The sequence below is a fragment of the Triticum aestivum genome, chromosome 6B (genome assembly GCF_018294505.1).
Source record: "Triticum aestivum cultivar Chinese Spring chromosome 6B, IWGSC CS RefSeq v2.1, whole genome shotgun sequence".
Lineage (NCBI taxonomy): Eukaryota > Viridiplantae > Streptophyta > Magnoliopsida > Poales > Poaceae > Triticum > Triticum aestivum.
Window position 1 is genome coordinate 199,604,792 of NC_057810.1, and position 72,089 is coordinate 199,676,880.

Genomic DNA, 72,089 nt, shown 5'->3' on the forward strand with positions numbered 1-72,089 from the left:
GTTGTCACAGGAACCGGTTCTTGTGATGAACTACTTTCCAACAAGGGAGTAGATACAGTTATCTCATCAAGTTCTACTTTCCTCCCACTCACTTCTTTCGAGAGAAACTCCTTCTCTAGAAAGGATCCGATTTTAGCAACGAAAATCTTGCCCTCAGATCTGTGATAGAAGGTGTACCCAATAGTCTCTTTTGGGTATCCTATGAAGACACATTTCTCCGATTTGGGTTCGAGCTTATCTGGTTGAAGTTTCTTCACATAAGCATCGCAGCCCCAAACTTTAAGAAACGACAACTTTGGTTTCTTGCCAAACCACAGTTCATAAGGTGTTGTCTCAACGGATTTTGATGGTGCCCTATTTAACGTGAATGCGGCCGTCTCTAAAGCATAACCCCAAAACGATAGCGGTAAATCAGTAAGAGACATCATAGATCGCACCATATCTAGTAAAGTACGATTACGACGTTCGGACACACCATTTCGTTGTGGTGTTCCGGGTGGCGTGAGTTGCGAAACTATTCCGCATTGTTTCAAGTGTAGACCAAACTCGTAACTCAAATATTCTCCTCCACGATCAGATCGTAGAAACTTTATTTTCTTGTTACGATGATTTTCCACTTCACTCTGAAATTCTTTGAACTTTTCAAATGTTTCAGACTTGTGTTTCATTAAGTAGATATACCCATATCTGCTCAAATCATCTGTGAAGGTGAGAAAATAACGATACCCGCCGCGAGCCTCAACATTCATTGGACCACAAACATCAGTATGTATGATCTCCAACAAATCAGTTGCTCGCTCCATAGTTCCGGAGAACGGCGTTTTAGTCATCTTGCCCATGAGGCACGGTTCGCAAGTACCAAGTGATTCATAATCAAGTGATTCCAAAAGCCCATCAGTATGGAGTTTCTTCATGCGCTTTACACCGATATGACCTAAACGGCAGTGCCACAAATAAGTTGCACTATCGTTATCAACTCTGCATCTTTTGGTTTCAACACTATGAATATGTGTATCACTACTATCGAGATTCAATAAAAATAGACCACTCTTCAAGGGTGCATGACCATAAAAGATATTACTCATATAAATAGAACAACCATTATTCTCTGATTTAAATGAATAACCGTCTCGCATCAAACAAGATCCAGATATAATGTTCATGCTCAACGCTGGCACCAAATAACAATTATTTAGGTCTAAAACTAATCCCGATGGTAGATGTAGAGGTAGCGTGCCGACCGCGATCACATCGACTTTGGAACCATTTCCCACGCGCATCGTCACCTCGTCCTTAGCCAATCTTCGCTTAATTCGTAGTCCCTGTTTCGAGTTGCAAATATTAGCAACAGAACCAGTATCAAATACCCAGGTGCTACTGCGAGCATTAGTAAGGTACACATCAATAACATGTATATCACATATACCTTTGTTCACTTTGCCATCCTTCTTATCCGCCAAATACTTGGGGCAGTTCCGCTTCCAGTGTCCAGTCTGCTTGCAGTAGAAGCACTCAGTTTCAGGCTTAGGTCCAGACTTGGGTTTCTTCTCTTGAGCAGCAACTTGCTTGCTGTTCTTTTTGAAGTTCCCCTTCTTCTTCCCTTTGCCCTTTTTCTTGAAACTGGTGGTCTTGTTAACCATCAACACTTGATGCTCCTTTTTGATTTCTACCTCCGCAGCTTTTAGCATTGCGAAGAGCTCGGGAATAGTTTTGTTCATCCCTTGCATATTATAGTTCATCACGAAGCTCTTGTAGCTTGGTGGCAGTGATTGGAGAATTCTGTCAATGACACTATCATCAGGAAGATTAACTCCCAGTTGAATCAAGTGATTATTATACCCAGACATTTTGAGTATGTGTTCACTGACAGAACTATTCTCCTCCATCTTGCAGCTATAGAACTTATTGGAGACTTCATATCTCTCAATCCGGGCATTTGCTTGAAATATTAACTTCAACTCCTGAAACATCTCATATGCTCCATGACGTTCAAAACGTCGTTGAAGACCCGGTTCTAAGCCGTAAAGCATGGCACACTGAACTATCGAGTAGTCATCAGCTTTGCTCTGCCAGACGTTCTTAACGTCGTCAGTTGCATCAGCAGCAGGCCTGGCACCCAGCGGTGCTTCCAGGACGTAACTTTTCTGTGCAGCAATGAGGATAATCCTCAGGTTACGGACCCAGTCCGTGTAATTGCTACCATCATCTTTCAACTTTGCTTTCTCAAGGAACGCATTAAAATTTAACGGAACAACAGCACGAGCCATCTATCTACAAACAAACATAGACAAGCAAAATACTATCAGGTACTAAGTTCATGATAAATTTAAGTTCAATTAATCATATTACTTAAGAACTCCCACTTAGACAGACATCTCTCTAGTCATCTAAGTGATCACGTGATCCAAATCAACTAAACCATGTCCGATCATCACGTGAGATGGAGTAGTTTCAATGGTGAACATCACTATGTTGATCATATCTACTATATGATTCACGTTCGACCTTTCGGTCTCCGTGTTCCGAGGCCATATCTGTATATGCTAGGCTCGTCAAGTATGACCTGAGTATTCCGCGTGTGCAACTGTTTTGCACCCGTTGTATTTGAACGTAGAGCCTATCACACCCGATCATCACGTGGTGTCTCAGCACGAAGAACTTTCGCAACGGTGCATACTCAGGGAGAACACTTCTTGATTATTAAGTGAGAGATCATCTTAAAATGCTACCGTCAATCAAAGCAAGATAAGATGCATAAAGGATAAACATCACATGCAATCAATATAAGTGATATGATATGGCCATCATCATCTTGTGCTTGTGATCTCCATCTTCGAAGCACCGTCGTGATCACCATCGTCACCGGCGCGACACCTTGATCTCCATCGTAGCATCGTTGTCGTTACGCCATCTATTGCTTCTACGACTATCGCTACCGCTTAGTGATAAAGTAAAGCAATTACAGGGCGTTTGCATTTCATACAATAAAGCGACAACCATATGGCTCCTGCCAGTTGCCGATAACTTCGGTTACAAAACATGATCATCTCATACAATAAAATATAGCATCACGTCTTGACCATATCACATCACAACATGCCCTGCAAAAACAAGTTAGACGTCCTCTACTTTGTTGTTGCAATTTTACGTGGCTGCTACGGGCTTAGCAAGAACCGTTCTTACCTACGCATCAAAACCACAACGATAGTTTGTCAAGTTGGTGTTGTTTTAACCTTCGCAAGGACCGGGCGTAGCCACACTCGGTTCAACTAAAGTGAGAGAGACAGACACCCGCCGGCCACCTTTAAGCAACGAGTGCTCGTAGCGGTGAAACCAGTCTCGCGTAAGCGTACGCGTAATGTCGGTCCGGACTGCTTCATCTCACAATGCCGCTGAACCAAAGTATGACATGATGGTAAGCAGTATGACTTATATCGCCCACAACTCACTTGTGTTCTACTCGTGCATATAACATCAACGCATAAAACCTAGGCTCGGATGCCACTGTTGGGGAACGTAGTAATTCAAAAAATTTCCTACGTACACGCAAGATCATGGTGATGGCATAGCAACGAGAGGGGAGAGTGTCCGTCCACGTACCCTCATAGACCGTAAGCGGAAGCGTTATGACAACGCGGTTGATGTAGTCGTATGTCTTCACGATCCGACCGATCCAAGCACCGAACGTACGGCACCTCCGAGTTCAGCACACGTTCAGCTCGATGACGATCCCCGGGCTCCGATCCAGCAAAGCTTCGGGGATGAGTTCTGTCAGCACGACGGCGTGGTGATGATGATGATGCTCTACCGGCGCAGGGCTTCGCCTAAACTCCGCGACGATATGACCGAGGTGGAATATGGTGGAGGGGGCACCGCACACGGCTAAGGAACGATCCGTAGATCAACTTGTGTGTTATGGGGTGCCCCCTGCCCCCGTATATAAAGGTGGGAGGGGGAGGTGCGGCCGGCCCCCTTGGGGTGCGCCTGGAGGAGTCCTACTCCCACCGGGAGTAGGACTCCCCCCTCTTGCCTTGGTGGAGAAGGAAAGGGGGAGGGGAAAGAGGAAAGGGGGGCACCGCCCCCCCCTTCCTTGTCCTATTCGGACTAGGGGGGAGGGGGCGCGCGGCCTGCCCTGGCCGGCCCTCCTCTTCTCCCTCATGGCCCACTAAGGCCCATTAACCCCCGGGAGGGTTCCGGTAACCCCCCGGTGTTCCGGTAAAATCCCGATTTCACCCGGAACCTTTCCGATGTCCAAACATAGGCTTCCAATATATCAATCTTTATGTCTCGACCATTTCGAGACTCCTCGTCATGTCCGTGATCACATCCGGGACTCCGAACAAACTTCGGTACATCAAAACTTATAAACTCATAATAAAACTGTCATCGTAACGTTAAGCGTGCGGACCCTACGGGTTCGAGAACTATGTAGACATGACCTAGAACCATTCTCGGTCAATAACCAATAGCGGGACCTGGATGCCCATATTGGTTCCTACATATTCTACGAAGATCTTTATCGGTCAAACCGCATAACAACATACGTTGTTCCCTTTGTCATCGGTATGTTACTTGCCCGAGATTTGATCGTCGGTATCCAATACCTAGTTCAATCTCGTTACCGGCAAGTCTCTTTACTCGTTCCGTAATGCATCATCCCGTAACCAACTCATTTGGTCACATTGCTTGCAAGGCTTATAATGATGTGCATTACCGAGAGGGCCCAGAGATACCTCTCCGACAATCGGAGTGACAAAACCTAATCTCGAAATACGCCAACTCAACATGTACCTTCGGAGACACCTGTAGTACTCCTTTATAATCACCCAGTTACGTTGTGACGTTTGGTAGTACCCAAAGTGTTCCTCCGGTAAACGGGAGTTGCATATTTCTCATAGTTACAGGAACATGTATAAGTCATGAAGAAAGCAATAGCAGTATACTAAACGATCAAGTGCTAGGCTAACGGAATGGGTCATGTCAATCACATCATTCTTCTAATGATGTGATCCTATTAATCAAATGACAACACATGTCTATGGTTAGGAAACATAACCATCTTTGATTAATGAGCTAGTCAAGTAGAGGCATACTAGTGACTATATGTTTGTCTATGTATTCACACATGTATCATGTTTCCGTTTAATACAATTCTAGCATGAATAATAAACATTTATCATGATATGAGGAAATAAATAATAACTTTATTATTGTCTCTAGGGCATATTTCCTTCAGGTTGACGATGACGACGGCGACGATTTTCCCTCTCTAGAGCCCCGAACGGATTCCAGATCTGCCCTCCTGAGGAAGAACAGGACTTGGCGGCGGCTCCGCATCGTAAAATGCGATGAATCCTTCTCTCTAATTTTGTTCTCCCCGAACGTGAATATATGGAGTTGGAGTTGAGGTCGGTGGAGGTCGGGGGGGGGGGCACAAGGACAGAGGACACGCCCCATGGGGGTGGCCGCGCCCTCCACCCTTATGGTCAGGGTGTGGGCCCCTTCGGTTGATTCTTTCGCCAATATTTTTTTATTCCAAAACTGATCTCCTTAAAGTTTTAGGTCATTTCAAGAACTTTTGTTTCTGCACAAAAATAACACCATGGCAATTCTGCTGAAAACAATGTCAGTCCGGGTTAGTTTCATTCAAATCATGCAAATTAGAGTCCAAAACAAGGGCAAAAGAGTTTGGAAAAGTAGATACGATAGAGACGTATCAACCACCATGCGGGAATAAGTATGGGCACTCGTCGTTGTACGATTCTTCGAAAGCTCTTCAGACGTCAGCAATTGAGTGACACGCGCCCGGGTGGTCTGCATAAGCACCTGCTTTGTATAAAGAGGTAGCCAGGACTGATCCCGACCATCCACGGAATGCGCAAGAGTGTAAAGGGCGATGGGACCAAGAGCCCTGAGCGCTTGGGAGGCAGACCAGCGTGTTGGCCTCCTTGTTGAGCCTAGGTAGGACTACAACGTGTCGATCAGTCGAGGCCGGACATGACCCAGGAAAGTGTGTTTGGCCAGAGTTAATCGAGCGTGTTGGGTAAAGTTTGTGCACCCCTGCAGGGAAGTTAATCTATTCGAATAGCCGCGTCCACGGTAACGGACGCTCGGAGTTGTATCCCGATCTATTACAACTAGTACTGGATACTGGAGACACTAAATGGATATGATGGCTCCGGGATCGCTTTCTCGCAGGGAGTCGAGGAAGGATCTCTAGGCGTTACTACAATATACTTATTACTTATGTTATGTTGATCTACACTCTTCTAATGCTGCAAGACGCTACAAGATGCTAGTATTTGATAGGCTAGGTCTTCCCTTCTATTCTGACATTTCTGCACTTCAGTTCCTTTTGATACTGATGCATACTTGGTATAGATCTGATGTAAGTCTTGCGAGTACTTTGCTGAGTACTCACGGTTGCTTTGCTACCTCTTTTCCCCTCTACCCGATTGCTGCGGTCAGATGACAGAGCCCAAGAGCCAGCTGATTTTGCTAACGACTACTACTACCCCGACGGAGCCTACTACTACGTGGAGACTGCCGACGACCAGGAGTAGATAGGAGGCTCCCAGCAGGAGGCTTGCGCCTTTTCGATCCAATTATCAATGTTTTGCTAGCCTTCTTAAGGCAAACTTGTTTATTTATGTCTGTACTCAGATTTTTTATTATTGCTTCCGCTGACTCTTGTGTATTCGAGCTTATGTATTCGAGCCCTCTAGGTTGTAATATAAAGCTTGTATTATTTTAATTTATGTCCAGAGTTGTGTTGTGATATCTGTCCGTGAGTCCCTAATCTTGATCGTGTGCATTTGCGTGTATGATTAGTGCACGATTGAGTCGCGGGCGTCACAGATATGGAGGAGTGAAACCTCTATCGGTGAAGAACCCGACATAAACTCCAACACACAATAGAAGATGCATACGAAATCCATTTTCAATGAACTTCAACTTGTCATGAAGAAGGCCACAAGCTCAAAACTCACACAGAGAAAAGCCAAACAAAAACAAGAAAAATGATGCCAAGGATGCAATGGTTTGAGCTCTCTACGAACGATACGATCAAGTTACTCACTTGAGAGCCTCCCTTGATAGTACGACAATCGATCCTGTAACCCGGTCTCCCAACTAACACCATGGGACCGGTAAAATAGAAAACCTATCAAGGACAAACCTTTGCCTTGCGTATAGTCCACTTGAGCTAGATGATGACGATCTTGTCCTCCTCAAGTTGGACCATCTTTTTTGATTGCATAGACTCGATGAAGATTAGTAGATTGCTTCTCCGTACTCCACTATAAGAGCCACCATTCGACACATCTTCACAAGTCCATAGTCATCATAATGGACGACAAGCTTCGAGCATGATCTATTCGTGATGCTTCATTGAAGTTGCACACCGCAACCTTGATGACAATCGCCACTTGATATGTCATCTTCATGGGTTATATGATATCTTCCTTTTGATGCACGCTCATGGAAACATACCTAACCCCACAAAGAACTCTCACGTAGACCATGGATTAATACACAAAGCATAATGGACAATGCTTACCATATCGTGGGATCACTTGATTCCTCTCGGTACATCTTCTACGCTTTGTGTGTTGATCAAATTAATTCACTCTTTGACTTAGTCTTGATCAACCTTATACATTATCTTCTCCTTATAACCTTGAAACCAACAAATGGTCTTCAAGCAAAGTCTATGGACAAACCCTTCAAATGTAACTCAAGTCAACCATTAGTTCATAAAAATTGTCATCAATTACCAAAACTAAACATGGGGCACCATGCTCTTTCAATTTTTTGTCTTTATTACTGAGAGTACCACACATATCATTTTTTTGCGGAACTTCAAATGGGAGTAGATTGGGCACCCAAATTTGATATCCCAAAATCCTAGAATTTTTTGAAGTTTACCCTTTTTTTTGTATTTAATGTTCATATAGGGGGTGGAGCACCCAGGAGCCAAAAAATCGACGTCGGGAATAACAACTCTACTAGACCATTCCTTTTATCAAAATCATCATACAAACAGTAATAAACTTTGCGGAGTTGCTCTAAGCTTTATAGACTTTGTATTATATCTAAACTATGCTGAAAATTTCTGATAACACGATACACACATATTATATTAAAAACTACGCTAACATTTTTTGACAAAAGACAAACATATTATCAACTAGCATAAAAAACATCTTACATTTTGAGGCGCACATGTAGTAATATATTTCTTGGATGGGTCTGTCTATGACACATCTAGATGTGATATATGTCACATCTAACCTTGTGTCCACGATGTTTGTGGTCTATTTTTTTGTCCTAGATATTTTCCCCCTGTTGCTGTGTTATTTATAGGAGTTTAGATGTGACATCCTTAAAAAACATCTAGTAAATATAAATTAGACAAATTGTTTTTTGATTCTCAAACAAGGGTTTCCTTCGGATTTGGACATGAGGTTGGCCTCGGCCAATCTACCCGTGTCCGTCCCTGACTGTATAGCCTGTAGGTGGTTGATCTGGAAACCGGCTCTTGATCGGACGGACGGTGTAGGTCCACACCTTGCTCCCGAGTCCCTGACCAATATATGCCTCCCAGTGGCCCCAGTCTCCCCCTACCGTGGCCGACTCCCGACTCAGGCGGTCGCCGAATCCTCTTCGCCGGCGCCGTCGAAGAAGCGCCCGAGATTCCTTTCCAGCCGCGCCGCGGCGCGCCGCCCACCACTGCCCTAGCGTGGAGTGGAGCGGACAGGAGACCCGTCCAGGCGAGTCCTTCTCTCGGTGGTACGGAAGCCCTAAATTATTTGCGCCTGGATACTTCTAGGAGTTCCTTGTTCGTTGCTGCGAGCAATCAAATGCGTACCCTTACTACTTTCTGAGACGCTTGAATCTGTCCAGTTAGCCGTGGATTTGACCCGATTTGATCTAACATCAGCTTGTTTCCCCCCCTCAAAAAGTTGGGGTTCGACTGAGCTAGGGTTTGTGCCTGGCGTTGTTAGGGTCGCATTGCGCTTTAGGGCGCGTGCGTAAGTATGTGTAGGTGGGGTGGGTCTGCCTGTGCCTGGGCTTAGCGCCTCAGCGGGAGTCTGGGAACTGTCGCTCTTAGCACAAGAGTGACCACTATGACTTCAGTCCTCACGTTCATGTGTTTCCCTGCGTGTTTTCTTATGTGGTGGTGTAGATTTTATTTTGATGGCGTATATGGCAGTAGAAATATTTGAAATGGTCGAATTCTGACACCCTCTGGTGATGATTGCAGGCAAATATTGTCCAGATGAGTTCGAAGAAGGTTCCGTTCAATCGGCATAAGGAGAACGAGGAGGCAAGGAAGAAGGTCAGGGGTTTGAGTCCCTTTTAAACCTTTCCTGAGATGCTTTAGTTTGCTTTCTGCACACACTTTTGGTTCATATCTGATTTTAACTCTTTGGTATTGTGAAGAGGGAGGAAGATGAAGCGGCGCGTGTGTACGCGGAGTTTGTCAAGTCATTCGAGGGTGAAAGCGCATCTGGGTCAAAGTTTGTCCGAGGGGGTGTTATCGACCCCAATGCCAAGCTGAGAGCTGATTCTGAAGGTTAGTGATAGGGGTTTCATTCTCCTGTACTTTGCCATGGTTACCTTCCAGTTTATAGTTTCAGTATCAATCATGATGGATATATGCACTGTTTATTTTTATTGCTCCAATTAATCAAGAGGCTGCCTTTTTATTCATTCGCCGATGACAGGTGGAAATTCCAAAGATAGGGGGTCTGTTCCAAAGAAGGGCAGTAGGTAACTGAAATAAATACTTGATTTCTAGAAGATGGTATCCTGTGGCACCACGGCTACATCTTTAGACATCATGTGCTGATATACCCAGACATGGGACTTCAGAGACCAAGCATGAGCAGTTTTAAAACGCCTGATGATATATTCTAGCTCATAATTTACTATATGTTACAATTATGACTCCTGAATTATTAGTTTATTTACCTTTTGTTGCCAAGTGCTGAATGCATTTATAATATGCATGGTTTGAGGAAGACAATAGTCTTGTCTGGCCTTATGAACATCCATGCCATCTCATTTCATGACACATAATGCACCTGCATTTATGCTGTAGTGCAGACTATAGTCGCGCTTCCTCAAAATAGCTATTCATCGTTGCGCTGACCTGATGCTCAAGATCGTGATAATGTATTAGGGGTACAGAATTTGTGTTCTCCTTTGTTTATAGTACACGAGTAATGTGGTCATAACTTTTTGAGTCACATACCATGGAGAAAGTATCCATGTTATTTCTATCAAAGTGCAATTAATTGCGAGATAATATGAATAATAATTCATCGGCAGCAAATGCCATATTTGATGGTATTTATGTAATAACTAGTTAACTAACAAATGCCTCGAGCTTTTGTGAAGTTTTGAGTGTCAAAGATGCTGATTGTACTCTCTTAGAATCTTGAACCAACTTCCAAAATTCAAGCCATAGAATTTTGTTAGTTGCAGCGAACGTTTACTCATTCTGATATGAGTTTGCTTCAAAACCCGATGCTTTCAACTAATTATATTATTATTTTATTCAAACGTGGAAAAATGTAGGTACTCTTAAACTGCAATGCAGATTGGAGCATTAATTTGACTTTTACTTGTCTCGCATCACATGCTAGCATAAGTTAAGAATGTTCCGTGGTTTCTACTAAATCATTGAGGCACGGCCTGATAGTAGGATAAATTAGACTCCCTATATATAAGCTAGAATGAATTCAAACTTGTGAGGAAATTAATAAAGTATGCGTGTATATTTGATTGACATGATTTTGAATAGAGAAAGCACACAGATTAGTGGAAGGTGAAAGTTTCAGTAGTTCAATAAGAATGTCCGAAATAGCCCTGTAGAGAGTAAATTAGTTTTTTTAATTCAATTACTCAAATATCCTTTTGCTGTTGCTGTTATCCATAACCCCATGTCATCTAGTGTACAAATGATATGCGGCATAGTAACTTACGAGCGTAATACATACCTTATACATAGCATATTTTTATCCAGGTATGTTCCATCTTTTGTGCCACCCTCATTTGGGAGAGAACCAGAGAAAAAGGTTTGCCACTGACGTTATTCTCATGATTGCGTCTGTAGTCAGTATGGTTCTTTGGTTGAGCATTACCTTGACCTGCAGAAGGAAGATGAGCGGCCAAAGGAAAAGGAAAAAGGAAAGCCACGGGCAATAGACACTGTCATGGAGGAATTGAAGCTGGAGAAAGAGCTTCGAGAAAGGCGTAATCAAGAACGTGCCAGTCGACATGGTGACACCTCCATGGTAGGTTCTGTTTTAGTAGTATATGTTAAGAGTGGAGCTTTTGGTTCGTCCTACTGGACATAATATGAAATAAATGATTGGGTAGTTTTGATTATATGCTGAAATATTCCCTGTTAGGCGACTAGAATGTGAAACTAAATCCTGTTTGCTAACTTGGAGAAACATTTTTCTAACGCGTTTCCAGCTGATTGGATAAATTTGTGATTGATTCCCATTCCTCTCTCAGAATCTTTGTAGTTTGTCCTTCTATATGGTATACTGATGCTTGAAGCCATTTCCTGCAGCCCTCTAGCCGTTTTGATGAACTACCAGATGAATTTGATCCCACTGGGAGACTGCCAGGATCATTTGATGACGGAGATCCGCAAACCACAAATTTATATGTTGGCAATCTCTCTCCTAAGGTTGATTTCCCCACCACTTGTTCTGTCTAGACATAATTTTAAGTGTACATGCATCATGGTTATCTTAACCGTGCAATGTAAACCGTATGCTGTTAGGTGGATGAGAATTTTCTTCTGCGGACATTTGGTCGTTTTGGACCTATTGCAAGCGTCAAGATCATGTGGCCTCGAACAGAAGAAGAACGCAAAAGGCAAAGGCATTGTGGCTTTGTTGCATTCATGAATAGAGCAGAAGGACAGGCAGCCAAGGATGAAATGCAAGGTTACTGTGCACTTCCTTATAGTGGATATCATGTTATAGGAACCTGAAATGTATTCATACTTTTGAAGTATTACTAGTATTCTTGCTTCCAGTTTACTGAGTTATTTATCTCAGGTGTTGTTGTGTATGACTATGAGCTGAAGATTGGGTGGGGGAAATCTGTTGCTCTTCCATCACAAGCACTACCTGCTCCTCCTCCAGGACACATGGCGATCAGAAACAAGGAGGTTGATTCTTTCATCCCAAAGTCCATATGTAATACTTGTAATTTTTCTGGAAGTTGCAAGTAGATTTGCATGTTTTTGGTGTTTTCCTGTTGTTGTTGATGACATTTTCATATTTCTATGTTATGCAGGGTGGTACTGTCATCATATCTGGTCCTGGAGGTCCACCTGTTGCATCTGTTACACAACAAACCTCAGAGCTGGTTGGTGACTTTTTAGTTTTTATTATTACAAATGTCCTTGTGCTGTGTTGTGGCCTTAATATCCATGCCATCCTTACAATAAAGCATTATCATTGAAAATTTTCCCATGTTTTTCATTGAGACCTTTTGAAGGATGAAGAATGGTTCATTTTCATAATAAATCATAATATCATTTCAGATTTTTTTTCAGAAAACAGGAGTGCTTGAATTCTATGGAATGAGAGAAAAATCTATGTTCCCTTGTTGCGCACGAATTAACTTATGGAATATCTTTTTGTCTGTTCTCAGTGTCGCATTAATTTTGTCCTTCCACATATGTTCATCACTTGGCTAATGATTAAATATATCCTAATGACTACCTGGAAAATAATCCCAGTCTGAGAAAAATGTGAATTTGAATGGTCGAATAGTAATGCCCTGGTCAAATTCACAGTTTGTGTTACAAATTTATACATATTGGATAATTGGAACCATTCGTGAGAAAACCAGTTCTTCCCAATAACTGATCGGGTCATGTATTGTTTTCAGTCAAATTTTTAATTTTTAATATGATTTTTTAAACCTTCTTTTACCAGCACTGAATTGTATATGAGTTTGCCAGCTATGTTCTGTAGTATTTCATTAGCCTAGATAGAATCCAATAAGTTTTGGATCGGTAAGGAACTAAGGATGTTGGCATGTTAGTTTTCTAGTCAAATATCCTGATGTAATTTCACTTTGCTGACTCATTTGGTTTAACAGGTGCTTACTCCAAATGTTCCTGATATAATGGTTGCTCCGCCAGATGATTCACATCTTCGGCATGTGATTGATACAATGGCCCTGCATGTACTTGATGGCGGATGTGCTTTTGAACAAGCTATAATGGAACGAGGACGAGGAAAAACATTATTTAACTTCTTGTTTGATCTTAAATCTAAAGAACACACATACTATGTTTGGCGGTTATACTCATTCGCTCAGGTATCAATTGTTTTTTGTACTTATACATTTTCAATGTTATCTTTATGATCTAACAATAGAAGACTGTATGTTCTGTCCATTTAATCTCCGTTATTTTGTTCACGTGGTGATAGTAAAGCTGTCTGTATGTGCTATCTTTGGGCAATACAGATGCATATTTTTTGTTTAGCGTTACGACATTTTACCAGTGTATATGTTTTGCAAAGAGAGTACCTAGTAATTGGTCCAAATGAACAATTATTTAGTTCAACGAAATTTATGTTCTTTCCTTCTTAGTATGTCCTGATCAGCTTGTTCTGTAAAATTCGGCAGTCTACTAATGTTTGGCTTGAATATAAGGCCGTTATAGGAACCAGACACGTGTTTCTTACATATGCAAACCACATGTATGAGCTAGCTATATGGGGATCACTCTACCAATATGACACTAATATAAATTCTTGTGATATTGGAACGCAGGGCGATACTTTACAACGATGGCGAACAGAACCATTTATCATGATTACAGGAAGTGGAAGGTAATAGTGGTGAACAGTGCCATTATGTGTTTGTAACCGTGTTTATCGATGATCTGACAATTTTGTATTAAATATGTCACTTTAGATGGGTTCCACCTGCTTTGCCATCCAGCCGAAGTCCTGATCGTGAAAAAGAATCTACTTATGCAGCTGGTAGAACCAGGGTAAGGTTTGGTTGGACCTTGTCAGATGTTCTTTTCTACTTTGCCTTCTTTTAGATGGTGTCCATTACATGATTAATTTGTGTTCCATTCTCCAGCGTGTTGAAGTGGAGCGCACATTGACTGAGACACAACGTGATGAATTTGAGGACATGTTGCGTGCATTGACATTAGAGAGAAGTCAGATAAGGGCGGCTATGGGATTTGCATTGGATAATGCTGATGCTGCTGGAGAGGTAGTACCCCTTGCACCATTGACCTAATCAGCTAAATCCTCTCTTCTTTTTGCCTTGAATTATCTATAGCTTATGATTAGAGTTTGTTATATTGTTTTGATTGATTTGATCTCATGCGTCCTGTTAATAGCTCTTTCTTGTTATTACTTGTGAGTTGTGACCACTCTGAGATTAGGTAACAGCATGATCATTATGAGTAAACCTGATTGTGGTTGTACTTTGCAAGCTTGATGAACTATCTGTTTTAAACATATGCTTTTGATGAGGCCTAAATTTATGTCCAAGGAGAGTAAATAAACAATATAATACATATAGTGTTACATTTTGACTATCAGGACCATCTGGTCTTATATATAATAACTGTACATGTTTTATTCTCTGCTTGATGTCATTTATTTGTCGTGAACTACACTTCAGAGGTCTACTGAATATTGTTGTGCACTTCAAGTATATTTTGTTTTTCATATTTCATGAGAACACATTTGTTCTTGTCTTGTGTAGATTGTCGAGGTTCTTGCAGAATCTTTGACACTCAAGGAGACACCTATCCCAACTAAGGTTGCACGGCTTATGCTAGTGTCCGACATCCTTCATAACAGTAGTGCTCCTGTGAAGAATGCCTCTGCATTTCGAACCAAGTTTGAGGCTGCTATACCTGATGTCATGGAGAGCTTCAATGACTTGTATTGCAGTATCACAGGAAGGATTACTGCTGAAGCTCTGAAGGTAATGCTGCTAGACTTCTCATGTAGCAGAGATTAACTGTTTTCCTTTGATGTTCTGACTAATAGTTCATTATTTTGCAGGAGAGGGTTTTGAAAGTTCTACAAGTATGGGCAGACTGGTTCCTGTTTTCTGATGCATATCTGAATGGGCTAAAAGCTACCTTTCTTAGACCAGGCAACTCTGGGGTCACCTCGTTCCACTCTCTATGTGGTGATGCACCAGAAATTGAAAAGAAAACTAGCTCCGAGGATAATAATGGGTTTAGGCTTGATGAAGATGGTGCCCTGGCCACAGGAAAGGCAGCAGCAACGAAGGAGCTGTTGAGTCTTCCACTTGCTGAACTTGAACGTCGTTGTAGGCATAATGGCCTCTCACTTTGCGGTGGTAAAGAGATGATGGTTGCCAGATTGCTCAGCTTGGAAGAGGCTGAGAAGGAGCAAGTATATCAGAAAGACGTTGCCATGAAATATGTACAAGGCGAACCGCATAGAGCTGGAAGAGAGGATGTTGGTTTGAATGCTCGTAGGCTTGGAGATGGTACTGGTGACAGTGAATCAGATATGCTGGGGCTCTCTCGTCACAGTATGCAAACAGGCCAAAGACGCTCTAGAGAGTGCGTATCTGCTGAACCCGAACAAGTTTCAAGCAAGAAGCAGAAAGCTGATCCTGTTTTGCCAGCTTCTAAATGGAACCGAGAGGACAACGACAATGATGAAGATAGAATAAACGGTCAAGGATTGGGATTAAGCTATTCATCTGGAAGTGATATTGCTGGTGATTCTGGGAAAGTGGACACAACCGAAATTAGTACCGATCAGGCAATTCACCATCAAGATACTATTGTTGATGAAGAGCATAGGTACACCCACGCCCCTCCCCAAAAGCAAATGTTTAACCATGCCACCATTTGATTTACGTTGCACATTCTTCACTTACAGTAACAACTCCCTTTTGATCTACAGGCAGAAGCTAAGGCAGATTGAGATTGCTGTAATGCAGTATCGTGAATCTCTCGAGGAGAAGGGGTTGCATAGCATGGAGGAGATTGAGAGGAAGGTTGCCAGCCACCGTAGGCGCCTTCAATCAGATTATGGTTTGTCTTCAATAGATGGTGCAAACAACAGGCGGTCTTCTGGTATGTAAGAAGTCAGGAACGGAATACCCTGTTTGTTTGATAATAGAAATGCCGTCTCTCTCGCACATCCTTCCATGTACTTATTTTGTAGCTCACTTAGTAATTCATCTGATAATGATAACGACCCAAGCTATAACTCAACTTTTTGTTATCCTGGTGCGTATCTCATATGACAAACATTGTTCTGTTTTCCAGAGAGACTATCATTGGAACGGAAAGAAAGGGCGGATGATGCACGTGATTCTTCCAGGAAGCGGCCTCGCAGCCGGAGCAGGAGCCGTAGTCCTTCAAGGAAGTCATCACTGGATAGAGACCGAGAGCACAATCGCAGCAGAGGCAGATTGCATGGCAATGATGCCGGGAGAGACAGGACACGTGAAAAAGGCTCAGGCCGAGGGAAGGATGATCACCACGATAGGAGCAGCAGAGACCGGGAAAAGGACAGGAGAACGGGAAGGTGATCGGAACCTGCTGTGCACTCATCCTTTGCCTGAACCTGCTGTGCACTCATATGAGCTGGGCTGCCTAAATGCGCCATACATGGGCTCCACGAACCTGTTTGTAATGGGGTCAGCTGAGGAACTGTTTTTTGTAGTTTCAAGAACAGAAGTAGTGTTATCAAACATCTAATGTTGACTTTGAATGATTGAAATGCTGCCCATTGTCGTCATGCACTGCGGCTTAATGAACTTGGATGGCATCGGTTGCAAGTTTATGAATTTGCTGTGCTAAGGTTTTTTATGAATTGTCCTTCTCTTTATTTCTCGTTTTTATCTGCTCCAACCGATTAACCAGTATGGCAACAGAACTGGCTCCTGTCATACGGTTTCTGAGCTCATCACAGCTAATGTGGATTGGAATACTGATAGGTTGACTCAGACGTTTCTACCCATGGATATTAAGATCATTCGCTCTCCGGTCAGCCTATCGGATTTTATTTGATACTCCCTTCGTCCGAAAATACTTATCATCAAAATAATACTTGTCATCATCATCCGAAATACTTGTCATCAAAATAATACTTGTCATCAAAATAAGTAAAAGGAAATGTATTTAGATGTATATTAGTTTTAGATACATCCCTTTTTATCCATTTTGATGACAAGTATTTTTGGATGGAGGGAGTACTAAGCACAAATGCAAGGCGTGGCTAGAGGGGCGGGCGGATGCATCTAATTCCAAGGTGGAGACAAATGCATTCAAAGGTTGAGACAAATGCATGGTCTAAGATTGGCAATTCTAGCAGCTTTGGCACAGAAGTAAATAATATGTCCATCAATATTATCGACCAAGTGATCCTTAACCATAGAAACACTAGGTTCAACTTTGATTTGTTCAGCTGGTTTATGTGTTCTAATGTAATTTTTTTTGACCACAGTTGAAATTTTAGCATGTTCCTTCATCCTAACAGTGAAATGTGGTTTTTCAATATAAGCAGTAGGAACAACATGATCAACATTGTAAATGATAGTTTCTTCTTTAGTTTTACCGGTTCTTTAATTTCTTCTTTAATTGGTGGGTGATATTTGAACCATTTAAACTTAGGGAGATCAACATGAGTAGCAAAAGATTCACAAAAGGAAGCTATTATCTTAGAGTCAAGTCCATATTTAGTGCTAAACTTTTGAAAAGCATCGGTATTCATAAAAGATTTAACACAATCAAACTTAGGCTAAATACCTGACTCTTTACCTTCGCCGAGTTCTCAATCTTCAGAGTTGCGTCTAATTCTTTCTAAAAGATCCCACCAGAATTCAATAGTCTTCTTCATAAAAGAACCAGTACAAGAAGTATCGAGCATGGATTGATCATTACAAGAAAGCCGAGCATAAAAATTCTGAATAATAATTTCTCTTGAGAGGTCATGATTGGGGCATGAATATAATATTGACTTATGCCTCCTCCAAGCTAGAGCAATACTTTCTCCTTCACGAGGCCAAAAATTATATATATATATATAATTCCAATCACGATGAACTAGATGCATAGGATAATACCGATTCCAATTCCAAGATCCAATATCATCGCATAGCCTATACCAAGTCAATGCCTTTCCCTTAAAAAATAAAGGGAAAACCTTCTTCTTAGCTTCATCTCCGGGTAAACGTGCAAGCTTAAACAATCCACAAATTTTGTCCACATGTATCAAGTGCATATCAGGATGTTCGGTTCCATCTCCTGCATAAGGATTAGCTAGCAGTTGTTCTACCATACCCAAAGGAATTTCATATTCAATATTTTCAGTAGGTGCAGTAGGTTAAGGGGAAAATAATTGTGGTTTCGTTCGTGGTGAAGATACCCCGAACAAACGCCTCAAAGGATTGTTTTCAATAGTAACAAGTGGCAATAAATTTGAGCACGTAGTAATAAATTTTTCTTACCAATTTCCACTTACCAAGAGCGCTTCACTCCCCGGCAACGGCGCCAGAAAATAGCCTTGATGACCCACAAGTATATGGGATCAATTGTAGCCCTTTTCGATAAGTAAGAGTGTCGAACCCAACGAGGAGCAGAAGAAAATGACAAGTGGTTTTCGGCAAGGTAATGTATGCAAGTGCTGAAATGGTAAGTAACAGAGTAGTTTGATAGCAAGATAATTTGTAACGAGCAATTAACGGTAGTAGTAACAAAAGTGTAGCAAGGTAGACCAATCCTTTTGAGGCAAATAACAGGCCAAAACGGTCTCTTATGATAAGCAAAGTGTTCTTGAGGGCACACGGGGATTTCATCTAGTCAATTTCACTATTTTAGCTCAATTCGTGTTCGCTACTTTGATAATTTGGTATGTGGGTGGACCGGTGCTTAGGTGCTATTCTTACTTGAACGAACCTCCTACTTATGATTAACCCCCTCGCAAGCATCCACAACTACGAAAAGAGTATTAAGAATAAATTCTAACCATAGCATTAAACTTTTGGATCCAATCGGTCCCTTACGGAATAGCGCATAAACTAGGGTTTAAGCTTCTCTCACTCTTGCAACCCATCATCTAATAACTACTCAACAATGCATTTCCTTAGGCCCAAATATGGTGAAGTGTCATGTAGTTGACGTTCACATGACACCACTAAGGGAATTTGTAGGACCTTGAAGTATGTCTAGAGGGGGGTGATTAGACTACTTGACCAATTAAAAACTTAACCTTTTCCCAATTTTAGAGTTTGACAGATTTTAGCAACTTTGGACAAGTCAAGCAATCATCACACAAATCAAGCAAGCATGCAAAGAGTATATAGGCAGCGGAAATTAAAGCATGCAACTTGCAAGAAAGTAAAGGGAAGGGTTTGGAGGATTCAAACGCAGTTGGAGACACGGATGTTTTTGGCGTGGTTCCGATAGGTGGTGCTATCGTACATCCACGTTGATGGAGACTTCAACCCACGAAGGGTAACGGTTGCGCGAGTCCACGGAGGGCTCCACCCAAGAAGGGTCCACGAAGAAGCAACCTTGTCTATCCCACCATGGCCGTCGCCCACGAAGGACTTGCCTCACTAGCGGTAGATCTTCACGAAGTAGGCGATCTCCTTGCCCTTACAAACTCCTTGGTTCAACTCCACAATCTTTGTCGGAGGCTCCCAAGTGACACCTAGCCAATCTAGGAGACACCACTCTCCAAGAAGTAACAAATGGTGCGTTGATGATGAACTCCTTGCTCTTGTGCTTCAAATGATAGTCTCCCCAACACTCAACTCTCTCTCATAGGATTTGGATCTGGTGGAAAGAAGATTTGAGTGGAAAGCAACTTGGGGAAGGCTAGAGATCAAGATTCATATGGTAGGAATGGAATATCTTGGCCTCAACACATGAGTAGGTGGTTCTCTCTCAGAACTGGTAAGTTGGAAGTGTAGGTTTGTTCTGATGGCTCTCTCCACGAATGAAGAGGAGGTGGAGGGGTATATATAGCCTCCACACAAAATCTAACCGTTACACACAATTTACCAATCTCGGTGGGACCGAATCAACAAACTCGGTCAGACCGATTTAGTAAACCTAGTGACCGTTAGGATTTTCGGTGGGACCGACATGCAACTCGGTAGGACCGATATGATTAGGGTTAGGGCATAACGTAATCTCGGTGAGACCGATTACACAAACTCGGTAGGACCGATTTTGGTAATTAGCTAACCAGAGAGTTGGTCAGGTAAACTCGGTGGGACCGATTTGCTCTTTTCGGTGAGACCGAAATGTTACAAAAGGGAAACAGAGAGTTTACATTGCAATCTCGGTGGGACCGATCGCTCACTTCGGTTAGACCGAAACGTTACGAAGGGAAACAGAGAGATTACAATCCCATCTCGGTGAGACCGAGATCCCTATCGGTGAGACCGATTTGCCTAGGGTTTGTGGCAGTGGCTATGACATCTGAACTCGGTGGCGCCGGATAGAAAGAATCGGTGTGACCGATTTTGGCTTTAGGTTTAGGTCATATGTGGATGTGAGAAAGTAGTTGAGGGTTTTGGAGCATATCACTAAGCACATGAAGCAAGAGGCTCATTAAGCAACACCTCATCCCTCCTTGATAGTATTGGCTTTTCCTATAGACTCAATGTGATCTTGGATCACTGAAATATAAAATGAAGAGTCTTGAGCTTTTGAGCTTGAGCCAATCCTTTGTCCTTGATATTTTGAGGGATCCACTTTCATCATCCATGCCATGCCATTCATTGAGCTTTCCTGAAATATATGTCTTGGAATAGCATTAGCTCAATGAGCTATATGTTGTTATGAATTACCAAAACCACCTAGGGATAGTTGCACTTTCAATCTCCCCCTTTTTGGTAATTGATGACAACATATAGATCAAAGCTTCGACATATGATAATAAGATTGAAAAACATCGTCGCTTTGAGAAGTATGTGATAAGCAAGAGCTCCCCCTAAATTTGTGCATAGTTTAAGATTTGCTTTGGACTGCAAATGCACAAGGAATTAGGCTCATGGGTTACTCTTCCATGTCACATACATCTTGGTGGAGCGCTCAAAATAATAAAGATTGAATACATGCACTCATCACCAAGCAAAGTGAATGATCATATAAGGATAAGTAAGATAATAACATATAATCAAGCATAAGTGTAGCTTATGATCAAACACATGATCATCAATGTCTCACAGGTAATGCATAGTATCTCAAGCAATCAAAAGCAAACAAGTTAACCAAGAAGACAAGAGAGAACAAAAAACAGCAAATCTCTCTCTCGAAGCCTATGATCTATACATTTTTCTCCCCCTTTGGCAACAAGTTACCAAAAAGTTCATAGAAAATGCATAGTGCTAGATCGTCTCTCAGGCTTGGTCTTCAGTTGGTGGTGTAGAGATGACTCCTTGGAATGAAGACTTCAGTTGATGTAGAGGGAGCTGGAGGAGTTGGTGCTGGAGCTGGTTGCCCTGGAGCTGTAGGAGCTGTAGCTGGTGCAGATGATGTAGCTCTTGTGTCTGACACAGGCACTGTAGCTGACCTCTGAGCTCTAGGCACTCTGGCAAATGCATCTGTGGTTGTCTTGCCCTTCCTCTCCTGCATGTCATCCTGCAGCTGCTCCACAACTGACTGAATCTCAGTTACTTTGACATCAAGATCATAGAATTTTTGTTCCATGATCCTTTCCAGGCTCTCCTGGTTTTGAGTTAGGGTGGCCAACCCCTTCTCAATCCTCAGTGTTGATGCTATCAAGTAACCAAGCTGCTCCTGTTTGTTCTTCAAGAAATACTCAGATGCCTCCTCTTGAGTTGGCATCTTGGCAGCCTTCTCTTTCCTTGCTTTCTCTTTCTTCTCTTGAGCTTGCACTGATGATGGATCATTCTCATTCATGACAACTTGATTGTCCTCAAAGTCTGGATAGAGAGGAAAATGTTCCTTATCCAACTGATACTTTCCTGTGCCCATCTTTGAGTTAATCAACTCCTGAATCTGTGGGGCATATCCACAACTTCTCTTCTGATCTGCTGCAGTCCTCTTAATGGTTTCTACCATAAGGCTCATGACCTTGAATTTTTGGGGCACATCAAAAATGTGAAGCATGTTAATTGCATGCCCTCTTATCATGTTGTGGTCACCTGATTTGGGCAAAAGAGTGTGCCTTAAGATCCAGTTGATCGTAGGCAGCCCTGACAGAAGAAAATGGACTGACCCAAATGAGAAAGTCTCAAGGGCTTTGTCTGGGATCTCTTTGTACATATGTGACATAGAATTGTGTCCCATCTTCTTCTTGGCATATATATCCAAATCATCTTCACTCTCCTTTGGGGCATTGATCAGATTTGCCCATTCCTCTATGGTTGACTGATATCTTGTTCCTTCAGACATCCAAACTATCCTGCCATCTGGATAGAAGTGTGCTGTGGAGTAGAATTGCATAATGAGTTCATCATTCCAGTTGGTGAGCTTCTGCCCAACAAAATCTGCAACTCCACAAGCAATGAAACTGTCTTGCACTCCAGGATAGTGTTCTTCATTTTCCTTTATGTAGGTCCAGTCGACCCATCTCATATCACACACTATAGGCTTCTTGTCCAACAAGATTGTCTCATAGAAGTCCTGCTGCTCCTTGGTGTGGAACCTGTAATCTACAGCAGTCCTTCTCCTGGTGGCATATGGATCAGACAATCTCCATAGCCTCAACCCTGAGTCTTTCCTGATCTTCATGTTCTCAGCCACAGGATGAGCATCATTGTGGTCTGGAATCTTGGGTTTGAGCTTTCTTAGGACCTACCCTTCTTCATCTTCCTCAGCAGCAACCTCAGGCATTGGGGCCTTATTCTTCTCAGCTGCTGGTATACTCCTGGTATTTCTCTTTGGTGCAATCTTGGGCTTGGGGGCAGCTTTGGGTGCTTCTTTGGGCTTTGATGTTGCAGCCCCTGACTTTATTGCATCACCCATAAGCTTCTGTGCCTTTGGTGCTGGTGCAGCAACCTCTTCTTCCTCTTCCATCATGGAAGGTTGACCAACAACTCTGGCCATGGTCTTCTTGACCCTTTCCTTCCTTTTCTTTCCTTCTACAGCTGGCTCTTCAGGCATCTCAGGTACTTGAGTTGATCCTCTGGCTTTAGACATTGGCTGTCTCCTTGCTGGCCTTTTGATCTTCATGCTTGGCTTTACTGCAGTTGAACATAGCACCTTCTTGAGCACTACCTTCTTGGAAGTAGCCTCATCTTCTGCTGCCACATAGTCCTCATCCTCTGAGTCTGAGGTTCTCTTCCTTCTAGCTCTTGTGGCTGCTTTGGGCAAATTGCTTGGAGTGCTTCTGCTCCCTTCATCTGAAGTACTTGAGGGACTAGTGCCCTCACTCATGTGAATCTGCTCTTCTTCCCTGTTCTGACTGTCACTATGGTCTGACAGGCTGCAAATCACTGACTGATGACCCTGTGAATAGTTATAGTTGAGACAGAGTGGATGAGCATCAAAAAATGCAGAGATTTTTGCAAAAAAATGATTTTAAAAATTAGTTTTAGTTTCCACAGAAAGCATTTCAGATATACCGATTTTCAAACTCGGTGATACCGAAGCAGTTTTGGAACCTAAACTAGTGATCTCGGTCAGACCGAGTCACAGTTCGGTGGCACCGAGACTGCTAGGGTTTCACAAAGTTCTAAAATCGGTCACACCGATTTGTAATTCTCGGTCAGACCGAGACTTACTAGTGCAATGGCGTTAGCCAGATCGGTGGGACCGAGTTTTTAAACTCGGTGGGTCCGAGATGGTTTTGGCGGAAACCTAACCCTAAATTTTCGAATCACATCTATTCTAAGGATCTCATTGGCTGGATAGGAGTGTTTCAATCGTGGCAAGATGCATTACGAACACAATGTGCTGAGAATCAGATGAGGAAAGCACTGTGATTGAGTTCATACCCTAGTTCGGCGGTGAACTCGCTACGGCGGCAACGGCGGAGAAGAAATCCGTTGACGGCGGCGGAGACCAGCGACAGGAGGCGGCTGGCGACGAAGTCGACGATCCGTAGACCTAGTAGGCAGAGCGAGCTACGCGCGGGCGAAGGGGTTTGGAGGAATTTCCAAATTTTTGCCCGTGTCTATATATAGCCCGACACTGTCGGTGTGACCGAGTTGAACAACTCGGTGGCACCGAGATGCATAACTGTTAACAGTTACAGCAACTCGGTGTGACCGAAAAGTTCATATCGGTTGCACCGAGATTGAAAACCTAGATCGACTTAGTGATCTCGGTGGGACCGAAATGGAGGAATCGGTCAGACCGAGAATCACAAAGAAGTTTTGGAAGTTTAAGTCTATGACGAATCGGGGACTCCAAGTGCTCCTCACACAGAGTGGTTCGAATCTGACTTGATCAAATTTTGTGATGTAGCATGAATAGAGTTTGAGACGAGAAAAGCATAGATAGCTAGAGAAGGTTCTTAGGCATTCTTGTCCATCCACTTGGCCAAAGAAAAAGGAAACCAATCAATCAAAACAACAAGTGGATGTCCTCGAATGAGTAAAATATGCAACCAGCATGCTCACACAATAAAGTGACAAATGAAATATGTGGCAAAGCATGCACAACCAATTCTAGCATCTATCAAACAATTGGCGATGACTAGGTCATCTATATATGAGTATATTGACTTAGGAGTCAAATGAGAACATTTGATCATAGGTCATACTCATCGTTTAAGCTCAAGTGGGGTTACCACTTTTACATAATGCATTGATGTGTTCACATCATTAGAGTTGCTTTGACTCAATTCTTAGAGTTAAGCTCCCCCTAGATGTGAGATCCCCCCTTAGAGGGATGAACTAACCTTGGGTTTTGTCGATGATGACTTCATGTAGGTGTTGAAGATGTGGATGCTCAATGTTGATGTAGATCTTTTGGAGCAATCCTTTGGAGTGAGTTGCACTTTCAATACCTACACGGGTTAGTCCCACAAGGAACAAAACAAGAATATCCATAGACATAGAGTGATGCACACACAAGATGATGTCCATGAAATCATTTGGTTACCTTGTCCCTTGCCTTACCAACATGAGGGTTTGTGACTCCTTGAACTAGTGCAAGATGTGGAGGTTGATTGCACTTGTTCTTGCCATAAAGATATGAGTGAAGAATGTTGGCGGAGTCACCCTCAAGAACTCTCTAGTTCTTCTTCTTCGGGATCCACATCATCTTGATGGGAATCCTTGGAGTTGTAGTTGTACTTGATGAAGTAGAACTTGACGTAGTCTTGGGAACCCACTTGACCAAGGCCTTAGGTGCTTCTTCAAATGCATCAATCTCCTCTTGAAGCTTGTCCTTGCCTTTATGGTCTTGTGGTGGAAGATCATCTTGAGCTTGTGTTCCCTTGAAAGAAGTAGGATCATACTTCTCTTGTTGAGGAACAAACTTCGTCTTGGGGTATTGATCTTCTTCCCACTCAACTCCATTGGCATTGAACTTTCGTTCAAAACCAACACCTTGATTCTTCCGGTGCCTTCCTTGCTTGCGTACAATTTCCTCGAATTGCTTACTCCCGGCAAGGCTCTTGTATACACCTTTCTCTATAATTCCCTTCAATAAGCTATTTTCTTGCTCAAGTGTAACTTGGCTAAGAGAATCATTAGTGGAATCAAGAGAACTACTAGAAGCAACAATATTGGATTTAGCATAGTTATTGTTACTACTAGAGGAAGAATCTTTCTTGTTCTTGTTACTAGACTTGACTTGAGGCATGTAAGTAGATAAGAGTAAACGCTTGGCAATATAAGAAGAACTTTTCTTGCGAAGATCATCATTGATTGCCTTTAAGAACTCATGCTCTTGCTCAAGATTGAGCTTTTCAAAGCGTAACTTCTCATGAGCCCTTAAAAGTTCTCGATGATTTTCGAAGATAGTTTCATGAGCTAACTTAAGAGTGTTTAGTTCTTTAGTTAGAAGCTCAATCTTCTCCTTATCATTGTCATTCGTTTTATCTTGTTTAGCATGATTAATTGACGTTTCATCATAGTATTCATCACTAGAGTTGTCAATAAGTAAATCATCATCACCTAGCAAGTCATCTTCATCACTATTGAAATCAACATACTCGGGATGTGTTACCTTTGGACCTTTGGCCATGAAGCATCTTCCAATTCCTTCATTTGGTGAGTCAAATATGTCGTAGGAGTTGGTTGACACAAGTGCTAGACCGGCAACACCTTCATCTTGAGTATGTTCAGAGTCGGAGTGATAGCTTCTCTCGGAGTGATGTTCAGATTCGGAACCGGATACCCATTCACCAACATGAGCTTGATGTCTTCGTTTTGTGTAGCTCTTTGATGACTTGTCCTTCCTTTCCGAATCTTTGCTTCTCCGTGAGGGTCTTCGTTCATAACGATCATCTCTACTCCTTCTCTCTCTTGGTGGTGATTCTTCTCTTCTACTTCTTCTTTTTGGAGAATCTTCTCTTCTTTTGTAGGGTGCCGTACACTCATTGGAATAGTGTCCGGGTCTCCCACAATTGTAGCAGTTGCGCTCTCGACTGGAAGATCTTTTGTCATTGTAGGACCTTGACTTAGAGCTTCTTTCTTTGCTTCTACTCTTGTAGAATTTGTTGAAATTTTCACCATTAAGCTCAATTCTTCATTGAAGGTTTGTTTCTCACTTGATGATGTGGGGGCTTCACATGAGGCTTTGTAAGCACCACTTGACTTGTTGTGAAGTTCCTCCTTATCCTTGAGTGACATCTCATGAGCAACAATTCTACCAATGACCTCCGTTGGCTTGAGATTCTTGTAATTGGGCATCATTTGAATCAATGTGCACACGGTATCATATTTTCCATCCAATGCTCTTAGGATCTTCTTGATGATGAATCTGTCGGTCATCTCTTCACTCCCTAAGCCGGCAATCTCATTTGTGATAAGAGCAAGCCTAGAGTACATTTCAGCGACACCTTCACCATCCTTCATTTTGAACTTGTCAAGCTGACTTTGGAGCACATCCAACTTGGATTCCTTGACGGAGTCGGTACCTTCATGCATATCAATCAAAGTGTCCCAAATTTCCTTTGCATTCTCAAGACGGCTGATTTTGTTGAATTCTTCAGGGCACAATCCGTTGAAGATGATATCACAAGCTTGAGCGTTGTATTGCAGCATCTTCAATTCTTCCGCATTAGCTTCACGGTTCGGCTCTCTCCCATCAAAGAAGTCACCTTGCAAGCCAATACAAATAATAGCCCAAACGGCGGGGTTATGTCCGAGAATATGCATTTTCATCTTATGCTTCCAACTAGCAAAATTAGTTCCATCAAAGTAAGGACCTCTACGGTGATAATTTCCCTCGCTAGACGCCATACTCTCCTAGGTTGTGAAACCAAGGCTATGACCACCAAAAGCTATGGAAATCAAAGAAAATGGAGCCCAAGGCTCTGATACCACTTGTAGGACCTTGAAGTATGTCTAGAGGGGGGGGTGATTAGACTACTTGACCAATTAAAAACTTAACCTTTTCCCAATTTTAGAGTTTGACAGATTTTAGCAACTTTGGACAAGTCAAGCAATCAACACACAAATCAAGCAAGCATGCAAAGAGTATATAGGCAGTGGAAATTAAAGCATGCAACTTGCAAGAAAGTAAAGGGAAGGGTTTGGAGGATTCAAACGCAGTTGGAGACACGGATGTTTTTGGCGTGGTTCCGATAGGTGGTGCTATCGTACATCCACGTTGATGGAGACTTAAACCCACGAAGGGTAATGGTTGCGCGAGTCCACGGAGGGCTCCACCCAAGAAGGGTCCACGAAGAAGCAACCTTGTCTATCCCACCATGGCCGTCGCCCACGAAGGACTTGCCTCACTAGCCGTAGATCTTCACGAAGTAGGCGATCTCCTTGCCCTTACAAACTCCTTGGTTCAACTCCACAATCTTTGTCGGAGGCTCCCAAGTGACACCTAGCCAATCTAGGAGACACCACTCTCCAAGAAGTAACAAATGGTGCGTTTATCATGAACTCCTTGCTCTTGTGCTTCAAATGATAGTCTCCCCAACACTCAACTCTCTCTCATAGGATTTGGATCTGGTGGAAAGAAGATTTGAGTGGAAAGCAACTTGGGGAAGGCTAGAGATCAAGATTCATATGGTAGGAATGGAATATCTTGGCCTCAACACATGAGTAGGTGGTTCTCTCTCAGAACTGGTAAGTTGGAAGTGTAGGTTTGTTCTGATGGCTCTCTCCACGAATGAAGAGGAGGTGGAGGGGTATATATAGCCTCCACACAAAATCTAACCGTTACACACAATTTACCAATCTCGGTGGGACCGAATCAACAAACTCGGTCAGACCGATTTAGTAAACCTAGTGACCGTTAGGATTTTCGGTGGGACCGACATGCAACTCGGTAGGACCGATATGATTAGGGTTAGGGCATAACGTAATCTCGGTGAGACCGGTTACACAAACTCGGTAGGACCGATTTTGGTAATTAGCTAACCAGAGAGTTGGTCAGGTAAACTCGGTGGGACCGATTTGCTCTTTTCGGTGAGACCGAAATGTTACAAAAGGGAAACAGAGAGTTTACATTGCAATCTCGGTGGGACCGATCGCTCACTTCGGTTAGACCGAAACGTTACGAAGGGAAACAGAGAGATTACAATCCCATCTCGGTGAGACCGAGATCCCTATCGGTGAGACCGATTTGCCTAGGGTTTGTGGCAGTGGCTATGACATTTGAACTCGGTGGCGCCGGATAGAAAGAATCGGTGTGACCGATTTTGGCTTTAGGTTTAGGTCATATGTGGATGTGAGAAAGTAGTTGAGGGTTTTGGAGCATATCACTAAGCACATGAAGCAAGAGGCTCATTAAGCAACACCTCATCCCTCCTTGATAGTATTGGCTTTTCCTATAGACTCAATGTGATCTTGGATCATTGAAATATAAAATGAAGAGTCTTGAGCTTTTGAGCTTGAGCCAATCCTTTGTCCTTGATATTTTGAGGGATCCACTTTCATCATCCATGCCATGCCATTCATTGAGCTTTCCTGAAATATATGTCTTGGAATAACATTAGCTCAATGAGCTATATGTTGTTATGAATTACCGAAACCACCTAGGGATAGTTGCACTTTCAGAATCACAACATACATATCATCAAAATATCAAACACATATCAAGTTCACATGATTACTTGCAACATGATTTCTCCCGTGACCTCAAGAACAAAAGTAACTACTGACAAATGATAATTATGCTCAAGATCAGAGGGGTATTAAATAGCATAATGGACCCGAACATATAATCTTCCACCAAATAAACCATATAGTAATCAACTACAAGATGTAATCAACACTACTAGTCACCCACAAACACCAGTCTATAGTTCCGATACAAAGATTGAACACAAGAGATGAACTAGGGTTTGAGAGGAATTGGTGCTGTTGAAGATGTTGATGGAGATAACCCTCCCCAAGATGGGAGAGTTGTTGGTGGTGATGATGACAATGATTTCCCCCTCCGTCAGGGAAGTTCCCCCGGCGGAATCGCTCCGCCGGAGGGCAAAAGTGCTCCTGCCCAAGTTCCGCCTCGAGACAGCGGCGCTTCATCCTGAAAGTCCTCTCCTTATCTTTTCTAGGTCAAAATAACTTATGCCCCATAAGAGGGGCACCGGAGGTGGGCCGAGGTGAGCATAACCCACCAGGGCGCACCTGGGCTCCCTGGCATGCCTAGGTGGGTTGTGCCCACCTGGTGGGCCCCCTCTGGTACTTATTGACTCCAAAAATTCTCATTTATTTGTTTCATCTTATTTGGAGTTGTGCAGAATAGGTAGCCAGCCGTAGCTTTTTTAGGTCCAGATTTCCAGCTGCCAGAATTCTCCCCTTTTGTGTGTACCTTGCATGTTATGAGATAAAAGGCATTAGAATTACTCCAAAAAGAATTATTATGCAATAAAACAACATAAATAACAGTAGGTAAACATGATGCAAAATGGATGTATCAGAAGGTCACAACGCATCACCCATGGCGGCGGCGCAATGTCGTGGCTCGGCGGCGAGAAGCCGAGCATCTCCTCTGTTCTTCCTGCCCCACGCTTGATCATCCAGAGCATGCGTTTGGTCAAGATGTGAGCGACATCCCAGACCCAAACCTAGCAGACCAAGGTCTTAGTGTGGCCGTGCTCAAACGTACGGCTGTCGAGGCGGTCCACCCTGCACTTGTCGCTGATGGCCTCCTCCACGCCTTCTAGGGACCAGAGGTGCATCGGAAGACCCTCTGTGACGAGCAGGATGTGCAGCTTGAAGTTGCCGGGGGTGATGTGGTCGTCCTCGTGCAAGCCTTGATCTTGAAGGCAGCGCCCTCCACAGTCACCGTCTCCTCCTTGATGGCGTTGTCGTGCTGCACGGGGTAATCGAAGTGGACGAAGAACCCCTCCGAGTGATGGTACATCATGCGCAGGACGTGTAGAGGGATCTCGAGCAGCGCCTCCAGCACACAAGCCACTGCCATGGGGTTAGTCGGGCACATCTTGTCCACCGCCGAGAGGAGCAACACATGGTGCTTGAGGATGAACTCCTGGTGCTCCATCGCCAGTGTCGAGATGACCACCTTGTGGTTTTCCCACGGGCGTCGAGTCGTGTCGGTGTGGAAGCTGAGGCGGTCCATCCCTGCAATGGCTGGAGATGGGGATGTTGGTGGAGGTGGGAAGTGCAGCCGAGAGTGCATCGTCGCCCTGGGCGGCGCTGGCCCCGACCTCTCCTTGGCAAAGCCGCCACCCCGGTGATTTCTAGGATTTTGTGGACACTCTTTGCCGAAATGGCCTAGAAGCTTGTAGACAATGCAGCGGAGCAGATTTCTACAATCTTTCCTACGGTGCTCAGAGCTGAGGCATCGAAAGCACAAGCCTTCGAACCGACTTAAGAAGGCCTCACGACGTGGGTCTGCATTAAATGGCGGCCGGTGGGGAGGCCGACGATGCGGCGGGGGCGCAGGGCGAGCCAACTGTTCTCTACCAGCCTGTCAGTTCTTGCGTGACTGATAGATTGACCAGTCACCATCGTTGTCCGAAGAGGAATGGTCGGCGGTGGGGGAAGGCACAACTATGCTGGATCTAAGCTTGCCACGCCCAAAATGGGGTGGATCTGGAGTGGCCGCTATGTCGAGGGCTAGGGGTGCCTTGGAGAACTCACCCCGGAGAAGCAGCTGCGGTTGCTGGGGAGTTGACACGGAGAGCAGGGCCTGAGTCTCCGGTACCATGGATGGACCGCTAGGAGAAAGTGGATCTGCCAAAGAAACCGGTGAGTCCCATCCTTGGCTACTCGACGGTGGCAGGCGGGGGGTTTGAGGCTGGGAGGGAGGCATGAGGCTATGGACTGGTGTGGTGGTGCCGCTGCCCGAGCGGGTAGTGATGTCTGCTAGAGCTACGTCGATATTTCCCCAAAGAGGAAGGGATGATGCAGTATAGCGATGGTAGGTATTTCCCTCAGTGATGAGATCAAGGTTATCGAACCAGTAGGAGAACCTCCTCACACCACGTAAATAACACCTGCGCACAAATAACAAATACTCGCAACCCGACGTGTTCAAGGGGTTGTCAATCCCTTCGGGTACGGCGCCTCAAGATAGGCAAATAACATGAGGTAAAAGTGGTAGATATGATAAATAGATCGCGAAACAAATAAATTGTAGCAAGGTATTTTTGTATTTTTGGTTTAATAGATCTGAAAACAAATGCAAGAGAAAATAGATCGCAAAGGCAAATATGATGAAAAGAGACCCGGAGGCTGTAGGTTTCTCTAGTGGCTTCTCTCGAGAAAAATAGCAAACGGTGGGAAAACAATTACTGTTGGGCAATTGATAGAACTATAATAATCATGACGATATCCAGACAATGATCATTATATAGGCATCACGTCCAAGATTAGTAGACCGACTCCTGCCTGCATCTACTACTATTACTCCACACATCGACCGCTATCCAGCATGCATCTAGTGTATTAAGTTCAGGAGAAAATGGAGTAATGCAATAAGAACGATGACATGATGTAGACGAGATCTGTTTATCTATTGCGGCATATATATGTCTCATCTTGTTATCCTTAGTAGCAACAATACATATGTGTTGGTTCCCCTTTTGTCACTAGGATCAAGCACCGTAAGATCGAACCCACTACAAAGCACCTCTTTCCATTGCAAGATAAATAGATCAAGTTGGCCAAACAAAACCAAAATATTGGAGAGGAAATACGAGGCTATAAGAAATCGTGCATATAAGAGATCAAAGAAGACTCAAATAACTTTCATGGATAAAAACATAGATCTGATCATAAACTCAAAGTCCATCGGATCCCAACAAACACACCGCCAAAAGACTTACATCATATGGATCTCCAAGAGACCATTGTATTGATACTCAAGAGAGAGAGAGAGAGAGAGAGAGAGAGAGAGAGAGAGAGGAAGCCATCTAGCTACTAACTACGGACCCGTAGGTCTCCAAAGAACTACTCACGCATCATAGGAGAGGCACCAATGGAAATGGTGAACCCCTCGATGACGGTGTCTAGATTGGATCTGGTGGTTCTGGACTCTGCGGCGGCTGGATCAATATTTCGTCGACTCCCCTAGGGTTTCTGGAATATTTGGGTATTTATAGAGCAAAGAGGCGGTTCGGGGGGCACCCGAGGTGGGCACAACCCCCAGGTCACGCCTGGTCCTCCTGGCGCGCCCTGGTTGGTGGTGCTCACCTCGAGCGGCCCCTCAGGTGCTTCCTTGGCCCATTGGCTTTCCTCTGGCCCAAAAAAAATCCTCTAGGAGTTGCGTTGCGTTTGGACTCCGTTTGATATTGATTTCCTGCGATGTAAAAAACATGCAGAAAACAACAACTGGCACTGGGCACTATGTCAATAGGTTAGTACCAAAAAATGATATAAAATGACTATAAAATGATTGTAAAACATCGAAGAATGATAATATAACAGCATGTAACAATCAAAAATTATAGATACGTTGGAGACATATCAGCATCCCCAAGCTTAATTCCTGCTCGTCCTTGAGTAGGTAAATGAGAAAAACAGAATATTTGATGTGGAATGCTGCCTAACATGTTCATCACATTCTTTTCTTTTATAGCATGAGCATATGGACTTTTATATGATTCAAAGCAATAGTCTAGTTTTGACATGAAGATTTTAATACTCAAGCATACCAACAAGCAACCATGTCTTTCAAAATATCAACACTAAAGCAAGTTATCCCTAGCCCATCATGCTCAATCATTAATCCATTCATGAAACACACTCGAATATTAGCTACACCCAATGCTCAAATACGATTATAGTGCCCATTAGTTGGTGCTTCATAAGAGAAGATGGAGACTCAAACTCAAAATTAAAAATTGCATAAGTAAAAGAAAGGCCCTTCACGGAGGGAAGTAGGGATTTGTAGAGGTGCCAGAGCTCATAGCTTAAATTGAGAGATAAAATTATTTTTGAGAGGCATACTTTTCCTACCAACAAAAACGACTTGGAGCATCCCAACACTTTCCATGCTAGATACATCATAGGCGGTTCCCAAACAGAAAATAAAGTTTATTCCTTTTTCCACCATAACTTTCACTTTCCATGGCTAGCCGTATCCACGGGTGCCCTCCATACCAACACTTTCCAAGGAATTTATTATTTGATAACATAAAGCAAATTCATTTTTCATTTCAGGACTGGGCATCCCTAGTACCTTTGCCGTACTCTCGTGCAATGACAAGTGAATAAACACTCATCGTGAGAATAACACATCTAGCATGGAAAATATTGGCCACCCTTTACCGCCTCGCGAGTAGTAGAGCACACAAAAGAGAAATTTATTTTGAACATTAGAGATGGCACATGCAAATTTGCTTAGAACGGCATGGAAATAGCGCATATATGTAGGTATAGTGGACTCATAAGGCAAAACTGGTTGAAAGGGTTTTGGATGCACAAGTAGTGATCATACTTAGTGCAAAATGAAGGCTAGCAAAAAGATTGAGAAGCGACCAACCGAAAAGCGAAAAATCTCGTACCCAAGCATTAAGCATAAGTAACACTGAATAATGCACCATAAGTAGGATATAAATTTCATTGCATAACTATTGACTTTCGTGCTTGCACAGGGAATCATAAACCTTAACATCAATATTTTTACTAAAGCATAATTACTCATCAACATGACTCACATATCATATCGTCATATCTCAAAACCATTACTAAGAATCAAGTTTACTTTGTCCAATGATCTTCATGAAAGTTTTTATTATATCCTCCTTGGATATCTATCACTTTGGGACTATTTTCATATGTTGCTTTTGATAAGCTCAAACAAATATAAGTGAAGATCATGAGCATAATTTTTTCTTTCTCTCAAAATAATCTAAGTGAAGCAAGAGAGAATTTCTTAAAAATTTACTAACTCCCAAATAAATCTAAGTGAAGCATGAGAGCATTTCTTCAAAACTAACAAAGCACACCGTGCTCAAAAAGATATAAGTGAAGTACTAGAGGAAGTCCACGGCTCTAAAAATTTAAGTGAAGCATAGGAGCAAGCATAACATAATTTCTGGCTCTCTTAAAAGGGTGTGTCCAGCAAGGATTCAACACTTAAAACATAAAGCAAAACAAGCAAAGACTCATATCATACAGGACACTCCAAGCAAAACTCATATCATGTGCCGAATAAAAATATAGTTTCAAGTAAAATACCGATGGTTGTTAGAAGAAAGAGGGGATGCCACTCGGGGGCATCCCCAATCTTAGTTGCTTGCTACTTCTTTGAATATTATCTTGGGGTGCCTCGGGCATCCCCAAGCTTAGCCTTTTGCTTATCCTTATTCCTTCATCCATCATAAGATAACCCAAAACTTGAAAACTTCAATGACACAAAACTCAAACAAAATCTTCGTGAGATCCGTTAGTATAAGAAACCAAACCACTACTATAAGTACTGTAGAAAATCTGTTCTTATTTTGTTTTTTCATTATATATACTGTCTTCCAACTTTTCTATGGCAAAAACTCATCAAAGAAAACCATAGAATCATCAAAACAAGCACACAACGCAAAGAAAATAGAATCTGTCAAAAGCAGAACATTCTGTAGAAATATGAAAATTTCGAATACTTCTGTAACTCCAAAAATTATGAAATAAAATGAAGGACGTGAGGAATTTGTCTATTAATCCTCTGCAAAAAGAATCGACTTAAAATCACTCTTCTGTACAAAATGACAACAAATCTCGTGAGCACAAAAGTTTCTGTTTTTCAGCAAGATCAAATAAACTTTCACCCAAGTCTTCCCAAAGGCATTGCTTGGCACAAACACTAATTAAAACACAAAAAACACAATTATAAAAGTAGAATAATTTTGCTAACACACAAGAACAAAAATCAAAAAGCAAAAATAAATTTTATTCATTGGGTTGCCTCCCAACAAGCGCTATTGTTTTACGCCCCTATCTAGGCATAACGCATAGGATCTAAGTTTTGTCATCTTTGGTTCTAGATCCATAAGATGCCCTCATGATTATTCATATGGTGGCCTAATTCTTTTTCTAGGGAAGTGTTCCATTCCCTTCCTTAGTGGAAACTGAAATTTAATATTGCCTTTTTTCATATCAATCATGACACCAATAGTATGCAAAAACAATCTACCAAGAATAATTGGGCAAGACGGATTGCAATCTATATCAAGAACAATAAAATCTATCGGCACATAATTCCTATTTGAAAGAATAAGAACATCATTAATTCTTCCCATAGGCTTTTTTATATTAGAATCCACTAAGTGCAAATTTAAAGATCATTCTTCAATATCGGTAAGACCAAGCACATCACATAAAGATTTCGGAATTGTAGAAACACTAGCACCCAAGTCACACAAAGCAAAACACTCATAATTTTTAATCTTGACTTTGATAGTAGGTTCCCATTCATCATGCAATTTTCTAGGAATTGAAACTTCTAATTCCAATTTTTCTTCAAAAGCTTTCACCATAGCATCAACAATATGTTTAGTAAGAGCTTTATTTTGTTCATAAGCATGCGGTGAATTTATCATGGATTGCAACAAAGAAATACAATCAATCAAAGAGCAACTATCATAATTAAAGTCTTCATAATCCAAAATAGTGGGCACAACATTAGTTAAAGTCTTGACCTCTTCAAACCCACTTTTATCAATTTTTTCAACAAGATTTTCACCCTCCGAATCATAGGGACGCCTTCTAACTAAACTTGACTCTTCTCTAGTCCCTTTTTCATCAATCTTAATTTTACTAAACAAAGAACCAATAGAAGAAACACCAATCACTTTAAGATCTTCATCACTTTTATGATAGTAATCACTAGAAAATGCTTTTTCTAAAAAGTCTCTTTTAGCTCTAAGCATAGCGGTTCTTTTCTTATTTTCACCCATAGAAACATAAAGAGCTTTAATTGATTCTTCAACTTTAGGCACAAAATTTTTCATCTTGAGAGTTTCTACATCATGAGAAATTCTATCAACACTTCTAGACAAATCATCAGTTTTATTCAACTTTTCTTCTATCGAAGCGTTGAAAGCCTTTTGCGTATTGATAAATTCTTTAATATTGTTCTCAAGATCAGAGGTGTTTATATTATTATTGTAGGTGGGATTACCATAGGAATTACCATAATTGTTAGAGGAATTACTAGGAAAAGGCCTAGGATTAAAATTACCTCTATAAGCATTGTTGTTGAAATTATATCGCGAGACAAAATTCACATCTATGGCCTCACTATTTTGCTCAATCAAAGTAGACAAATGCACATCATTAAAATCAATAGGAGCACCTTTATTAGCAACCAACTTCATAAGAGCATCAACTTTTTCACTCAAAGAATTTATTTCTTCTACCAAATTGACTTTTTTACTAGTAGGAGCTCTTTCGGTATGCCATTGCAAGTAATTTTCCATAATATTGTCTAGCAATTTAGTAGCTTCACCCAAAGTAATTTCCATAAAAGTACCCCCCGCGACGGAATCTAAAAGATTACGAGAAACAAAATTCAATCCCACATAATTTTTTGTATGATCATCCAAAGATTTAACCCATGAGTTGGGCAATTCCTTAGCATCAATTTCATCCTTTCCCAAGATTGTGCAACATGCTGATACGTCTCCAACATATCTATAATTTTTGATTGTTCCATGCTATTATATTACCTGTTTTGGATGTCTATGGGCTTTATTTTACACATTTATATCATTTTTGGGACTAACCTACTAACCGGAGGCCCACCCCGTATTGTTGTTTTTTTTGCCTATTTCAGTATTTCGAAGAAAAGGAATATCAAACAGAGTCCAAACGGAATGAAACCTTCGGGAGCGTGATTGTTGGAACGAACGTGATCCATAGGACTTGGAGTGCAAGTCAAGAAGCAGCTGAAGCTTCCACGAGATAGGAGGGCGCCCCCCTATAGGGCGCACCCCCTGTCTCATGGGCCCCTCGGGCGTCCACCGATGTACTTTCTCCTCCTATATAAGCCTACGTACCACAAAAACATCCAGGGAGCAGACAAAACACAATTTCCACCACCGTAACCTTCTGTATCAGCGAGATCCCATCTTGGAGCCTTCGCCGGCGTTCTGCCGAAGGGGGAATCGACCATGGAGGGCTTCTACATCAACACCATAGCCCTTCCGATGAGTTGTGAGTAGTTTATCACAGACCTACGGGTCCATAGTTATTAGCTAGATGACTTCTTATCTCTTTTTGGATCTCAATACAATGTTCTCCCCCTCTCTTGTGGAGATCTATTTGATGTAATCTCTTTTTGCAGTGTGTTTGTCGAGATCCGATGAATTATGGGTTTATGATCAAGTTTATCTATGAATAATATTTGAATCTTGTCTGAATTCTTTTATGTATGATTGGGTTATCTTTGCAAGTCTCTTCGAATTATTGGTTTGGTTTGGCCTACTAGATTGATCTTTCTTGCCATGGGAGAAGTGCTTAGCTTTGGGTTCAATCTTGCGGTGTTCTTACCCAGTGATAGAAAGGGTTGCAAGACACGTATTGTATTGTTGCCATCGAGGATAAAAAGATGGGGTTTATATCATATTGCTTGAGTTTATCCCTCTACATCATGTCATCTTGCTTAATGCGTTACTTTGTTCTTATGAACTTAATACTCTAGATGCATGCTGGATAGCGGTCGATGTGTGGAGTAATAGTAGTAGATGCAGGCAGGAGTCGGTCTACTTGTTGTAGACGTGATGCCTATATACATGATCATGCCTAGATAATCTCATAATTATTCGCTTTTCTATCAATTGCTCAATAGTAATTTGTTCACCCACCGTAATACTTATGCTATCTCGAGAGAAGCCTCTAGTGAAACCTATGGCCCTCGGGTCTATCTCTTATCATATTTTCTTCCAATATACTTTTATTTGCATCTTTACTTTCTGCATCTATATTATAAAATACCAAAAATATATTTATCTTATCATTCTATCTCTATCAGATCTCACTTTCGCAAGTGGCCGTGAAGGGATTGACAACCCCTTTATCGCGTTGGTTGCAAGTTCTTTGTTTGTTTGTGTAGGTTCGTGGGACTTGTTGAGGAGCCTCCTACTGGATTGATACCTTGGTTCTCAAAAACTGAGGGAAATACTTACGCTACTGTGCTGCATCACCCTTTCCTCTTCAAGGAAAACCAATGCAAGCTCAAGACGTAGCAAGAAGGATTTCTGGCGCCATTGCCGGGGAGGTCTTCGCTCAAATCAAGACATACCAAGTACCCATCACAAACTCATCTCCCTCGCATTTACATTATTTGCCATTTGCCTCTCGTTTTCCTCTCCCCCACTACACCCTTGCCGTTTTATTCACCCTCTCTTTCCCAATCTTCTCTTCTCTCTTCTGTTTGCCTTTCCGGTGCCATGGCTGAGTCAAAAAGAACTAGGGGATCTCTCCCTAGTTTTAGTGCCTTGGATAGCCCTTCTGTCCTCTCTAAGCTCTTAAATAATGATGCTATGGGGAGACCTATCTGGGTTATCAATGAGAATTTAAATAATTGTGATGAAGATGACTCCGGAATTTTTCATTATTTGCTTGATCAGTCTTTAAAAGATGCTTGGGATAGGTTATTAAGGATTCGGGCTAGCTATTTGCCACAATATCAAATTGAAGTTTACTTAAAGAGTTTTTATGTTGGCTTGCCCGCTTCTTTCAAACAAGTTCTAGATTCAATTTTTGAAGAAGGTTTTCTTGAAGGGGATGCTATAGATACCTATGAAAAAATGAAAACCATATTTGGGCACCCTTTGAATGACAAGATTAAATCAACTACTCTCTTGTGCTTTTATCAAAATGAAATTATCAAAGAGATGAAGTCTAGCTTAGATGAAAATTTTCGTAACGTGCTTAATCTTACTTCATCCATTAATGGCAATGTGCTTACCCTAAATAGAAGAATGAATGCCATAGAAAGAAGACCCTCTTTCTACTTTTCAAGTGCCAAAGGGGCGTTAAACGATAGCGCTAGTTGGGAGGCAACCCAATTTTCTTTGTGTTTTTTGTTTTTGTTTCTGTTTAGTAATATTTTTTTGCTTCTACTTTCTATTTAGAGGTGTTTTTATCTTTTAATTAGTGTTTGTGCCAAGTAGAACCTATAGGATAAACTATGATGATAGTTGATTTGATTCTGCTGAAAAACAGAAACTTTGCGCTCACGAGAAAAAAATCAATAAATCACAGAAACGTGATTTTGCATTGATTCTTTTTGCTTCTGATCAATAAACAATTTTTCCAGTACGTACTATTTTGGTAGGATTTTTAGAGTTCCATAAGTTTGCATTAGTTACAGATTGCTACAGACTGTTCTGTTTTCGACAGATTCTGTTTTTCGTGTGTTGTTTGCTTATTTTGATGCATCTATGGCTAGTAAAATAGTTTATTGTTGGGGAACGTAGCAGAAATTCAAAATTTTCCTACGTGTCACCAAGATCTATCTATGGAGAAACTAGCAACGAGGGAAGGAGAGTGCATCTACATACCCTTGTAGATCGTTAAGCGGAAGCGTTCATGTGAACGGGGTTGAAGGAGTCGTACTCGTCGTGATCCAAATCACCGGAGATCCTAGTGCCGAACGGACGGCACCTCCGCGTTCAACACACGTACAGCCCGGTGACGTCTCCCACGCCTTGATCCAGCAAGGAGAGAGGGAGAGGTTGAGGAAGACTCCATCCAGCAGCAGCACAACGGCGTGGTGGTGGTGGAGGAGCGTGGCAATCCAGCAGGGCTTCGCCAAGCACCCCGGGAGAGGAGGAGGAGGAGAGGCAGGGCTGCACCAATAGAGGGAGAAAACTCATGTGTATGACAGTCCCAAAACCTCAAGTATATATAGGGGGGAAGGGGGCTGCGCCCCCTTTAGGGTTTCCCACCCCAAGGGGTGCGGCCAGCCCTAGATCCCATCTAGGGGGGGCGGCCAAGGGGGGAGGAGTGCCTCCCAAGTCAAGTGGAGGCCTCCCCCTTTAGGGTTTTCCCCTTCCCATGCGCATGGGCCTTGGGGGGGCTGGTGCCCCTGGCCCATTAAGGCTAGGGCGCCCCCTACAGCCCATGCTACTGTATTGGACATGGTGGAATAATTTCCGGACCTCTGGACCCCTCCGGAATCCTCTGGAAGCTTCCCGGTACAATACCGAAAAAACCCGAACTTTTTCCGGAACCCGAACAACAACTTTCCATATATAAATCTTTACCTCCGGACCATTCCGAAACTCCTCGTGACGTCCGGGATCTCATCCGGGACTCCGAACAACATTCGGTAACCACATACAAACTTCCTTTATAACCCTAGCGTCATCGAACCTTAAGTGTGTAGACCCTACGGGTTCGGGAACCATGCAGACATGACCGAGACGTTCTCCGGTCAATAACCAACAGCGGGATCTGGATACCCATGTTGGCTCCCACATGTTCCACGATGATCTCATCGGATGAACCACGATGTCAAGGACTCAATCGATCCCGTATACAATTCCCTTTGTCTAGCGGTATTTTACTTGCCCGAGATTCGATCGTCGGTATACCGATACCTTGTTCAATCTCGTTACCGGCAAGTCTCTTTACTCGTTCCATAACACATCATCCCGTGATCAACCCCTTGGTCACATTGTGCACATTCTGATGATGTCCTACCGAGTGGGCCTAGAGATACCTCTCCGTTTACACGGAGTGACAAATCCCAGTCTCGATTCGTGCCAACCCAACAGACACTTTCGGAGATACCTGTAATGCACCTTTATAGCCACCCAGTTACATTGTGACGTTTGGTACACCCAAAGCATTCCTACGGTATCCGGGAGTTGCACAATCTCATGGTCTAAGGAAAAGATACTTGACATTAGAAAAGCTTTAGCAACGAACTACACGTTCTTTGTGCTAGGCTTAGGATTGGGTCTTGTCCATCACATCATTCTCCTAATGATGTGATCCCGTTATCAATGACATCCAATGTCCATGGTCAGGAAACCGTAACCATCTATTGATCAACGAGCTAGTCAACTAGAGGCTTACTAGGGACATGGTGTTGTCTATGTATCCACACATGTATCTGAGTTTCCTATCAATACAATTATAGCATGGATAATAAACGATTATCATGAACAAGGAAATATAATAATAACTAATTTATTATTGCCTCTAGGGCATATTTCCAACAGTCTCCCACTTGCACTAGAGTCAATAATCTAGTTCACATCACCATGTGGTTAACACTGACAGGTCACATCACCATGTGACCAACATCCAAAGAGTTTACTAGTGTCACTAAACTAGTTCACATCATCATGTGATTAAGACTCAATGAGATCTGGGGTTTGGTCATGTTCTGCTTGTGAGAGAGGTTTTAGTCAACGGGTCTGCAACATTCAGATCCGTATGTACTTCGCAAATCTCTAGGTCATATTGTAAACGCTGCTACCATTCTCCACTTGGAGCTATTCCAAATGGTTGTTCCACTCTACGTATCCGGTTTTCTACTCAGAGTCATTCGGATAGGTGTTAAAGCTTGCATCGACGTAACCCTTTACGCCGAACTCTTTATCACCTCCATAATCGAGAAACCTATCCTTATTCCTTTAAGGATAATTTTGACCGCTATCTGGTGATCCACTCCTTGATCACCTTTGTACTCTCTTGCCAGGCAAGTGGCAAGGCACACACATGTGCGGTACTTAGCATAGCATATTGTAGAGCCTACGTCTAAAGCATAGGGGACGACCTTCGTCCTTTCTCTCTTTTCTGCCGTGGTCGAGCTTTAAGTCTTAACTTCGTACCTTAAAACTCAGGCAAGAACTCCTTCTTTGACTGATCCATCTTGAACACCTTCAAGATCATGTCAAGGTATATGCTCATTTGAAAGTACCATTAAGAGTTTTTGATCTATCCTCATATGTCTTGATGCTCAATGTTTAATAGCTTAATCCAGGTTTTCTATTGAAAAACACCTTTCAAATAACCCTATATGCTTTCCAGAAATTCTACATCATTTCTGATCAACAATATGTCAACAACATATACTCATCAGAAATTCTATAGTGCTCCCACTCACTTCTTTGGAAATACAAGTTTCTCATAAACTTTGTATAAACCCAAAATCTCATCAAAGTGTACATTCCAACTCCGAGATGCTTACTCCAGTCCTTAGAAGGATCGCTGGAGCTAGCATACCTTTTAGCATCCTTAGAATCGACAAAACCTTTCTGATTGTATCACATACAACCTTTCCTTACGAAAACTGGTAAGGAAACTCGTTTTGACATCCGTCTGCCAGATTTCATAAATGCAGCTAATGCTAACATGATTCCGACAGACTTAAGCATCGCTACGGATGAGAAAATCTCATCGTAGTCAACTCCTTGAACTTGTGAAAAACTCTTCGCCACAAGTCGAGCTTCATAGACGGTGACATTACCGTCCACGTCCGTCTTCTTCTTAAAGATCCATTTATCTCAATGGCTTGCCTATCATCGGGCAAGTCCACCAAAGCCATGCTTTGTTCTGATACATGGATCCTATCTCGGATTTCATGGCTTCTAACCATTTGTTGGAATCCGGGCCCACCATCGCTTCTCCATAGCTCGTAGGTTCATTGTTGTCTAGCAACATGACCTTCAAGACATGATTACTGTACCACTCTGAAGTAGTACGCATCCTTGTCACCCTACGAGGTACGGTGGTGACTTGATCCGAAACTTCATGATCACTATCATAAGCTTCTACATCAATTGGTGTAGGTGCCATGGGAACAACTTCCTGTGCCCTGCTACACACTAGTTGAAGTGACGGTTCATTAACCTCATCAAGTCTCCACCATCCTCCCACTCAATTCTTTCGAGAGAAACTTTTCCTCGAGAAAGGACCTGTTTCTAGAAACAATTACTTTTGCTTCCGGATCTGAGACAGGAGGTATACCCAACCATTTTGGGTATCCTATGAAGATGTATTTATCCGTTTTGGGTTCGAGCTTATCACGATGAAACCTTTTCACATAAGCGTCGCAGCCCCAAACTTTTAAGAAACGACAACTTAGGTTTCTCCAAACGGTGTCGTCTCAACGGAATTACGTGGTGCCCTATTAAAGTGAGTGCGGTTGTCTCTAATGCCTAACCCATGAATGATAGTGGTAATCCGATAAGAGACATCATGGTATGCACCATATCCAATAGGGTGCAACTATGATGTTCGGACACACCATCACACTATGGTGTTCCAGGCAGTATTAATTGTGAAACAATTTCCACGGTGTCTTAATTGCGTGCCAAAGCTCGTAACTCAGATACTCATCTCTATGATCATATCATAGACATTTTATCCTCTTGTCACGATGATCTTCAACTTCACTCTGAAATCACTTGAACCATTCAATAATTCAGACTTGTGTTTCATCAAGTGAATATACTCAACATCTACTCGAATCATCTGTGAAGTCAGAACATAATGATATTCACTGCATGCCTCAGCACTCATTGGACTGCACACATCAAAATGTGTTACTTCCAACAGGTTGCTACCTTGTTCCATCTTACAGAAACCGAGGCTTTTCAGTCATCTTGCCCATGTGGTTTGATTTGCATATCTCAAGTGATTCAAAATCAAGTGAGTCCAAACGATCCATCTGCATGGAGTTTCTTCATGCGTATACACCAATAGACATGGTTTACATGTCTCAAACTTTTCAAAAACGAGTGAGTCCAAAGATCCATCAACATGGAGCTTCTTCATGCGTTTTACACCAATATGACTTACATGGCAGTGCCACAAGTAAGTGGTACTATCATTACTATCTTATATCTTTTGGCATGAAAATGTGTATCACTACGATCGAGATTCAATAAACCATTTATTTAGGTGCAAGACCATCGAAGGTATTATTCAAATAAATAGAGTAACCATTACTCTCCTTAAATGAATAACCGTATTGCGATAGACATAATCCAATCATGTCTATGCTCAACGCAAACACCAAATGATAATTATTCTGGTTTAATACTAATCTTGATGGTAGAGGGAGCGTGCGATGTTTGATCACATCAAAATTGGAAACACTTCCAACACATATCGTCAGCTCTCCTTTAGCTAGTCTCCGTTTATTCCGTAGCCTTTTATTTCGAGTTACTAACACTTAGCAACCGAACCGGTATCTAATACCCTGGAGCTACTAGGAGTACTAGTAAAATACACAATAACTTAATGTATATCCAATATACTTCTATCGACTTTGCCAGCCTTCTTATCTACCAAGTATCTAGGGTAATTCTGCTCCAGTGGCTGTTCCCCTTATTACAGAAGCACTTAGTCTCGGGTTTGGGTTCAACCTTGGGTTTCTTCACTGGAGCAGCAACTGATTTGCCGTTTCATGAAGTGTCCCTTCTTGCCCTTGCCCTTCTTGAAACTAGTGGTTTCACCAACCATCAACAATCGATGCTCCTTCTTGATTTTTTACTTTCGCAATGTCAAACAACACGAATACCTCAAGGATCATCATCTCTATCCTTGATATGTTATAGTTCATCATGAAGCTCTAGCAGCTTGGTGGCAATGACTTTGGAGAAACATCACTATCTCATCTGGAAGATCAACTCCCACTCGATTCAAGTGATTGTTGTACTCAGACAATCTGAGCATAAGCTCAACGATTGAGCTTTTCTCCCTTAGTTTGTAGGCTAAGAAAATCGTCGGAGGTCTCATACCTCTTGACGTGGGCACGAGCCTGAAATCCCAATTTCAGCCCTTGAAACATCTCATATGTTCCACGACATTTCGAAAACGTCTTTGGTGCCTCAACTCTAAACCGTTTAACTGAACTATCACGTAGTTATCAAAACGTGTATGTTCGATGTTCGCAACATCCACAAACGACGTTTGGGGTTCAGCACACTGAGCGGTGCATTAAGGACATAAGCTTTCTACTGTCCGCATAATCGCTACTTTCAACTTTCAACTATATTTTCTCTAGGAACATATCTAAATAGTGGAACTAAAGCGCGAGCTTACGACATAATTTGCAAAAGGTCTTTTGACTATGTTCAGGATAATTAAGTTCATCTTATGAACTCCCACTCAGATAGACATCCCTCTGGTCATCTAAGTGATTACATGATCCGAGTCAACTAGGCCGTGTCCGATCGTCACGTGAGACGGACTAGTCATCATCGGTGAACATCTTCATGTTGATCGTATCTACTATACGACTCATGCTCGACCTTTCGGCCTTTGTGTTCCGAGGCCATGTCTGTACATGCTAGGCTCGTCAAGTTAACCCTAAGTGTTTTGCGTGTGTAAATCTGTCTTACACCCGTTGTATGTGAACGTAAGAATCCATCACACCCGATCATCACGTGGTGCTTAGAAGCGACGAACTTTAGCAACTGTGCACAGTTAGGGGAGAACACTTCTTGAAATTGTTGTAAGGGATCATCTTATTTACTACCGTCGTTCTAAGTAAACAAGATGCATAAACATGATAAACATCACATGCAATCAAATAGTGACATGATATGGCCAATATCATTTTGCTCCTTTTGATCTCCATCTTTGGGGCTCCATGATCATCATCGTCACTGGCATGACACCATGATCTCCATCATCATGATCTCCATCATCGTGTCTTCATGAAGTTGTCTCGCCAACTATTACTTCTACTACTATGGCTACCGGTTAGCAATAAAGTAAAGTAATTACATGGCGTTGTTCAATGACACGCATGTCATACAATAAATAAAGACAACTCCTATGGCTCCTACCGGTTGTCATACTTATCGACATGCAAGTCGTGAATCCTATTACAAGAACATGATCAATCTCATACATCACATATCATTCATCACATTCTTCTTGGCCATATCACATCACAAAGCATACCCTGCAAAAACAAGTTAGACGTCCTCTAATTGTTGTTTCCATGTTTTACGTGGCTGCTATGGGTTTCTAGCAAGAACGTTTCTTACCTACGCAAAACCACAACGTGATATGCCAATTGCTATTTACCCTTCATAAGGACCCTTTTCATCGAATCCGTTCCGACTAAAGTGGGAGAGACTGGCACCCACTAGCCACCTTATGCACCAAGTGCATGTCAGTCGGTGGAACCTGTCTCATGTAAGAGTACGTGTAAGGTCGGTCCGGGCCGCTTCATCCCACAATACCGTCGAAACAAGATTGGACTAGTAATGGTAAGCATATTGAACAAAATCAACGCCCACAACTACTTTGTGTTCTACTCGTGCAAAGAATCTACACAATAGACCTAGCTCATGATGCCACTGTTGGGGAACGTAGCAGAAATTCAAAATTTTCCTACGTGTCACCAAGATCTATCTATGGAGAAACTAGCAACGAGGGAAGGAGAGTGCATCTACATACCCTTGTAGATCGTTAAGCGGAAGCGTTCATGTGAACGGGGTTGAAGGAGTCGTACTCGTCATGATCCAAATCACCGGAGATCCTAGTGCCGAACGGACGGCACCTCCGCGTTCAACACACGTACAGCCCGGTGATGTCTCCCACGCCTTGATCCAGCAAGGAGAGAGGGAGAGGTTGAGGAAGACTCCATCCAGCAGCAGCACAACGGCGTGGTGGTGGTGGAGGAGCGTGGCAATCCAGCAGGGCTTCACCAAGCACCCCGGGAGAGGAGGAGGAGGAGAGGCAGGGCTGCACCAATAGAGGGAGAAAACTCATGTGTATGACAGTCCCAAAACCTCAAGTATATATAGGGGGGAAGGGGGCTGCGCCCCCTTTAGGGTTTCCCACCCCAAGGGGTGCGGCCAGCCCTAGATCCCATCTAGGGGGGCGGCCAAGGGGGGAGGAGTGCCTCCCAAGTCAAGTGGAGGCCTCCCCCTTTAGGGTTTTCCCCTTCCCATGCGCATGGGCCTTGGGGGGGGGCTGGTGCCCCTGGCCCATTAAGGCTAGGGCGCCCCCTACAGCCCATGCTACTGTATTGGACGTGGTGGAACAATTTCCGGACCTCCGGACCCCTCCGGAATCCTCTGGAAGCTTCCCGGTACAATACCGAAAAAACCCGAACTTTTTCCGGAACCCGAACAACAACTTTCCATATATAAATCTTTACCTCCGGACCATTCCGGAACTCCTCGTGATGTCCAGGATCTCATCCGGGACTCCGAACAACATTCAGTAACCACATACAAACTTCCTTTATAACCCTAGCGTCATCGAACCTTAAGTGTGTAGACCCTACGGGTTCGGGAACCATGCAGACATGACCGAGACGTTCTCCGGTCAATAACCAACAGCGGGATCTGGATACCCATGTTGGCTCCCACATGTTCCACGATGATCTCATCGGATGAACCACGATGTCAAGGACTCAATCGATCCCGTATACAATTCCCTTTGTCTAGCAGTATTTTACTTGCCCGAGATTCGATCGTCGGTATACCGATACCTTGTTCAATCTCGTTACCGGCAAGTCTCTTTACTCGTTCCGTAACACATCATCCCGTGATCAACCCCTTGGTCACATTGTGCACATTCTGATGATGTCCTACCGAGTGGGCCCAGAGATACCTCTCCGTTTACACGGAGTGACAAATCCCAGTCTCGATTCGTGCCAACCCAACAGACACTTTCGGAGATACCTGTAATGCACCTTTATAGCCACCCAGTTACGTTGTGACGTTTGGTACACCCAAAGCATTCCTACGGTATCCGGGAGTTGCACAATCTCATGGTCTAAGGAAAAGATACTTGACATTAGAAAAGCTTTAGCATACGAACTACACGTTCTTTGTGCTAGGCTTAGGATTGGGTCTTGTCCATCACATCATTCTCCTAATGATGTGATCCCGTTATCAATGACATCCAATGTCCATGGTCAGGAAACCATAACCATCTATTGATCAACGAGCTAGTCAACTAGAGGCTTACTAGGGACATGGTGTTGTCTATGTATCCACACATGTATCTGAGTTTCCTATCAATACAATTATAGCATGGATAATAAACGATTATCATGAACAAGGAAATATAATAATAACTAATTTATTATTGCCTCTAGGGCATATTTCTAACATTTATAAACCATAGGGAAGTTGGAATACAGTAGGTTTAACACCAAAATAGATAAAGAATGAGTTCATTACAGTACCTTATGTGGTGGTTTTGTTTTCTTTCACTAACGGAGTTCATAAGATTTCCTGTTGAGTTTTGTGTTGTGAAGTTTTCAAGTTTTGGGTAAAGCTTTTATGGACTATGGAATAAAGAGTGGCAAGAGCCTAAGCTTGGGGATGCCCAAGGTACCCCAAGATATTCAAGAATATCCAAAAGCCTAAGCTTGGGGATGCCTCGGGAAGGCATCCCCTCTTTCGTCTTCGTTCATTGGTAACTTTACTTGGAGCTATATTTTTATTCGCCACATGATATGTGTTTTGCTTGGAGCGTCGTGTATTATATTAGTCTTTGATTTTTAGTTTACCACAATCATCCTCGCTGTACACACCTTTTGGGAGAATCCTATTTTATTGAAATTTGCTAGAATACTCTATGTGCTTCACTTATATCTGTGGGATTATTCCATCTGTGCCCCCAATTCCTTAGTTGTGCTCAGTTTTCCCCACGCTTCAAACTTTTGCTCACTTTTCCCCACTCCCTTAGCTGAAACTCTCACAAATGTTCATAACAGACGTTTGCCGTCTTGGCCGTTAACTGACTTGTGGGGCCATGTTGGACTCTGTTGACTGTGGCTGTGGCTTCGCTGGTTGGGCCGTGTTTGTGTTCATAGGACGGGCCCGTTAGTTTGTTGGTAATAAACTAAAAAAGCCTGCTTTCTCTGGATGCAGCCTGCTATGCATGCCCGGCTTTGGCATCGATCTAGCCTGCTATGCATGTGATCACCACCACGCACGCATCTAGTGACCTAGACCTAAACGCATGCATGCACGCCGACACACACGCATCGATCCGTGCCGCACGGTTGCCGGCGGATTTAGTCGCTCCGCAACATCGTTTCACGCGTCGCAGGAATACATGCCGGTGGCAGAAGGGGCATGCTGCATAAAAACATGCACGCTCGCGTACATATGTCGAGGCATCGGTTCACGCCGCACGGCTGCCGCTCGTTTCAGTTGTGGGAGGCAGGCAACCGCCAACGCAGAGCACGCAGAAGGGGGAGGCAGGTAGCCGCCAATGCAGAGCATGCAAAGCACACTTGCTTCGATTCACGTTCACACATTGATGATCGCATCGGTTCACGCACGCACTGAGTCACGATCTACGCCGTTTTCATGTGTACCCACTTCGTCTCCCCTGACTATTTAAACTGCCCTTCATTGCCTCTTCTTCTACAGATCCATCTGCGCCTCCCACTTCTCTTCTTCCCCAAAAAGCCAAAGCCATTCCACTCATCGAAGCGTTCAAGATGAAGTACAACGGGCCAACGTTCCAAGAGCCTCCCACCGTGCCAGAACGGCGGTACCCCGCCAACGTCGTCATTGAGGCATCGCTCCGTGTGTGGGCGTTCTCACGCTGGAGGGGTAGCACTGAGCTTGCACGGGGGTTCCTCCGTGCGGGCTTCCACCACCTCCCGGCGGGCTCGCCGCCCATGTTCAACCTCGTGGAGCAGCGTCCCCATGCCAATGCTCCAGTGGTAGGGCTCGTCGTCCACTTCACCAACAGGTTCGATGCCTACTACCTGCTCGGCAAGGTGTATTGGTGTGGGTGCGAGTTCATCGCATTCACCACTTATAACATCTTCACCGACTTCGAGAGCGTCTTCCCCGCTTGCAACCGCATGCACAACCTCCTGTACTACCTCGGCGACAACGACCTTTAGGATGAGGAGGAGCATTTCTGAAACCAGCGGCGAAGAAGACGGTGAAGCCGGCGGTTAAGGTGAAGACGACAGTGAAGACATGGCGGTGTTGCCCTAGCTACCCTATCTACTATGTAGTGTGAGTTTGGTGTGTGTGTTGCCCGACCTAGCTACCCTATCTATGCATGTAAGGTTAATTATTATTATCTATGTAAGAACTTATGTTGCCCTAGCAATTGGTGTGTCGTGTTATATGTAAGAACTTATGTTGCCCTAGCAACCCTATCTAAGTTAAGTTATGTGTGTTATAATAATGCTTTGTTATGTTTGTATTTTGTTTGTCCCAAGTTTAGACACGGCTAATTGGCATGGGAAAATTAACCAAACTAACTAAAAATGATGTGTTTATAGATGCCTTCTAAAAATAAGAACATATTGTACATTTGTACACGGCTTTGGTTTGCTGAGAGCTCTGTATTTTTTAGGTATTCCAAGAATACTTTGGTTTTCAGAAATATTGAAGTATCAAATACTTTGAGATGTTTGGCTTTAGTCAAAAGTGTAGTTTTATATACTTTAATCCCTACTTTAATATGTAGAAAACTACACTATGTTTGAAGTATATAAAAAAGAGGGTTGGACCTCTTTTTCCAATCATGAAGTATTGATTACACTATGTAGAAAATACACTTGAGTGTTTGGCAATACTTTGATTCTAAAGGAAAATGAAGGGACCCATAAAGGAAAGCCAAAATAATTCCTCAATGAGATAGAAGAGATTGGGCAATCAAATTAATGAAAAAGCAATCAGAAACAAAAAAGAACAAAGCAATCGTTCCTACAAAAAAAGAAACATCGCTTGCTTCTGGGCCTCATTTATCCTTTGTGGGCCTATTGCAGCTTGATTCTCTTTGGGCCCGCGAACTAGGTTTTTTTCTAGCAGAACTGACGAACTCGAGGACAAAAGTTTGGCAAGTGCGAGAGAGAAGAGATGAACTTGATGTATATCCCTTGTGCTGCTCAAGTACTGCTTACTGTCATCTGACGAGCTAGGGTATGATCCAACACTCGAGGTTATTAGCTAACAAAATAATCCTATCACTGAACTGGTAGTTGTCTTCTGCCGAAACTGAAAGTGTCGAAACTTAACAGTAAACTGCATACATTCAGAGATCGACAGTTGCACTAAACAGAGTTGCATTTGAGATAAACAGACTTGGATTGCTAAACAGTGGCAACAACAGTAGACAAACATCTCTAACGAGAGATGGCCATCAAGTAAAAAATTCCTAGAGCAAGTATTCCTAAAGCTATCAGATTGGATTGCTTCTTCAACTCAATCAGCTGCTTGAAGTTCTTGTTCATCTTCTTCAATTCCGTCTTCAGTTCGACATCTACCACCGTCGGGTATTCCGGACGCGCTGCTGCTGCCGGAGCGGCACTGTCATGGGGCAGATTGAACTCGCGGATTGCATTCCCCCTCGAATCCAGCAAGCCCAACCCTTGAAGCCTCTGGATGTAATCATCCATCCACTCGAAATGGTGGCATTTCTTCATGATCTGAAAACGAAATCATGTAACCTAAATCCAAATCTGACAGATTTTTTGAGAAATTAGAGATAAAGGATGCGAGGAAAACTCAGATCTAACCTGCCCCTCCGGCTTGCTCTCGCATTTGATGAACTCGCGCCCAAAGTTCCCATTCTTCTCCTCCTTCGAAGTCAACCGCTTCAGTGGCGCAGTCCGTGGGCAGTCAGTGCATCGAGTCATCGGCACTGGACCATACACCGGCCACGTGGAACGGGGGGCTGACGAGGAGGTCGACATATCGCCCGAGAGGAAGAAACAGAGGAATTGCTCGAGAGGAAGAAGAACGAGAAGATGGGGAAAGAAACAGAGGAATTGCTCGATCTGCTCGATGCCTTTGTCTGTCAGATGGAGAAGAGGAGAAGGGGAAGCTATATTGACGATTTGCCACATTGTATTTTGCAGTTTGAATATTTGAACCAACTCTTAACACTGACATGTGGTGGTCATGTGCGAAAAATACAATTTCATATGTAAAGTGGGGCAGATCGTAAAAACCCGAGAAGGACAGTGCAGTAGCCAATCAGGATGCATCACGCGGATCGCGCATGCCTGCCCCACATCTGACGGGTGGTGTTTGGCGCTTGGTAGGATCCGACGGCGGACGTTCGACGCTAGGGTTTGGAGCATTTCTGCGGGGTTATGAGCGAGTCAACGGGGTTATTAGGGTTTGACCAGATTTCAAATGGCCATAACTAAATTAGAAAAAATCGCAAAAATATAAAACAAACGTAGTTCGTCCGTTTATGAGACCTAGTTACCATAAAAAATATAAACTCGGTATAGGGGCGTTTTTTTGAAAAATCATTTTTTGAAGTGATTGTCGAAATCAAGTTCAAATGTTTTTAAAAAATTCAAAAAAATCAAAATGTTGTAATTCTTGCGCACATAGATGTCATATGTGACAAGGTTATGAGAAAGAAATATAAACTTGGTGTAGGTCATTTTCATGAAAGAAGGCTTCACACAAATGAGCTATCACCTATGAACATGTTCAGAGTTCGTAGAATAGGGAGAGAGGGTTTAGGGTTTAAAAAAAATAATTAAAAAAAATCAGAAAAATCTCCATAGCTTCATTTTGGAGTGAATAAGAAGGATCTGAACTTACTTTTTCATTTTCATATCTAAAACGTGTTATTTGACGGTTTTGAATTAAAAGCATATTTTTTCAAAAAAATGTAGTAATATGAATATTAATCAATAAATAGTGAGACTTCGTTTTTACCCTATATATATGGAACAAGTGTTAATAAAAATATATATGTCTCATTTAGGAAAGGTCAAAAAAAACTTGATTTCAAATAGGGCTGTTTACCCTAGCTTTCGAGCTCGTTTCTAGCACATTTCTCATTCGGACTGTTCACCTAGGAATATTGGACTTCAAATGCTCGATCAAATACACCGCACAGAGCAATGAACCTCCAATGTTCAACTTCAACTTTGGCTCGAATCCAAATTTTGGCCCAAATTCAAATATTGATTTAAATTCAAATTTTGATGGAAATTTGAATTCTGACTCAAATAAGAAACCAAAGTAGAAGCAACATTATTACAACTGATAAGTTTTCACAGTAGCTCAAATCTACCAAGTTTTAAGATGCCAACATCTTAATACAAATCTACCAAGTTTTAAGCGATCGACTCGCCCTCAAATTGACAACACAAACATTTCCCAACAACTTAATTCAAATTTTCGACTTGCTCCTTGTGTTTGCAGCTGGCTTCACCGTCTTGCTCCTGGTTTCCCTAGTTGAGATGCTCTTTTCTTTCAGACTCTTGTTCCTTTTGATCTTGGGCTTTACTTGGGGTTTTCCCCGTGGAGGTGCTGATGGAGTAGTTCCACTCGCCGAGCACTTGACGACCATTTGACGGTCATCTATGGGTTCAGTAATCTTTAAAGGCACAATTGGAAAAATTACCCCCTCCTCTTCCTCTCTTATAGCTTCAAAACCATCAAAGGCCATGGTTTCAAAATCTTCTGCTTCTTCATCTCTTGGCCGTTTCTCCCTAGAGCTGGTAAATAAAATTATAAGCCATAGGCAAAAAAGAGAACAAATGCAAACAAAAGGGTTGCTGCATTCTACAAAGGGTGCAAACACATACCAAGATGCTTCATTTGCTGCTGCATTCTCCACTGCTTCATTTGCTGCATTCCCTGCTCATTTGCATTCTCCAATGCATCTTCAGTCTCCATTGCTGCTGCATTCTCCTCAGCATTGGCTGCTGTCCATCTTTCCTCCTCTCCAAATGATGCATCCACTGCATTGGTACAAAGCCTAGCAATATGCCCCAGAACTCCACATTTTTTGCAACCACGCTTCTTTGGTAGATGACCCTCCTCACCTGCTCTAATCCTCTGGTTCCTTGGTCTTCCTGGTGGTCTAGTAATGACAGGAGCGTGGAGTTTGAACCCTGGATCTACTATGTTCCATTGATCTTTCCCCAATAGTGCAGGCACATTGTCAGCATAAGCAGCCATAAATTTGGCAACAGAGAAATACTCAGAGCAATATTGATCAACTTCACCATCTGCACCCCCGATAACGGTCATCAGATGTAGGGCATGTATGCATGGCTTCCCACGGATCTGCCATTGCCTACAAGTACATTCTCTAGTACTTAGGTTCACAGGATACCTCCATACCCTATTTTTAGTGTCAGTATAGGTAACCTCTCCCTCATATGTACCAGATCGAATACATTTCATCTTCAGTCCTCTTGCCTTCAAGTGCAATGCCTTAATCAGTGATGGGAGCATTTGATGACCAACATATTGTGTTTCTGCAATTCTTTTGCGAAGAGCCATCTTTATCATGATCATTTGCCTCATCTTGTCAAATGCTTGCCACAACAAGAGCCCTTTCACTGACTTGAACTTTGAATTGAAGCATTCTGCAAGGTTACTGGTCACATAATCTACTTTGCAGATTTCGTTGAATTTGCTTCTTGACCACACCTTACCATGATGTGCATCCATGTACTCCTTCACAAGAGGATTTTGAGCATACAACACTCTCAAATGGTGTTCATGCTTCCTTTTGCTGCATGTGTATGATGCTGGCCATAAGTTCTCATCATAAACTTTACCTTTGAACTTCTTTTTGAAATTATGCGCTAGGTGTCGCATACATTCCCTATGCTCCACTCCAGGGAATACAATTTCCACTGCACTCTCTAAACCCTTGCAAGCATCTGTGTGTATAGCTAAACCTGGGGGTGTGCCTATAATGTTGCGCAACTGCTGCAGAAACCAGACCCAACTTTCCTCAGACTCTGCCTCCACCACACCAAATGCAACTGGGAATAGCCAGTTGTGTCCATCAACTGCAGAAGCTGCTACTAGCTGTCCTCTCCATCTTCCAGTCAAATGTGTAGCATCTACAGCCAAATAGGGCCTGCAACCATCTAGAAACCCCTGCCAGCAAGCCTTGAAACAAACAAAAGCCCTTCTGAAGCACTCCTTCTGAAATGACTTCCCTTTTATTTTGAATGGAACTGTATGCTTGTCAATCTCTACAACACTCCCTGGACTTGCCATCTCCACTTCAGCTTTGAAAGTGTAAAGCAGCTGAAAACTGTCATTCCATTGACCATTAATTCTGTCAAGAGCCTTTTCCATAGCATTGAAAATTCTCATGTAAGGAATTTCTATCTTGTACTTCTCAAAAATCTTCCCATGGAGTGCTGTTGGACCAAGTCCAGGTTCTTCTCTCAGCCAATCCAATATAGCATCTGCCACCCACCTAGTTTTTGCTAGCTTGGTTTTGGCCTTCCCCCCTCCCCCTCCAGGTGGACAGGTGTGCTTGTGTGGGTTTTTCTTTATCTGAAACAAAATAAAAGGGTAAAAAACAGTTAAGAAACCTTACTCAACAATCTGAAACTAAATTACTAACTGAACTTGGATTACCTGAATATATTTGCTCTTTCTCATACGAGATGCATGCAACTTCCACCATGCTGGCTCACTCCTTTTAATCTTATAGGTGTTTTCAGATATAATGCACCATGTTGTCACTGCATTCCGACAGTCCACCATTGATTGGAAAATGGTACCTACACTAAGCTCAGGTTTTTCCCTGTTCCACTCAATTGTTGGCATGTCATCACCATCGTATTCATCCTCGATTAAGCTGTCCATGTTCTCCACCTTCTCTTCATCGTCAGTGTCATCAAACCTAGCTTGGCTGATGGGCTCCTCCATATATTCGTCATCCACTGCTTGCTGACTGGCTACATCGACCAGTTCAGGAAACATCATCTCGTCTTCATCATCATTTGTAGGCACTGCCTCGTCAGGTTCTGCATCTTCTTCTACACCAACTGCAGAAGGTACACGAGAAGCAGCAGCTGAATCAGAACCAGAATTGGCAGCAGGCATGTTGTGGCTCCATGAACCACTTGCTTTACTTGGTGTCGACCTACAAGGAGTGCCGGGGTGCTGGCTATTAGCACAGACAGATGATGTCTGAACTCCCTTCCCCTTCACCCGTTCTGCGCGTGGCTGAAGCACATCGATTTGGAGTTTACTAAATTGGTAGCCATCAATCCCAGCAAAAAGCAACGGCATATGATCATCACAAGTTAGTGGGAGAAATCTTTGCTCATCACTTCTGAAGTAATTCAGTTCAACAACATCGACATCACTCCAGGGATAGGTGTTTCTGAGCTCAGCTCGCAAGTCTTTGAAATATATGTTGGTTTCTACCACTTTGGGATAGAAAAATGATGAAATCAAATGCGGTTTAGTACCATGCAGCACACTAGTTTCCATTCTAATCGCCAGCCGGAAAGCCAGCGCGGGATCAATCCTATTTTGTTGAAGCAAATAAAGGCTTCAGTTAGCCAGGTAAAATCGAGCACAAATTCGAATGATTCAAGCAAACAGAAGTCAAATACGGCCTACAATACGACTTAGAATGTCAATTCGAGAGGAAACAATGCTTACCCAGGTTTAATCCATGAATTATCTACCGCGGATTCGACCCAATCCTCTCCACGGTCAACTGCATTCCGGGCGTCCTCACTCAACATCGCTATGTAATCCTAGATGGGGAGGTGGGCTATATCTGGCAGAGACGCGGCGTCACTGACGAACGAAATAGGGGCATAGGGTGGAGGAAACAACTGCAGTGGACGTGGCACGACACCGGCGGAGGGGGCGGGACGACGCGGTGTAGTGTGGCCTGTCTAGATCTGTTTCAGATTCAGACAAGCTGCCCAATACGTGTCTCCTTGCGGTCCCACCCGTCAGCAAGCAACAGTCAGACGAAGACTCGGCCCCACTCGTCAGCAATTAACGGTCAATGGACGGTCAAGACGACAAACAGCCGCTATGAGCATTTGTGAGAGTTTCAGCTAAGGAAGAGGGGAAAAGTGAGCAAACGTTTGGAGCGTGGGGAAAAGTGAGCACAACTAAGGAACCACATGCACTAATTTAAATATCCCTATATCTTTTTGAGCTTGATAGTTTTTGCTCTAGTACTTCACTTATATCTTTTTGAGCACGGTGGTAACTTAATTTTGAAGAAATTTCTAGTCTCTCATGCTTCACTTATATTATTTTTAGAGTCTTTTAGAACAGCATGGTATTTGTTATGGTTACAAATTTGGTCCTAGAATGATGAGCATCCAAGTTGGGTATAATAAAAACTATCATAGAAGAGAATTGGGTGCTATGATCAAATTGTTGCTTAATAATTGTTTTGAGATATAAAGGTAGTAATGTTAGGGTCATGCTAGTGGATAATTATGAAATTGAGAAATACTTTTGTTGAAGTTGGCAAGTCCCGTAGCATGCACGTATAGTAAAAGTTGTGTGACAAATTTGTTGCATGAGGTGCTCTTTTGATTGTCTTCCTTATGAGTGGCAGTCGGGGATGAGCGATGGATTTTTCCTACCAATCTATCCCTCTTGGGGCATGCATAGTAGTACTTTGCTTCGAGGGCTAAGTAGATTTTTGCAATAAGTATATGAGTTCTTTATGACTAATGTGAGTCCATGGATATACGCACACTCATCCTTCCACTTTGCTAGCTTTTCTTATTACCGCGCAACTTTCGTCGGTATCATGTACCCATTATTTACCTTCCTCAAACAGCCACCATACCTACCTATTATGGCACTTCCATAGCCATCCCGAGATATATTGCCATGCAACTTTCCACCGTTCCGTTTATTATGACACGTTTCATCATTGTCATATTGCTCTTTGCATGATCATGTAGTTGACATCGTATTTGTGGCAAGGCCACCTTCATAATTTTCATACATGTCGCTCTTGATTCATTGCATATCCCGGTACACCGCCGGAGGCATTCATATAGAGTCATATCTTGTTCTAGCTTTGGGTTGTAATTTTTGAGTTGTAAATCAATAAAAGTGTGATGATCTTCATTATTAGAGCATTGTCCGAGTGAGGAAAGGATGATGAAGACTATGATTCCCCCACAAGTCGGGATGAGACTTCGGACTTTATAAAAATAAAAGAGGCCAAAGAAGCCCACCAAAAAGAAAAAAAAAGAAAAAAAAGGAAAGAAAAAAAAGAAAAAAAGAAAAAAGAGAAAAATAAAAAAAATAAAATGAGAGAAAAAGAGAGAAGGGACAATTGCTACTATCTCTTTTTCCACACTTGTGCTTCAAAGTAGCACCCTGATCATCATGATAGAGAGTCTCCTATGTTGTCATTTTCATATACTAGTGGGAATTTTTGATTATAGAACTTGGCTTGTATATTCCAATTATGGGCTTCCTCAAAGTGCCCTAGGTCTTCATGAGCAAGCAAGTTGGATGCACACCCACTTAGTTTCTTTTGTTGAGCTTTCATACATTTATAGCTCTAGTGCATCCGTTGCATGGCAATCCCTACTCACTCACATTGATATCTATTGATGGGCATCTCCATAGCCCGTTGATACGCCTAGTTGATGTGAGACTATCTTCTCCCTCTTTTTGTCCTTACAACCACCACAATAGACCACCATAGTGCTATGTCCATGGCTTGCGCTCATGTATTGCATAAGAGTTGAAAAAAGCTGAAGCACATTAAGAAGTATGAACCAATTGCTCGGCTCGTCATCGGGGTTGTGCATGATGGAAGTATTTTGTGTAATGGAAATGAAGCATGGCCTAACTATATGATTTTGTAGGGATAAGCTTTCTTTGGCTATGCTATTTTGATATGACATGATTATTTGTTAGTATGCTTCGAAGTATTATTATTTTTATGTTTTGTAAGCTTTTATCTTGAATCATTTGGATCTGAACATTCATGCCACAATAAAGAAAATTACATTGAGAATTATGCTAGGTAGCATTCCAGATTAAAAATTTCCTTTTTATCATTTACCTACTCGAGGATGAGCAGGAATTAAGCTTGGGGATGCTTGATATGTCTCCAACATATCTATAATTTTTTGATTGTTCCATGCTATTATATTACCTGTTTTGGATGTCTATGGGCTTTATTTTACACATTTATATCATTTTTGGGACTAACCTACTAATCGGAGGCCCAACCCGTATTGCTGTTTTTTGCCTATTTCAGTATTTCGAAGAAAAGGAATATCAAACGGAGTCCAAACGGAATGAAACCTTCGGGAGCGTGATTTTTGGAACGAACGTGATCCAGAGGATTTGGTGTGCAAGTCAAGAAGCAGCCGAAGCTTCCACGAGATAGGAGGGCGCCCCCCCTATAGGGCGCATCCCATGTCTCGTGGGCCCCTCGGGCGTCCATCGACGTACTTCCTCCTCCTATATAAGCCTACGTACCCCGAAAACATCTAGGGAGCAGACGAAACACAATTTCCACCACCGTAACCTTTTGTATCTGCGAGATCCCATCTTGGAGCCTTCACTGGCGTTCTGCCGGAGGGGGAATCGACCACGGAGGGCTTCTACATCAACACCATAGCCCTTCCGATGAGTTGTGAGTAGTTTACCACAGACCTACGGGTCCATAGTTATTAGCTAGATGACTTCTTATCTCTTTTTGGATCTCAATACAATGTTCTCCCCCTCTCTTGTGGAGATCTATTTGATGTAATCTCTTTTTGCAGTGTGTTTGTCGAGATCCGATGAATTGTGGGTTTATGATCAAGTTTATCTATGAATAATATTTGAATCTTCTCTGAATTCTTTTATGTATGATTGGGTTATCTTTTCAAGTCTCTTCGAATTATTGGTTTGGTTTGGCCTACTAGATTGATCTTTCTTTCCATGGGAGAAGTGCTTAGCTTTGGGTTCAATCTCGCGGTGTTCTTACCCAGTGACAGAAAGGGTTGCAAGACACGTATTGTATTGTTGCCATCGAGGATAAAAAGATGGGGTTTATATCATATTGGTTGAGTTTATCCCTCTACATCATGTCATCTTGCTTAATGCGTTACTCTGTTATTATGAACTTAATACTCTAGATGCATGCTGGATAGCGGTCGATGTGTGGAGTAATAGTAGTAGATGCAGGCAGGAGTCGTTCTACTTGTTGCGGACGTGATGCCTATATACATGATCATGCCTAGATAATCTCATAATTATTCACTTTTCTATCTATTGCTTGACAGTAATTTGTTCACCCACCGTAATACTTATGCTATCTCGAGAGAAGCCTCTAGTGAAACCTATGGCCCCCGGGTCTATCTCTTATCATATTTGCTTCCAATCTACTTTTATTTGCATCTTTACTTTCTGCATCTATATTATAAAATACCAAAAATATATTTATCTTATCATTCTATCTCTATCAGATGTCACCTTTGCAAGTGGCCGTGAAGGGATTGACAACCCCTTTATCGCGTTGGTTGCGAGTTCTTTGTTTGTTTGTGTAGGTTCGTGGGATTTGTTGAGGAGCCTCCTACTAGATTGATACCTTGGTTCTCAAAAACTGAGGGGAAATACTTACGCTACTGTGCTGCATCACCCTTTCCTCTTCAAAGAAAACCAACGCAAGCTCAAGACGTAGCACATGCTCATGTTCAAGTTGCTTGAAATTCATGATTTGGGTTCTAAGGGAAATATTTTTTGCGGGCGGAAAATACTTAGTGATAAAAGTGTCTTTGCACTTATTCCAAGAATCGGTACTATTGCGAGGCAAAGACGAAAACCAAATTTTTGCACGATCTCGCAAAGAAACATAAATAATTTCAACTTCACAACATCATTGTCGACATCTTTTTTCTTTTGCATATCACATAATTCCACGATTATGTTCAGGTGGGAAGCGGCATCCTCATTAGGAGTACCGTCAAATTGATCTTTCATGACAAGATTCAATAAAGCAATATTAATATCACAAGACTCCGCACTAGTGGCGGGAGGAGCAATCGGAGTGCTAATAAAATCGTTGTTGTTGGTATTTGAGAAATCACACAACTTGGTGTTCTCTTGAGTCATGATGACTACACAACAAGATTGCACTCAAAAACAGATCTGATGAGAAAACGGGCGAATGGAAAAGAGGGCGAATAAAACGGCAAATTGTTGTGAAGTGGGAGAGAGGAAAATGAGAGGCAAATGGCAAATAATGTAAATTGCGAGGAGATGAGATTTGTGATTAGGAACCTGGTTGATGTTGAAGATCCTCCCTAGCAACGGTGCTAGGAATACCTTTTGATGTCTGCTAGAGCTTCGTCGGTATTTCCCCAAAGAGGAAGGGATGATGCAGTATAGTGACCATAGGTATTTCCCTGAGTGATGAGACCAAGGTTATCGAACCAGTAGGAGAACCTCCTCACACCAAGTAAACAACACCTGCACACAAATAACAAATACTCGCAACCCGACGTGTTAAAGGGGTTGTCAACCCCTTTCAGGTACGACGCCTCAAGATAGGCAAATAACGTGAGGTAAAAGTGGTAGATAGGATAAATAGATCACGAAACAAATAAATTGCAGCAAGGTATTTTTGTATTTTTGGTTTAATAGATCTGAAAATAAATGCAAGGGAAAATAGATCGTAAAGGAAAATATGATGAAAAGAGACTCGAGGGTGGTAGGTTTCACTAGTGGCTTCTCTTGAGAAAAATAGCAAATGGTGGGAAAACAATTACTATTGGGCAATTGATAGAACTTCAAATAATCATGACGATATCCAGGCAATGATCATTGTATAGGCATCACGTCCAAGATTAGTAGACTAACTCCTGTCTGCATCTAATACTATTACTGCACACATCGACCGCTATCCAGCATGCATCTAGTGTATTAAGTTCATGAGAAAACAGAGTAATGCAATAAGAAATATGACATGATGTAGACGAGATCCATTTATCTATTGTGGTAGATATAGATCTCATCTTGTTATCCTTAGTAGCAACGATACATACGTGTCGGTTCCCCTTCTATCACTGGGATCAAGCACTGTAAGATTGAACCCACTACAAAGCACCTCTTCCCATTGCAAGATAATAGATCAAGTTGGAAAAAAAACACCAAATATCAGAGAAGAAATACGAGGCTATAAGCAATCACACATATAAGAGATCAAAGAAGACTCAAATAACTTTCATGGATTAAAAACGTAGATTTGATCATAAACTCAAAGTTCATGGGATCCCAACAAACACACCGCCAAAAGACTCACATCATATGGGTCTCCAAGAGACCATTGTATTGATAATCAAGAGAGAGAGAGGAAGCCATCTAGCTACTAATCACAGACCCGTAGGTCTACAAAGAACTACTCACGCATCATAGGAGAGGCACCAATGGAAGTGGTGAACTCCTCCATGACGTTGTCTAGATTGGATCTGGTGGTTCTGGACTCTGCGGCGGCTAGATCAATATTTCATCGACTCCCCCAGGGTTTCTGGAATATTTGGGTATTTATAGTGCAAAGAGGCAGTTCGGGGGGGGGGGGGCACCCAATGTGGGCACAACCCCCCAGGGCGCGCCTGGGCCTCCTGGCGTGCCCTGTTGGGTGCTGCTCACCTCAAGCAGCCCCTCAAGTGCTTCCTTGGCCCATTGGCTTTCTTCTGGCCCAAAAAGATCCTCCAGGAGTTGCGTTGCATTTGGACTCTATTTGATATTGATTTCTTGTGATGTAAAAAACATGCAGAAAACAACAATTGGCACTGGGCACTATGTCAATAGGTTAGTACCAAAAAATGATATAAAATGACTATAAAATTGTCGTGGAATTGTCACGACAGATGTCCTAGTGTGAGGACTTAGTCGTAGAGCCATCACAACTAGGTTAGCTTAAAGGGGTTAAACGGGACAAAGGACACAGAGAGTTTATACTGGTTCGTCCCCTTGCGGTGAAGGTAAAGGCCCAATCTAGTTTGAGGTGGTATTGCTTATGTCTCGATTACCAGGGAGCGAATACTCTTGACCTAGCTTTCGATCTCTTGTTTCTTGCCCTGAAACGCCACCGGGTCGTCCCTTTATATACACAGGTTGACGCCCAGCGGCTCACGGAGTCCCGACCGGCTCATAGACAACGTGTCCGACTCGGTGACTAAATATACTTGCCTTACAACATAAGTCATACACATATGGCGGTTTACCCCTATGGGCCCTAAGTCACCCTTGGGCTTTAGGCCCTTGCTTCATGAACCGCCATCTTCGATATCCTCATGGGCTTTGTATGGATGAACCGCCATAGGTATAACCCAGCCCCTCCTGGGCGGGTCATACCCAATAGTCGTATCCCCAACATTAGGCCCCAGATTGATTTGAACTCGGTCATGTCAATCTTCAACACTTATAAAAATCCTTTCTTCTTTATTCTTACGAAATCTCATAACCCGCCATGACGTCATCTCCTACGATTGTGGTAAGCCGCTATGATGTCACCTATCATTAATATCACACAATACCCAATATATCTTAATAGATCCTTATCTTTAATATCCATCCTAAAAATCAAGGCGTCTGAACTGCTGGATAATCATTCTTTGGCCTCCTCATTTTTCATGCCCACATGTTACCCTTCTCCTTATAAATAGGGTTAAACAGCCCTCCTTTAATTTTCCCCTCTTTTCCTTCTCGTCTTCCACCTCTCTCCGCGACGCATCTGTACGCCTGAGCGCCACTGCCTCCTTGAAGCTCATCGTGTTCCTCGTCCTCGGCCACTGCATCGACCTGAACGGGACCAGAGAAAATTGCAGCGCCTCTTCATTGCTCCTCAGATTTTGTAAGCACCTTATCTTCTCCACCATAGATCTCCATTAGGGTTTCTTTAGTTCTTGGAGTTCTTCATCGTTCTTCATTGTACCTCTAGTTAGTCCTTACTTAGATCTAAATATGTCCTTTTAGACATGCAGAATCTATTTCTATTCCTTCTCTTATCACAAACCTTGCTTCATAGATGCAGAAATCTTGCCCTTCTGCTAGTTCCTCTACTGCTGCAATATTTAGGTTTTGATTTATTTTCTTTTTTCACAGAACGTTAGGTCCAAATCACCTCCTCCAGTCTGTAAAACCTGTTTATTCAACACTTAGCAGATTTCACTCTCGATAAATATCAATCTGGTCATGGCGGCTTACATCATCGGTTATCACTAGCCATATATCATTAGGCCCCTTTTAAGCCTCCACTCTGAATATATATACTATAGTGTTTTACTTTCGGCTTAATGAATCAACTTAAACCGGCAAAATTGTTCTTTCTTTTAGGCTTCTTTCTTCACAATGCCACCAAAGATAGTCACTTCATGTAATTGGGTTCCCTCCATTGTCATTGAGAACACGCTCAAGGACTTTGTCAAAACCAGCTATTTACCAGCGGAAAATGTCATGCATTATCGCGCCCCCAATCCAGAAGAATAAAGACCTCAGCCAAAGGATGATGGGGTCATTGTTTCTACTGATCACATGAATCGGGACTTCTCACCGCCCGGTTCTAAATTTTTTCAAGATGTTCCGCACTTCTTTCCGCTTCATCCTCAAGACATCGGACCCAATTCCATGTCAAACATCTGCAACTTTCAAGTTTTTTGCAAAGTATACCTTGAAGAGGAACCTAGTGTTGAACCGTTTAGGGAATATTTTTATTTGAACCACCAAAACGAGTTTACGGACGGATCCAGCTTTGAACTTGGCGGAATCTCAATTCAACGAAGAGGAGATGCTATCTTCCCCTATGCTTACTTGCCGAGTCACCCCAAAGATTGGAACCAGACATGGTTTTATTGCAAAGATACCTCTCCGGCTGATGAGAATCCACTGCCAGGCTATCGTGCCCAACGCCTTGACCCAAAACATCGTCTTCCTGAGAAGCTTACCCCTGCTGAACATGCAAAACTTGCCCCCACCATTGCAAAGGTCAAGGATCTGTTGGGAAATGGGTTAACTGGCATTGACTTGGTTCGGTGTTGGGTTTCTTGGTGAATCATACCCTTGAGTCGCCGATCCGGCTTAATGTGTACTTACACAGGTGGTATAAAGGATCCACTACGCCACAGCTCCGTGCGTTTAATTGATGAGACAATCAATGAAATGACAAAGACCCTTCTGAATGAAGATCCGGAAGACTGCAGCAAAGTGGGTCTGAACCCTTTCTGCAAACTTAACCCGCCACCAGATGTGAGTCTTTAAATTACTTACTTTTACCTTCATCACTCCAATATTCTATTAACTCCACTTTGATGACTTTCACAGGCTAAATCTGATTTTTGGAAAAAGATATATGACCATGGAGGCTGCCAAGAAAACCGCCAAGAAGAATAAGAAGAAATCAAGCACTTCTGAGCTGTTGGAACTGGAAGACAGCTCTGAGTCGGAGGTAGCTCTTGATTCCCTTGGCTCCTTTTTCAATTATCTTATTAACATTGATTATCATCAGGATGACACAGGGGCCAGTCAAGCAATCGAGGAAGAGGTAACTATCATTTCCTCCGACTCCGAGCCTTTGCCAAGACAGAAAATTCGAAGAGTAACCCGGAAAGTAAGCTCTTCACACCCCTTAGCTCATCTGGATCCTCACTTCCTTTTGAAGCAACAACAGCATGAGAACCGGTGACAGACTCGGACCAGCGGAGGTGAAAAATTATCTTTCAGTTTACCAAATACTCCAGCTCCGAGGAAACATCGAAATGTGGTCATCCCAAATTTAAACTATTTTTATCCTCTGGCGGGTCTCATTCGCCAGCCACTTAATTATTTCAATTCAAATTATCAGGAGACTTCTCGCTCCTCTTCCGGCGACTCATCACAGTCCCAGCTGCCAGCTTTAAAAACTGCTCTTGGGTAATCACAATTACCTATTATTTGCCTCCTCCTCAGGTTCTTATCTTTATATCGACCTCTCATAACTCATGCAGTGGAAAAGCAAAAACTAGCAAAAAGGAAAAGGTGACCAAGCGGCTGAAGACCCCAAAGTTCATGAACCAGAGCAACAAATTCCAGCGCCTGACACCTCCATACCACAACCAGAAGAACCTGTTCATGACATCCCCCCAGAAATTCCCGACCCTTCCATTGACCAGACAAACAACAATCCTTTGAATACTGAATCTTCAAGCCCAATTAAACTAGCTGAAACATATGCCAATGATGTGATGATTACTAACACCGGCTTTAGAGAGCCGGGAAGACCTACTGTCTTGTCCAAACACCCCGCCAAAGAAGAACATATTGAGAAACAAGAAGTGAGATTTGACGTTGCCAACTACTCTCAACTAAGCATCAGTGAAGTATTCTCTGGTTATCTCAATCAAGTGCACACCAGCCGCGACCTTGAAGTTGACATGGTGAAGCAGATGCATAAAAAATATGAGGTATGAACTCCTTCTTTAATGAGTTATGCAGATCCTGTTAGCCCCCAAGTCTATTGTGTATGATAGGATTGAATATGCTGTAGATTTAGAATAACCATGAGCATAAATAGTACCCTTAATAGAATCTTTCAAAATCCGGCTTACACCATCCGAGTTAAAGAAGATCTTTAATGATTAATACTGCATCCATAGCCCCCAAGGGCCGGTTTAATCAGCATGAATGAGCCGGTCCTATTCATCATTGTTTATAAATTAAAGCTTACTTGTGTGGCCCCCATGAGACGGCTGTGATCGTTTGTGGCACAAACGGGTCATCAGAAAGTAGTAAGAGGACACGAGCAATATGCATTAGCGCCCAAGTGCTAAGTACTTTTGCTTGCAAAATGCTTGGGACTTACTCATATAAACCGTTGCATGAATAATTTTTTCGGCAGGCATTAGCGCCCAAGTGCCAAGTGTTGTTGCTTGCAAAAGGCTTGGGACTTCATTTCTGTAACCCAAATATGAACATGATTTTGAACCGGTGTATGTATAGGACACCACTGCTCAACTTCAATTGCAATTGACTGGTGTGAAAACCCGGCGGGAGCACCAAGAATCTGAGACTCGGAAAGCGGACTCAAAATTCCAATTTAGCTTGGCTGAAACGAAAAAACTGAAGACCAGTTTTGAGGTTGAAAGAAATGCCTGGGCTGAAGAAAAAACTGCCTTGACACAACGGGCTAAAAAGGCGGAGGCGTCTCTTCAGGAGGTGACCACTGAGCTTACCGGTTTAAAACACCATGTATCCCAGATGGTTTCTGCTATCTTTGGTGAGTCGCCTTACTAGTATCAAATTTGAATCTCTTCCTTGATGGTATAAACCACCTCTAACCAATCCATAATTATTATTCAGGTCCCAGGAGCAATAATCTTAGTCAAGAGATGCTTGTGAAGCTCAAGGATGTTTATACACTTGTTGAACAGCTATATACTGGAACTCAGTGCGCACTGGCCACAATTTCTCCGACTAATCAAGCACCTACCCTCTTGAGTGATGTCTTGAAAAAGCTTTCTATTATGTCTGCTAGGATTAATGAGATGAAGCGATCATCTGTAAGATCCGGTGCCGTGACAACTTTAAGCTAGGCCAAGCATGGCTAGCAGAGCTAGACCCGACCGATATAGCTACTGGGTATCCAAGATTAAAAGAAGATGGCAATCCCTTTGAGAAGAAAGACTTCGCTGCCTGCGTGAAGGAGATACATCCCCTGGCCAGCCTAATTGCAAATGAAATGGATCTTTCAAGATACCAACCGGCTTATGACATGGAGAACAAGAAGATGCCCATGCTGGCTTATAAAGTGATGGATCTAATTCCCCCAATCCGTAAGCATACTTTCGCTCTTGAAGTTGAATCGTCCGAGCTTATAGATGATGAAGCTAAATTCCAAGCCTTGTGTGGCATTGATTGGTCATCACCAAACTTCCAGGCAGCAGAGGAGGACGAAGAACCGGAGAAGGATGATCCAGAAGCTTCAAGCTGTTAGGGCTAAGAAAATTGATCCACTGGGTGGTTCATATATTTGATCTTCTAAAAACAGTTAATCATTTTGGCTCATTGAGTCATGTAATAGGCTAGTAAAAACTTTGATCTGCCGTGCCAACATGCACATTTTGTTTTGTGCAACACTGCTGATCCGCCAATTGAAGAACTACCGCTTTATGCTTATGATAGCATCAATCGGATTTACATTATCCTGCATAAAACAGATCACAATAGCCCCGGCGGTTTACTGTAGGGCGGGTCATAATATCCCATATAAAACCACTGTTGATTAAAACAGTTGATAAGCAGGGCCGATTTAATAGATATAATCAAAATTATCATACCTGTGATATGTGATTAAACTGCCAACTTACCATATCAATGTAGTAAGGATGATAACCCAAAAACTTAGAAGATAATATTTCCAAGTATTTAATATCATCATGCACTGGTGACTTGTCGTTCAAAGCCATGCCGGGTTATCAGAAACCACGGATATACCCAAATATGAGCTGTAATAATTGAAGCTACATGGCCTGGATCACCTTAAACAATATGTCAATATGATATCAAGATGAATCCAAAAAATGTTCAAAAAAACAATCAAAGCGAGAAAATGAGGCTTTTGTAGGACGCCAAGCCTAAAGCTCCGAGGCTTTCATGGGCCGCCAAGCCACTGAGTTAACCTTTTACACTTTGTGAAACCGGCCTCACATGACCGCCGTTTTAACCTTGACAAGTTTAGGGTCTATGTAAGATTGACTGTCAAGAGTACGGCTTGTCATTCCAGGATTACCCATGCAGAGTGGCAGTTTCTACAAAGCAGGAGAACCCGGAAGGTTTTGGTGAATACACCTGGTGTTCCAAACCAGCTCACAAGGGTAGTAACGCTATGTTCTCTTTGGTGAATACACCTATGTTTGAACAGGAAGCCCCCAAGTGCTTGTGGCATTGAGCCGATCAAGAGGGATATTCACAGCTATGCTCCATGAGTAGGAAGCCCCCAAGTGACCTGTGGCATTGAGCCAATCAAGAGGGATATTCACAGCTATGTTCTCTTTGGTGAATACACGTATGTTTGAACAGGAAGCCCCCAAGTAACCTTTGAAATTGTGGCATTGTGCCGATCAAGAGGGATATTCACAGCTATGTTCTCTTTGGTGAATACACCTATGTTTGAACAGGAAGCCCCAAAATGACCTTTTCGTAATGAAAAAGACTCATTATTCTTGGAGATGAAATGATAGAGGCCCTGCTTTATCAGGGATAAACCAGGCTTTTAGCTCGTCCCATGACCTGATGGAATTGGCAGGCAGCCCTTTCAACCAAGTACGGGCCGTCCCATCCAGCATCATGGTGAAGTATTTGGCACACGCAGCATCGCTGACCTCCAACAATTCCATGGCCATCTCGTAACTCTCAATCCAGGCTTTAGGGGGTAAGTCGGCTGTGTAGTTAGGCACCTTAGGAGGTCCTTTGAATTCCTTGGGCAGACGCTCATTACGCAGAGCCGACACTAAACATGGTATACCCGTGGTTCTAGAGGTCATGCCTACCTCTACCGAGGTTGTCGGATAAGCCGGAAGATGTTGATGAGCCGCCTACTCAGCTTCTCGATGTGCCCTGCCCTGATCCACCAAATCATGAGCACCATCACGCGCCAGGTCATACCCACGTGGCTGGTTATGGCGCCTGTCATTGCTTGAAACGACCGGTGAGTCCATGTGTCTGCTATAACTTTGGCTTGGGCGAGGGGTCGAATGAATCCTCTCTCGACTGTAAGAATATGCCTCCTGCTGTACCAATGCTGTTTGAAGAAGCTCTCTAGCCCTCCATGTCTCAACCGCAGCTGGAGAATCGCCTTCAACTGGGAGAGCCGCCAATCGTGTCGCCGCAACGATCATATTATCCAAAGGGTTGGAATAATTACCCGATGGTGTTGGCACATACTGAGGCAGAGTAGTATTCAGACGAGGCGGCCCCATCGTAGCGGTTGAGCCGGCGCTCCAGCCCCAGGTGCTTCAACCCTGTTTATCTATGGTTGGTTACTGGTCCCCGCTCTAGGCGTGCAAAAGAGGTTCCTCGCCTCGTAAACCGGCGGTAGATGACTCTGGTGCCTTCTTCTCATGATTTCGTTTGAAGCGTACTGATCCAACGAGAGCCGAAAGGAATTAGCCTGGATCCGCTGTGCCTGAGCATCCAAAACGGCTCACTCTGTAGTCATCCTAGTGTTCTCCGCCTCCATGTCTTCCTTGGCTTGCCCTACCTCATCACACAGTTTTGCAATTTCCGCGTTATGCTGAACTTGATTCGCCGGGTTAACCTCTGCTGTTAACAAGGTTGTCACATTATCCGGCAAATCAGTCAAAACCTAAGCCGGTGGGCGCGCATGACCTCCTACCCCAGCTGCCATCGCCAATGCTGACCCAGCGACTATTGCTGCTGCAGTCGAAGAATTCTGTGCGGGTTGCATACCGGCCGTGAAGATTGCGACCCTATTCAGCGGCTCATAGGGGTCCGGAATACTGTCGCCATCGGAACAGCCCCCAAGCCTGCCGTCTTGCAGATAATATAATGAAGTAGTCTCGCCCGTGGACGACTCACCATCAGAATAGATGGTCGTCTCACCGCCAGACATGGATCCTTCCTCAAATTCCGCCCCATGGATGAATCCCATGAAGGCACGTTTCATGGCGGCTGAGCTCGGGTGGGTCGTGCACGCTGAGTCGTCTCGATGATGCCGGTGCAGATGTCCGGCTCAGGGCCTGGCTCGCCGATCTTGCCGATGAAGACGTGAATTCCGCTGAAGGGGACCCGATACTCGTACTCAATTGAGCCGGCCTTGGGGCCCCAGCCTGCATCGTCGATGTAGAACTTGCCGCGACAACTCTTGGTCATCCGGCCCACAGCGTATCCCTTGATCCCTTCGAAGCTTCCTTCAAGAACTCAAAACCACCATGCGCTAGCCCCACGATGGGCGCCAACTGTCGAGGAATTGTCACGACAGATGTCCTAGTGTGAGGACTTAGTTGTAGAGCCATCGCAACTAGGTTAGCTTGAAGGGGTTAAACGGGACAAAGGACATAGAGAGTTTATACTGGTTCGGCCCCTTGCAGTGAAGGTAAAGGCCTAATCCAATTTGAGGTGGTATTGCTTATGTCTCGATTACCAGGGAGCGAATACGCTTGACCTAGCTTTCTATCTCTTGTTTCTTGCCCTGAACCGCCGCCGGGTCGTCCCTTTATAAACACAGGTTGACGCCCAGCGGCTCACGGAGTCCCGGCCAGCTCATAGACAACGTGTCCGACTCGGTGACTAAATATACTTGCCTTACAATATAAGTCATACGCATATGGCGGTTTATCCCTATGGGCCCTAAGTCGCCCTTGGGCTTTAGGCCCTTGCTTCATGAACCGCCATCTTCGATATCCTCATGGGCTTTGTATGGATGAACCGCCGTAGGTATAACCCGGCCTCTCCTGGGCGGATCATACCCAATAGTCGTATCCCCAACAAAAATGATTGTAAACCATCTTAGAATGATAATATAACAACATGGAACAATAAAAAAATATAGATACGTTGGAGACGTATCAGGTAGCGACGGATGCTGGTGGCCACCGCGGCTGGTGGCGCAGGGTCAGGGCGGGAGGGGAGGGGAGGGATGAGCACTTACTGCAAGGGAGGAGCCGCCCATCTGACCACATTCAATTACCCCCGTGAACGGCTATCTGTCTGTGTATAGAGCCGACATGAAATGAGTAAACGGCTTCTGTGTATAGAGGTGCATCCAAATGGTTGTGGAACAAATCATTTTTTAATGGAGTGCAGTACAAACTCAAGTGCTCATATATACGTGCATACACTCACCCCTATGAATGCACACATGCACCC

General features: G+C 43.0%; 1 protein-coding gene across 3 annotated transcripts; it reads left to right on the forward strand.

Moving 5' to 3' along the window:
- Window positions 1–8,518: 8,518 nt before the first annotated feature.
- Window positions 8,519–16,876, forward strand: LOC123136556 (protein RRC1). Of its 3 annotated transcripts, none has more exons than XM_044555960.1 (18): window positions 8,519–8,790; window positions 9,266–9,340; window positions 9,445–9,577; window positions 9,729–9,774; window positions 11,033–11,084; window positions 11,163–11,303; window positions 11,588–11,707; window positions 11,804–11,969; window positions 12,084–12,196; window positions 12,325–12,396; window positions 13,138–13,359; window positions 13,819–13,877; window positions 13,963–14,041; window positions 14,137–14,274; window positions 14,776–15,000; window positions 15,081–15,859; window positions 15,963–16,135; window positions 16,331–16,876. In XM_044555960.1, exons 2-18 carry the CDS (start codon window positions 9,281–9,283, stop codon window positions 16,594–16,596), a joined length of 2,844 nt encoding a protein of 947 aa, XP_044411895.1. In that variant the 5' UTR covers window positions 8,519–8,790; window positions 9,266–9,280; the 3' UTR covers window positions 16,597–16,876. The 3 variants fall into 3 exon arrangements, with proteins under 3 accessions (XP_044411895.1, XP_044411894.1, XP_044411896.1); XM_044555959.1 differs by having other exon boundaries at window positions 8,573–8,771; XM_044555961.1 differs by lacking the exons at window positions 8,519–8,790; window positions 9,266–9,340; window positions 9,729–9,774 and having other exon boundaries at window positions 9,439–9,577.
- The last annotated feature ends 55,213 nt before the right edge of the window (window positions 16,877–72,089 follow it).

Bases quoted from the DNA above. Each gene is read 5' to 3' on its own strand.
- LOC123136556 (XM_044555959.1), top strand. From the start codon at position 8,595: ATGCCTCCCAGTGGCCCCAGTCTCCCCCTACCGTGGCCGACTCCCGAC. The intron at 13,878-13,962 runs GTAATAGTGGTG...ATGTCACTTTAG, and splicing joins ATGATTACAGGAAGTGGAAG to ATGGGTTCCACCTGCTTTGC. The intron at 14,275-14,775 runs GTAGTACCCCTT...TGTCTTGTGTAG, and splicing joins ATGCTGATGCTGCTGGAGAG to ATTGTCGAGGTTCTTGCAGA.